The following is a 71,142-nucleotide window of genomic DNA, read 5'->3' as shown; positions in this document are numbered from 1 at the left end:
TCCACATCTCCTAGCAGGTAGTGAACATATCAACTCCTTTTCTGGGGGGTGAGGAGGAAGCTTCATTTTGTTCCAGGCTCAGTGATGCTGAGAGAGGCATTTGAAAGTTCTCTCTTGTGGCAGATTTATAGCTCAAACACAAGGCAGACTGCGTAGCCACTAGTGACTCTGAAACTTTAATTTTTTTTAAATTTCACTCTGGTTATGATAGACCTGGTTTTACACTGAAACTTGTCCAGCAGTCAGGAACATAAACCTAGCCCTTCTCACCTTTGAATGGGTTTCTGTTATTGATTTGGGGTTGGTTCAGGGTAAAATTTAGTCTGGTGTCATACTTTCCCTAGCTCAGGGCACTGTGTTCTCTGCCTACAGATTAGCATTTCTCACTAGTATAGAAGTTTGGTTAGCTATGGATGGGGTTAATCTAAGTACTTTAGGCTATTTCTTGATTTATTTACAGCAAGGAAGTGGGTGACAGCAGTGGAGTACCACTTCACCCCTCCCCTCCTCCAGTGTTACTGTATATTAAGAAAAAAAGAATGGATAGCCTCTGCTACAAAAAGTAATATTAAAAACCTCTAGGGGAGGCTAGGTGGCGCAGTGAACAGAGCACGGGCCCTGGAGTCAGGAGGACCTGAGTTCAAATCTGGCCTCAGACACTTCTCACACACACACACACACACACACACACACACACACACACACACACACAAAACTAGCCTTGTGACCTTGGGCAAGTCACTTAACCCCAAGTGCCCTACCTTCCCCTCTCCAAAAAAAGAAAAAAAAAACCCTCTATCTCAGATGCATTGTGTCCTAAGAAGCTGCTTACCTTGCCATGTTCTAGTTCTAACTATGCTAATTCCCTAATCACTGGGCATTCAGGTACTGTCTAGTATTTTGCTACCATATATAATACAGCTAAAGAGAGAGTTAGCTTTAGAATCAGGAAGACCTCTGACACATACTGAGTTTATAACCATGAGCAAGGAAGGTATTTAACCTCGTAGTGTATTGTAGCATATCCAGGGTGGCTGCCAACACAGGTTCTTAGATCTGCTTCTCCAAAGGAAAGCAACTCAAAATGGGTTAACAATTTTACTTTAATCAATCAAACATATATCATTTTATCTAGTTCAGGGTAAAAAGTCAGCACCATGAACTTCAGAGGATACAAACAGAAGTTACAACAGAAAATAACACAATTAAGTAGACAGGCTTCTAACTGTCTGACCATGACATCCATACCTAATTAGCTACCAGAGAAGGAAGCACCAACATCTGGGTTTTCAAAGCCGGGGGTGGGGAGGTGGGGGGGTGGGCTCAACAGCTGCCCAGGGTCTCATCTGTCCACATCACACAACTCTTCCCAAAGTGAGCCCCACAGCAAAACCTCACATCAGGGTATTGTATCAGCAAGCACCCCAGGGTGGCTGCCAACACAGGTTCTTAGATCTGCTTTGTTAAAGGAAAGCAACTCAAAATGGGTTAACAAGCTTACTTTAATCAGTCAAATATGTATCATTTACCTAGTTCAGGGGAAAAAGGTCAGCACCCCAAACTTCAGAGTATACAGACAGAATTATCAAGACAGAGAAACAGATCAAGTAGACAGGTTTCCAAACTGTCCAACCATTACATCCATAGGCGGGGGAAGGGGGGGGGCTCTCAACAACAGCTTCCCAGAGTCTCGTCTCGTCTCATCTCATCTCATCTCATCTAACAGAACACTTCTCAAAGTGAGCCCCAAAGCAAAGCCTTACATCAGGGATTATATAGCCTTCTCCTGGGTCAGAGAATGTAACCACCCTCTTGACCCACTGCCCAATCACACAGCATCAAGGTGTGGGCATTCCTGAAAACCAAGCCTTCTGCCACAGGCTCCATGTGACCACATTCAACCTATTAGGAGGCAGAGTATATTTTCAAATCAAGGAAGGTTCTCAGAGTGTCTTAAGCCTATCAAAGGGCCTAAGGGCAGGGAAGATCTTTAAATTTGCATTTCCATTACAAGTATATATAGCCTTCTCCAGGGTCAGAGACCTTCATGACCCTCTTGACTTACTGCCCAATCACAAAGTAACAAGGTGTGGGCATTCCTGACAAACAAGCCTCCTTCCACAGGCTCCAGGTGAGTACATTCAGCCTATCAGGTGGTGGAGTATATTTTCAAATCAGGGAAGGTTGTCAGAGTCACCTAAGCCTATCAAAGGGCCTAGGGGCAGGGAAGATCTTCAGATTCCCATTCCCATAACATTTACCAGGCAACTTTCTAAGTTAATAAATTTCATAGGAGTCACTGATCTACATTGGTGTAGGGAGTTCCCTAAATCAATATAATTATATGTCTAAATCATACTATTTCTATAAGCAACTTTGTCTCAATAGTTTTTTCCTTTTTAAAAAAGAAAAAGTATTTCATTGGATATAGTCTCAATAATGACATTACCATAGCAATGAACATTATATGATCTTACATGTTTTGTTTCTTACTACCAGGTTGCTTTACAGAAATGTTGCCCTACTTCATATTTCCAGGTAACTATTTCCCTACAGACCTACCAACAATTTTGCTTACTTCTTCCATTTGAATATGTGTATGTTATTAGACTGAACATTTTTCTAAGTGTTCATTGATTAAAAGGTAAACACAACTAGCAAATATTATTTATAGCCTTTGACTATTGAAGTAAAGACTTCAAAGCCAGATTCACTAGCTAAGATCATAACATAGCTTGAGATCATAACAACATAAGGTTTTTGGAAGAGACCTTAGAGTCCATCACATATATCCTTCTTACTCTGAAGATGAGGAAACTGAGGCCCAGAAAGTAGAGTGATTGATAGCCCAAGGTCACATACTGATTAGTAACAGAACCAGTACTAGAAAATGTGTTTTCTATCCTTTATAGAAATAAGAACTGTGATTTCACTGGTATAAAGATCTCCTGGGTGTGGTAACTCTTTGTACTATTGCAGTCAGTCTTAGAGAATTATCTAGAACATTAAGTGACTTGTCAGGAGTCAGAGAGCCAGTGTGTGTCAGAAGCATGACTCTGAGGGTAAAGGATCTACTATGCCACAACTGTCTCTGCAGAAATATAGGGACAAATAATTGGATGGAGATTCAGTGCTCATGATTGGACTATGCAAATGTAACAAAAAGACAATACTACCTAAAATAATTTGAAGTTTAGTGCTATACTTAATTACCAAGAGAATACTTTCTAGAACTAGATACAATAATACTAAGTTCATTTGGAGGAACAAAAGGTTTAAAATTTCAAGAAAAAGATGGAAAAATAGGAATGAAGAAGTTATGGCATTACCTTTGATGCTAAAAATCATCAAAATTATTTGGTACTAGCTTTTTTTTTTTTTAAAGCAATTGGGGTTAAGTAACTTGCTCAAGGTTACAAGGCCAGGTGTTTCTGGGTGGGTGCTAAGTGTCTGATCCCGGATTTGATCCCAGGTCATCCCGACTCTGGGGCCGGTGCTCTTACTTGCTGTGATACCTGGCCAACCCTGGTACTAGCTTTAAAAAAAAAATGAACCAGAAAAGCAAATTAGTGGAACTTACTAGATAACCAAGTATCAGAAGCAATCTAACATAGTAAGTAGCCCAGGGTTCTATAACTACAAGAACATAAACTACTAAGGGATGGATTCCCTAGTCTCCAAGAACTACTGTGAAAAGTGGAAATTGGTTTGACAGAAAAAGGATCTCTGGGTCTTTAGTAGTTGTGGCTACTGAGGAAGCAGGGGCTGCAGCCCCTGCAGAGGAGATAGTTAGGTTACCAGTGTCCATAATGGTTGATCCGTTCTTTGATGGCTTGCAGGGCCAGGCTGGAAACAGCAGTTTTGGGGGGTGGGAGGAGGGACTCTGGGAGACTGCTATTCTAGGGCTTTTGGGTTTACCAGCTAAATAGTAGTAGTTGATATTGATGGATACGATGGCCCCTCTAGGGTTGGCCCTCTAAATGATTGGATTGTTCAGGCAGGTTGGAAAAGGGCAGGGGGGGAGAGTATTCATCTTTTAGGGGTCCTTATGTGAAGAGTCTTGGCCTGTCTCCATTGGGATCTGAGGGAAGGAGATGTTTGAGATGACAGCAGTGATTTTGCTTGATTGGCAAATGCCATCTCCTGTTTCTTCCTCAGGGCACTTTGCTGGCTTAATAAACCTATGACTGATAATTGTGGACTGGAAGGGTTAGAGAAATAGGCAACTAGATGGTGCAATGGAGAGAGTACCAGGCCTGAAATCTGGAAGATTCATCTTCCTGAGTTCAAATCTGACCTCAGATTTGACTTACTAGCTGTGTGACCCTGGACAAGTCACTTAACTCTATTTCCCTCACCCTCCTTATCTGTAAAATTATCTCGAAAAGTAAAATGGCAGACCATTTCAGAATCTCTGCCAAGAAAACCCACAGAGTCAGAAACGACTGAAAGAACTGAACTACAACAACAACATGGTCAGATAAAACTGTGACAGAGGAAATAGGTTGGAACTGTGCTTCAATGAAGTAGAAGAAGGCAAGGACTGTCTCCATATTTGTCTTTGTATTCATAGCACATAATAAAGTGATTTGCATATAGTAAGCACTTAACACATGCTTATTAATTGAAAGCAAAGACTTGGAATTTGTTCCATGGTGAGTGTTTAAGAGACAGCGAATAGACCATCTAGGCTAAATCTGAAGGTTCTTTCATCTATGAGATCAATAGACTATAAGACTGAGGAGCCTGGAGACTAGGAAGTGTTCAGCAGTTTGAACTTTATCCTAGAAGGCAGTGGGTTGCCATTAAATGATGGGTACCTTCAAATAGTATCTTTTTTTTTTCTTTTTGGAGGGGGGAAGGTAGGGCAATTGGAGTTAAGTGACTTGCCCAAGGTTACACAGCTAGTTTTTTGGTCTGTGTATTAAGTGTCTGAGGCCGCAAATAGTATCTTAAAAAGATCAATCTGGCCAAGAGGAAACTCTTGATCAAATGGATCTCTGATCTCATTGATTGGAAGTTTCCTTTCGCTATTCAGATTGCTACCCATTCATGCTTAAACATTTTGTATGATTTGTTCATGTCCTATAATAAATTCACCATGGAAGATGCACCTATGATGCTGGAGGCCTTTCTTTCTTTTTAACACTGGGAAGGTTATAGTGGACTATTCCAGATATCTAGCCATAATCCCACATGACATATAACCAGCCCATCTGATTTTCATGGCATCTTTCCTCTTAGTCTTCTGCCAAATTCATCATTGGTCATATGTTAGAGCTTGCTCACAGCCACTGTATTCTTCTCCATCTCCCTCTGTGTGATTGTCATTTTTAACTCTTCCGAGAAGAATAATGTTAAAAAAAAATATGTTACTACTATGTTTCAAGTCTAACAGATATATAGCAATACCCAGAGAATACCTATAATACATAAGGCCCGTCCATAAATAAATGAGACAGACAGTGCTGACTGACGAGTTGGGCAGAGCTGAACAGGAGGACTATGGGCTGATTTCCTTCAGGAAATTGCAAAGCTATTTTAATAATCCCAAGCTTTTCCTGAAAGCCAAGGGCTATTCTTTACTTTTAAAATTAATCATATTTAAAAATTAATTTTTATTTTAGTATATACAATTAATTTTGCTTATTATGCATTATTTTATTTTATTTTCAGTTCTGAATTCTCTCTCCCTCCCCGGGATTCACTCATCTTTTAAATATTAGCATGCTCTAGGTGTTGCTATATTGTAACAAGGCATGGAATTCAACAGTCTCTGAAGAATCAACAATGAATATACAGAAGGAGCGGAATGTACTGTGGGAGCAGAGGATTAGGGCTGGAATCCTGGCTTTATTAGAAGTGTGACCTCACTTCTCTGGACCTCAATTTCCTCATTTGGAAAATGATAAGGCGTTTTTAGCTCTGTCCAGTCATCTCTGCACCCAGGAGCAGCTAAACGGCTGCTAGCTATTGACTCAATTTCACTAGGCGTGCGTGGTCTCTTAGAGTTCGGGTGGCCTCACTTCACCTCCGGTCGCCAGGGGGCGCGCTCGCCCTTTCCGGGCAGGCGGTGGCGCGCTCAACCTTGGACGCCTCGCGCTCCCCGAACGCTTCCACCTCTGTGGCCCTCACTTCCGTCGGCTGGCTGAGGGAGGGGGGGTGGGGGGAGACGGGGCGATCCCGGCCGTTGTCGCCGGGTGCCGGCGTCAGTGGCAACATGGCGGTGGCGGCGGCGGCTGTGGCGGCCGTCGGAGCGCGGCCAACGCAGCCCGGGGATCCCCTCGCCCCGGCCTCATGAGCCCGGCGCGACTGGGGGCGCGGGACGGACGGGTGAGGACGCTCCCCTTCTCCCGCTTGGTCGCCTCTCTGGTTCTCGGGCCTTCCTCCCGGTCACCGGCCGCCCGGATCCTGGGCCGCGCTCCTCCCCGTCCCCCCCCACCCTGGGCCCTCGTGCCCCGAGGTTTAACAGAGCCCCGGCCCACCTGGCCTAGAAAGTCGTGCTCCCCGCGCGCTGGCCGCCCCCTCCTTGTCGGAGGCTCAGGGCTTAAGCTGGAAGGGGCCTCTAAGGTCGTCCAGGGTGTAAGTGGCGGGGCCTGGGGCCCACCCCCAGCCTTGCAGCGCTTTCTGCCCCGCACCACGGTAGTCCCGGGCCCCACCCACTCCCCGCTTTCCATAACTGCTCCTGCGGTTCTCTCCTTTCCTGCTCTTTTCTTGGGGGAAATGGGGAGAAAGTGCCCGCCGCCCTAGAGAGTTCTTTCCCCCCTTAGAATCAAATTCTTCCATGGTTAGACCTGGAAAAGGCCAACCTCTTCTGCTAGCTTTAAGAGGCAGTGAGATGTCTTAGGAAGAGAAGCGGATTTAGAGGCAGCAGACCCAGATTCATATCCATGCAAAGTTTCTCATTCCCTCGGGACCGCAGTTTTGGGGTTCTTTTTTAAACCTCATGTTTTTCCATCTGTAAAAGGAAAGGGCTTTGGCTAGATCAGAGTTCCCCAGTCTGGGGTGGATACCCCCTGGGTGTATGAGGAGCTTGTTGAGGGGTTTGAAGGAATAATTGGTAAATAACTGCGGCTTTTTTTAATTGAAATATTGCAAAAATAGTAGTGTTAGTTATTTTATAATACTAAAAATTTTACACGCTGAATAAAGTGTTCTTTATGAAAAAACGAGTCTATTTCTTGTATGCTCTTGCATAGTAAACTCTAGAATATTTCCTGTCTTGTTGAAACTGAAAGGTTTACTGAAAGCCAAAGAATGTCAAGATTGAAAAAGACTGAGAACCCTCTATTCTAGATGATGTGAGGGATTTGTTTTTTCCTTAAACTATCTCTGAATCCTGTGATCCAGTGAAATTGAGTTCCGGAGAGACTTGGTAATTTAGAAAACCAGCATGGGTGGGAGAGTTTTAATCAGAAGCCCGGGGACTCTTCCCACCAGTCCAATATCCTTTCTGAAGGGTTGAACATTGGGGTAGGGCCAGAGTAGAACATTGTAGAAAAATAGAAGAGGTGCAGTCTATGAAAACAAATAAGGTGCTTATGAAACTAGGTTTCTGAACCTTCATCTTAGCTTAATTTTTAGTGATTCTCTTAAAAGTAGAAGAGCAGCATACTCTCTAGAGGTAGAGTTGGGAAGAAACCAAACTCTTGTCATTGTCCTTAACTAAAATAGTGCTTTGCATGTAATAATTCCTCCTATAGCTCTTCATAACTAGTAAGTGTTTAATCACTAGCATTTATTAAACATTTATTGTATTCCAGGTGCTGTGCTTACTAAATGTTTCTTCAAATAAAGTTAAATTTGAATGAATGCTTCATAAATCATTTTAAAAAAGAGTCCATTCTCTGCAGTGGAGTTACCAATAATGTTAAAGTGATAGCAGTATTTTAAAATGACTTCACATGTTTTAGGGAAGTAATTCTTTACTGTGAATGTTTACTCTGAGTTCACTTACTCAAATGATTCAGATATTTTTGATGTAAACACATTATAGCTAAGCATACTTGAGGTATTTCTGCTGTGTTAAGCTCTTTCCATTGTTCTCATGAAGACAGACTTGAAGTTTACTCTGTTTCCTTGTGACCTAAAGGTAGAAGATTTTAGGTGAACCTTGAGGTGATGTGCCTGTGAAAAGGGAATTTGGGTTTTTTGTTTGTTACTTGTTTTTTCTTTTAATGTGTGACCCTCTGCTCTTAATCATCCAGAAATAAGATGCTGTGATGATGGATCATGATGTTCCAACAATCAAACCTCGAAGAATCCAGAACCAAAATGTTATCCACCGCTTGGAGCGTCGGCGTATCAGTTCAGGCAAGGCTGGTACCCACTGGCACCAGGTTCGAGTATTCCACCAGAACGTCTTCCCCAACTTTACTGTGGTTAATGTGGAAAAGCCACCTTGCTTCCTGCGAAAATTTTCACCTGATGGGCGCTACTTTATTGCCTTTTCTTCAGACCAGACATCACTGGAGATTTATGAGTACCAGGGCTGCCAAGCAGCAGAGGACCTACTGCAGGGTTATGAGGGTGAAATTTTGGCCAATGGCAATGACCAGAGGTCAGTCAATATCCGAGGCCGACTCTTTGAACGCTTCTTCGTCTTGTTGCATATCACCAATGTAGCTGCTAACGGTGAACACCTAAATCGTGAGTGTAGCCTCTTCACAGATGACTGCCGTTGTGTCATTGTGGGTTCAGCTGCCTACCTCCCTGAAGAGCCTCACCCTCCTTTTTATGAAGTATATCGCAACAGTGAGTCAGTGACACCAAATCCCCGCTCCCCTTTGGAGGACTATTCCCTTCATATCATTGATCTTCACACTGGCAGGTTGTGTGACACCCGCACGTTCAAATGTGATAAAGTGATCTTGTCCCACAATCAAGGGCTATACTTATATAAGAACATACTAGCCATTCTTTCAGTACAGCAGCAGACCATTCATGTCTTCCAGGTTACTCCTGAGGGCACCTTTATTGATGTGCGTACCATTGGTCGATTTTGCTATGAGGATGACCTGCTCACCCTGTCAGCTGTCTACCCAGAGGTACAGCGAGACAGCCAGACAGGCATGGCCAACCCCTACAAGGAGCCCTTCATTAATTCTCTGAAGCACCGGCTATTGGTATATTTGTGGCGCCGGGCAGAGCAGGATGGTAGTGCTATGGCCAAGAGGCGCTTCTTCCAGTATTTTGACCAGCTACGACAGTTGCGCATGTGGAAGATGCAGCTTCTAGATGAAAATCACCTCTTTATCAAGTACACTAGTGAAGATGTAGTGACACTACGGGTCACAGACCCATCACAGGTATTGGATGATGTTCAGCCTTATCGAGAGACTTAAGAGTGAGGTACCATACATTTCTGCTGCAGGATCATAGGATCCTAGCTTTAGCCCTGGAAGGAACTCGAGATGATCTAGTCCAGCCCCTCTCACTTTACAAATGAAGAAATTAAAGCCCAGGAAAGTTAAATAATTTGCACAAAGTCACATAGGTGATGAGCATTAGAGGTGGGATTTGAATCCAGGTCTTCTGACTCCTGAATGTATTCCTTCCTTTATATCTACATTTGCTTCATTCATTGCCCTGTTTTTGCATCGCTAGTTCAAAGGGCCTGGAGTTGTGCTTGGTTTTCAGTCTTAAATTTTGTTTACGTTTGGTTTTACAAAAGGCAAAATCAAGTTTATATTTCCCTAGTTCTGTTTGTTTCCTTCAGTGGACTAGATCTCTAGAAATTCCTTTTTCTTCCAAAGATTCTAGAGATATCTATAATGCAGATAGGTCCTGAAACTATCTTTTTGAGATTTTGGTGGATATATGTGTCTAATTTCATTTTGATGCCTCTGGGGTGATTGCATTTTCAGGGTTCTCTAGAGAAAGGCCAAAAATTTATTAGCTGTTAAGTTTCTGCTACCCATGGATAATTTGTTCACCTTGAGTGATTTACCTCTGCTAATGGGAACAGACTATCAAGGTAAAATGAAATGTTCCAATAATTGGAAATCTCATTTTCACAATTCAGTAATTAAAATGTCAGCTCCCTCACTAGACTTTTCTATAAAGCAATTAGTAAACATAATTTGGTTAATTTGAGTTTCACCTCTTTTTAAAACTTTCTCCTCATGCTAAAAGAGGGACTACTGAACACTGAAAAAATCAAAACAAAACAGAAGTTATGAAGAACTTCCAGATGCACAATCTCCTTTATTTAGATTACAAATAATCTGGACTATATGTCTGTGAAAGGGCCACTACATAGCTAACCTTTTCTCATATTAAAATGTCTGTACAGCTTCTGCCTATTTAGTTTTGGTAAGAATTGGTTTATTAACTATTTTAAAAGTGCTTATAGGAAGAAGAGAGCTTTCAAGGATCAGTAGGATCAGTTTTAAGAGCAGCCATGGACCTAGGAAATAATTGATTTGAAATTTGATCTTGAAGTAAAGTAGACTTCCTTTTTTCTTGGCATTTTTCCTTTTTGAGTTTTTTGACAGATGGAGAAATCAGCTTGGGTGATGTCTGTGTTATTTGCCTTCCTAGTGCCATATCGTTTCATAAATAGTTCTGACCCATTTGTCCATAGGAAGTAAAAACATATACATTCAAACCAATGATCTGGAGTATACGTTCTTAACTTTTTCATGTCTTGAATCCTTCTGGGAGGCAGGTAAAGGCTGTGAACCCCTTCTCAGAGTAATGTTTTTAAGTGCATAAAATAAAATATACAGTATTATAAAGGAAACCAATTATATCAAAATAGAGCTATCATAATGTTTTTAAAGTTTGTAGACTCTAGCTTAAAAATTCCTAGCTCTAGGTTCTCTTGTTGGCTGTGTTTCACTACTAGAGCCCTTTGTAGGACTCAGAAAAGTTTATTAGCTAGCTTATGGGAAAAAAATTTCAACCTCCTTTCTCTGAGACATGGATTATTTATTCTATAACAAGATTCAGTTGTTAGTGGAAACTCATAATCAACGCAGAATCCTGTTTTCTTCTCCATAGTTATCTGATGGTGAGCCCATTGAATCATCATTAGTGAACACCTATCTTTTAGAATACATTACTACACAGTCCTTTGCCTCTCCCTCTGTCTCTTTACTTTTCTGAAAACCTTAGCTAAAGAGGAACCTGTTACATATTCATGTAATAATCGTGTGACATGCATAGCTGAACTCTCCTTTTTCCTATAATAATCTTTATAAAACAACAAAATCAGAGAGCTGATCCATATTTGTGGAAGTGATACATGTAAGACAAGACCTGAAGCAGGAAAGTCCATTATTTAGGGTTGGATGATAATGTTCATTTTGGTGCATAAATTGCCAGATCATTTTCATCACAATTGAGATTATCCTTTGATCCTTCGGTAAAGCAACCCATTTTTTTTTCCTCTGGACTGATAACAGAGTAATTATGGCTTGAGAAATTAGGATGCTAGGGTACAATTTTTTTCTTAACGTAATTTGTGGCCTCAACTGAAACTTTCTGTGCCCGTAAAATCCATCACTTCCTATAGGTATTATGAAGATGAATGAGTAAAAAGTACATTTAAATATGAAGCATTGGGATAGTATTTAGGAAATTGTTTGCCACACAGTTTCTTTATATTATAGGCAGATCAAATATGTTGCCTATACTAAATGCCACATTGTAGCATGAACTATTTATATCAGAAATGGGTAATGGAGATTCAGATCCAACCCAAGTAAAAAATACTTAATGTCTGATAACTTAATGTTCCTATATGAAACCAACAGATGATTTTAGATTGGCATTCTATTGACCCTGGAAAAATCCTGAGACTCTCATTGTCAGGCTGATCAGAGCAAAACTAAAGAGCAGTTTGAGAGAATTGGGCATCTAGGTGCATACTCTGAAAAAGTCTGAACTCCCATGTAACTCTGGGTACTTCCACTTGTGGCATTTGAGTTTCAGCTCCTTCTTCCCCTCCCATCACTGCTTGGAAGCCCCCCTCCCCCATCCTAATTGCTCTAAATCCCACATGGAAAATACAGATGCTTTTGGCCAAAAGAGCATCTGTCAGGAAAGAAACAGTAAATACCTCTTTGGATTTTCATTTGTCCAGCAGCAGGATGCTGCTGGGACACAACTTTCTGAGGGAGCTTCAAAACACAGTGCACTTAAGTTGCCTCTCTGCATGTTGGAAATGTTAAGAGGAAAAATAGATGCCAAAAAATGAACTTTCAACTGTACATACACAGGAGAAAATAATCTGTCAGCAGCCAACATTGGGCTGCAAATCACTTCCCCAGCAGGAAATAAAATTAAATCTGGCACTTTAAGAACGTATTTTTTTTTTCATCTCAGGGTGGGTTGGGGAGCAAAGAAAGAAGAAACAGTTGGAGAGGGAAATTAAAGCACACAGTTTGAAATGAAAGATTGAAAATCCTTTTTTTTTTTTTTAAACTGGCCAACTTAATTTCAGCAACACAATTACACTGGGGAATGTGGCATCGTGGAGGCATTTGACTGATAAAACCCATGGAGGCTCCCTGAGGCACCTAGAACCGTGGGACCTGTTTCCCCATTGACCCATGCAGTAGGAACATTTTCTTATTTCTCTTGAGTAGCTTGAATTTTTAGCCCAATGTGAAGGTTCACTCTAGCCATGGGTTTTACTCAGCTGGCTAACACTTACATTTGTTCTTCCTTTCCAGCCTTCCTTCTTTGTTGTGTACAATATGGTGACAACAGAGGTGATAGCAGTGTTTGAGAATACCTCGGATGAATTGCTGGAGCTCTTTGAGAATTTCTGTGACCTCTTCCGAAATGCTACCCTGCACAGTGAGGCTGTCCAGTTTCCCTGTTCAGCTTCTAGCAACAACTTTGCAAGGCAGATCCAGCGCCGGTGAGCTACCAACATAGGCTTCCACCAAGTAGACCTTACCTGACCTAATTTTGGCTCTAGGCCAACAACTATTACTGGGTACCTACGGGTGAGGCTTTGTGGTGTACTGGAGAGAGTGTTAGACCCAAGGGTCAGGGTACTTGGGTACTAGTGCTGGACAAGGCACTTTTCTTAACTAGACCCTGGTTCTTCATCCATTTTGGTAGGAAAGGAAGGGAAATATGATTGACTCTAGAGTGTCTAGTCTGGAAATAAAGCATGTTCAGTCTAACAAACATTTATGTAGCACCTCCTGTATATAAAAGATTAATAATACAGTACAATAAATGTCAAATTAAAAGTGCTATAGGAAACTAGAAGAGGGAATTATTACTGAGGACCAAAACAGTTTAAGAAGACATCATGGCCTTGAAGGGAAGGTAGAACTTAGGCAAGTGTTGAGGGAAGGTATTCTACATTGGGAAAACAGTATGAGCAAAGCTGGAGAGATAAGATACATGTTTAAGGAATGATGAATAGCCTACTTTAGATGGAATAGAAGGTTCTTATAGGGAAGTAAAAGTACCTATGGAAGGTAAGGGCCAAGTGGCAGTAGTCTCCTGAAAATTTTGAGCACAGAGTGTGAATAGTGTTCAGATGGCCCACTTTTTCTGTTACATCAAAGTTTCTTGGTTTGAGGATGTGCAGAAAGCTATCAGCAAGCATATCTAATATTTTTCTTGAAGTCCTTTTACAGGGCATGAGAGAGATGTTAGGAGTTGTATTGGGTCTTAATTGAATAAAGAACTGAGTGCAAAACCTGGATTGGCTACTACACTGTAGTAATCCTGGGAATGTGGTCTGTTGTCCAAAGTTTCATAGAAGATAATAGGATAATATGTGCAGTTCAAAGTTAGTTTGCATTCTAAAGACTATGCCAATCAGAAATAAAAGAATGTGTTTGGCATTTGTATTCTTCTCCAATCACAAATTTTTTTATAACAACTATAAGCAAGAATCAGAAATTAAAACCAAGTTGATGAATCTAGGGAAACGTGATAATGAGGTTTTCTCTTGATTTTCAGACCAACAATATGTTTTGAATCATAGATACCAACCACAGACTGATAACAGTTAAATATTTTTTGAACCTTTGTGAAACTGCCACTCCATTATTCTTAGAAAAAAGAAGACAAGTATCAGAGCTATTTATTCTTTCAACAATACCATATTTATCAGAATATAAGGTGCACTATTTCCCAAACCTACCTCAGACAAAACCTTAGTGTGAGCTATAATTGCATTTATATTCTCTTCTAGTAATACTGGGAATGTTGTATTTAATTGAAAGGTTTTTATATTTTACACTAAGACTGGGGAATTATGTAAGAAGGTAACAAAATAGAAGAGTGAGAAAAATGAATAAAAACATCTTTATTTGAATTCAAAGAAATGTTAAGATACTTTCATAGTAAATACATGCGTGCCTGTTTCTAAGATGGAAGTTTTGTGTAATGATTTGTGAGTGTGTATATATGTATGTGTTTATATATGTATTTACATGTGTATGCACACATACACATGTGCACATACACAACCATGTATGTGTGTATAAAAATATTTCCCCCTCTTTCCAAGAACCCTCATCTTAGAAGGGCAGCCTAATTTTGGACCAATATGGTATTTATTAAATGTCTTCCATATGGAAGGTACTGTATTGTTCCAAGTGCTATCTGTCTGCTGTCCCAGATACTGGTAACTGTAGAAATGCAGACCCTTAAGTAGCAACTTAAATATTGAACTTTATAAATTGCTGACATTTTGCCTTTTAAAAATAAATAAATTAGCAACATCATGTTACAATGTGCCCTGTTGGAAGAGCCCATGAGAGGCTTTCTATTTTTCTATAATCAAGAATTGTTTCTTTAACGGGTTTGTAAGCTATTGATTTAGGAGTGAATTTCTTAAGTTGTCTTTTGTTGTTGAGCTTCAGAGATAGCCACAAACAATTGCCTTACTTAACAGTAGTTAAAATTTACATAGCATTTTATGGTTTGCAGAATGCTTTGCATAACCTTTTTCTCATTTGACTGGCCCAACAGCTTTGTGAGATACTAACTCATGACAGGCATTTCCATTTTACAGCTGAGGGAACTGGAGTTGAGAGAGGTAGATGACTTGCCCATGCTCGCATAACTTGTCAGGATCAGCTTTGGGGTGCCAGTCCATGTGTTGACCCAGATTTGTCCTTCTGTGGAACCTGTGTTGATTTCATTAGTGTCATTTCACATCTCTCCATTTCTAAGTCTGTAATTTGAAGTGAAATATATTTTTAGAAATAAAATTCCCATGCTAGAGATATAGGTTCCTATAATACTGGAAGCAAACAGTTGTATTATTTGCAATAATATTTTATCTATATACCCATAAGTTTGTAGATTTAAACTCTGAACTTGTATTGTGTGCTCTCTAACAATGTCTACTATATTGCCTTTCTGCTATATTGATTGATTTTCAGGTTTAAAGACACTATTGTAAATGCAAAATATGGAGGGCACACAGAGGCAGTACGGCGGTTGCTTGGTCAGCTCCCCATCAGCGCCCAGTCATACAGTGGCAGTCCCTACCTCGATCTCTCTCTCTTTAGCTATGATGATAAGTGGGTATCAGTCATGGAGCGGCCCAAGACTTGTGGAGATCACCCGATCAGGTACAAAGAGGTACACTACACCTCACCACCACAAAACATTAAGGAAGTGAGTAAGCTGACTCCCCCATTCAGTTCTCTTGTGCCAGAAGTCTCTTTGGTTTGCATTATTTCTCAGTCTTTTCTATTTTTCATATCTCCCAGAGCTTCCTGTGCTCCTTAGCATAAAAAGTTTATAAAAGAATACATGATCACTTTTATCAATCATTTCTATAATTTGGCTATTACTTTTGGTCTAACATAGAGCCAGAGGGATTTCACAAGTATTCTATTCCTGTCTCTTGTTACCGGGTAAATTATTTAAGACATATAGGTATGTCTTCTCTTTTTAAAGATATCCAGAAAAGGGTATTCGATAATTATTTCCATAATCCATTACCTAATTATAATTTGTAAAGTCAAGACATGTAGTTTTATATATACTTCCAAATCATCAGATCAGCCCTTGTGACCTGGTAGTTTGCCTATCCAGAGGAAGTTTGGGAATTTGGGCAATTTGTTGAATAGGTAAGATTAGAAGAAGTTTTACTTCTTCTAATAATAAAGAAATAAAAGAAAGTTTTACTTTCCTATTTGGGGGAAATTTTAGGCTAGGGATTATAGCGTACTTAAGTACACTTCAATACTGATACTGTTCTGTTTAAGGCACTTCCATACTTGAATCATAAAATTTTAGAACTGAAAGGGAGCTAAGAGATGAACTCATTCAGCACTTAGATTTGGCAGATAAAATAAGATCCAGAGAGATTTAGCCACATGCTCATGGTCATACAGTTTGTTTGGGGTTAGAGCTAGGACTAGAATCCAGATTTCCTGTTCAATTCAGTACTTTATCTGCTAGACCATGCTGATTTATGAAAACTTATTACTGCCTCCCACTGCTTCTTGAAATGAGTGAGATTCTTGTGTCCTTATCATTGAGGACGCTAGAGGTCCTTGTTCTCTCCAGGTGTGTTGTTGGGACATGCTGGGATAATAAAGTCTTTGGTTTCATTGTATTTTATTAAAGGAAAACAAGCCTATAACATTTTACCTTTTTTTTTCCTTTTTTGATAGGCCATTGGGGTTAAGCGACTTGCCCAAGGTCACACAACTAGTTTTTGTGTTAAGTGTCTGAAGCCGGACCTGAACTCGGGTCCTCCTGACTCCAGGGCCTGTGCTCCATTCACTGCGCCACCTAGCCACCCCCTAACATTTTACCTTTTTTATGGGATAGAATGTACCCGATTAAACATTTTCAAAGTAACAATTTACCTTTTGTAATGGGCCCAGCTGTTTTAAGATGAGTGACTTTTTTTTTCTTTTTGGAAGGGGTAAAGTAGGGCAATTGGAGTTAAGTGACTTTAGAACTCTTTGTTTTGGAAATGTGAAATAGCCAACATTTATATAATGCTTTCACTGTGCTAAGTGCCTTATAAATATTATCTCATTTAATCCTCATAACAACCTTGGGAGATAGGCATTATTATTGTCCCTATTTTACACATCAAGAAACTGAGGTAGAGGTTAAATTACTTGCAATTGTTAAATTAGTTGTTCACACAACTAGATCATATTTGAGGCCAAATTTGAACTCAGGTCATCTTGACTCCAAGCATGGCACTCTACCCAGTGACAACTCATTGCCCTTGGCACAGATATAGTAGGGAGAGCAGTGAAGCATATTGGTCATTTGTTAACCTTCCCACTGCAGAAGGGACCTAAAATGGTAAAGAATATAAATATTATTCTTTTTCCTTCTTCTCCTCCATTTAGGTTCTATGCCCGGGATTCTGGTCTGCTCAAGTTTGAGATCCAGGCAGGCCTGCTGGGCCGCCCCATCAATCACACAGTCCGACGCCTGGTCGCCTTTACCTTCCACCCTTTTGAGCCCTTTGCCATTTCAGTGCAAAGGACTAATGCTGAATACGTTGTCAACTTCCACATGCGACACAGCTGCACATAGGATGTTGCCCAAAGACTGGGGATCCACCAAAGCCAAGTTGTCTTGCCTTCTAAGACTTATACCCCCTTCCCATCTCTGCAGATTAGAAAGCAGAGTCTTTCAGGTGCCAGCATCATTCCTTTGGAACCAAGGTCTGTGTTGGTGAACCTTGGTTGGTCTATAGTCACTCAAACATGAGCCAGAAGAGAGGAGTTGGACCCAGGATAACTTACTTTAAAAAAAAATCTAGCTATCAGATAATTTAAATGTCTCCCACTTTTTCCACAAAAGATCACCAAGCATTAAGTCCTTTAATTATTTTGAGTGGGGGAAGTTCTGTGTGTATATATTTTATTGAGGTGTAGATGAGAGTTTTCCACTTTTTTCCCCCTTTCCTCTTTTCTTGACAATGGTATGTAGCCTGAAGCAGAGCAATTGGTTGCCATTGTGGCCAGACCTAATAACTGATTAAGACCCTGCTCATTCCTTTTCATTTAGCCAAAAACCAAGGCTGTCTTTTTAAGTAAAAATAAAAGACATATTTTCTTACTTATTTATATTTGCAGTTTGAAGACTATCTTTTGTTCTGATTATTTCAAATTCGTTGTTGGGCTTTTCAGATTCTTGATTTTTAAAAGGTAGTCAGAGTGAATGGATAATATAGTCACTTCTTGAAAAATAACCAAGGTAGAGTCTTTTAAGCTTTGCAAAACACTTTACATACATTATCTTTTGATCTTCATAAAAACCACGTGAGTCAGGCACTTCTGGTTTTATTATCCCCATTTTACAGATGATGGAATATCCCCCATTTACAGATGAGGAAAATAAGGCTCAGACAAAATAAGTATGTCATCTAGTAAATAATAAGGCAAGATTTGAACCCAGGTTCCTCCTGAATCCAGGTCCAGAACTCTTTTTTTCATTATACCATGCTGCCTCTCATTGTTAGTTGTTTGTGGTAGTAAGAGCCTAATTCATAGCACCTTGGCCACAAGCAAGCATTGTCAGCAAACCCTGCCAAGGTCAGTGGTGGGTGCTTGCCACCTTCAAGAATTCCTCATTAACAAAATAACAATGTTCATATTAGCTCAGAAATAACACTGTGCAATTTAGTTCAACAAACACTTAGCTCTTGCCTTGTGCAGGGTACTCTTCTAGGTATTGAAGACACAAAGCAAAAGCAAAACAGTCTTTTCCTTCAAGTAACTTCTGTAAGACGGACACAACATTCCCACAGATAATTACAAGTAGATAATCATCTTGGGAAGGAGCATGACCTAAAAACTGGGGCAGTCAGGAAACACCTCATAGAGGAGGAAGACCCTGAGCTGAGCCTTGAAGAAAACTAGATGGTGAAGGGCCAAAGTGAGGAGGGAGTACGTTCTGGGAAGAGGAGACGTGATGATATGGAGGTGAAAGATGAGGGACTAGGAAGTGACAAGTATCATACCAGGTTATGAGTTGTAAATGCTTAACAGAGGAGTTTGTTTTATCCTAGAGGCAATAGGGAGCCCTTACAACTTGAACATATCAGTTTGGCTGCTGTGTGCAGAAGAGGAATTGGAGGATAGAGAGACTAGGCAGGAAGACTAGTTAGAAACTACTAGTTCATTAATCAAGGCAGAAGGTAATACCTGAACTAGAGCATTATCCATGCGAGTGGAGAGAGGGGCACAAATGAGAGATGGAGGTTGAAATGACAACTTCAAACAGCTGAATAATGAGGTGTAAGAGTGAATAGAGTAACATGACTGAAGTTGTGAGCCTGGATGACTGAAAGCATAATGGTACCCTTGAACAAAATAGGGAATTAGGAAAAGGGATGGGCTTAAGGATTATATGTCTGATTGTGGATATATTGTATTTAAGATGCAGATTTAGCAGGCAACTGGTAACATAGGACATTGTATTTGAGTGTAAGGTCCCTGTAAATATGAATCATTTCATTCTTTGTATTTGTAGCCCCAGCACCTGGCACAGTGCTTGACCCATAGTAGAAACTTAATGAACGATTGATTGGTTTGGAATGGACTGCCTTGCCGGTCAGGAGAGAGAGTCTGCTGATGCAGATTTTACAGTCTTCTACTTATAGCTTATTTAAACCTATAGGAATTTATGAGGTCAGTAAGACAAGAAGAAAAGAGGGCTCAAGACAAAATAGCCTTTAGCTTATACCTCAGTGCTTAAGGGAAGGGATATGGATTATGATAGCCCAAAGGGAGAGAGGGTCAGACCTTAGGAGAATCTGAGAAAGCAGTGTCATCAGAGCAAATGAAGTCGCTTATATTAAGTATACTATATATAAACACTGAGAATACAAAGGCAAAGGTAGCTCCTGCCCTCAAGGAGCTTAGAATAGTTTATAATAATAATCCTGCCCCTGCCCACCCCCCATAGGGCAATGGGGGCCAAGATGGATGTTTTGATTTGGAAAGTTACAAGATTGATATGTGGAGCAATAATGGAATAGACTGACACACCTTTTCTAGTAGCAGTAGTGATTTGGTTTGGGTTCAAAAAGTAGAAAGTTCTAGAATTTTCTGGAGTGCCAGTGGATTGCAAGGAAGGGCAGCACAAAGGATAATACATGTGGCAGTAAGGCAGATACGTGGTGAAGAAATGGTCAGGGAGTAAGGTGAAGCATGACTTGAGCTAGTTTGGCCTAATATGGGCCAGGTGAAGCACCCATCAATCAGGGCAATGAGGCTCCAGAGTGGGAATGCCAGAAATGAAAGGGTTAAGTCCTTCAGGGTATGGTCTCTAGCAGGAACATACCAGAAGAGTAAAGTAAGAGAGTATCAAAGATTGAGGGTATGGTCAACTGTGTCTACCAGTGGAGAGGTCTGAAAGAATGAGGTCTTAGACAAAGCTGCTGGATTTAGCAATGAATAGATTGTAACAGAATACTTTCAAGAGAGTGGTAGAGTTGAAAAGCAGATTGTAACATGTCAGGAAGTCAAGGGGCTGAAGTAGAAGATTTTCTAGGACTTTGGTTGTGTAACCTATGGGGAGTCAGGTGTCTTCTAGATTTAAGAGATGCACCACTGCTATTCAGATCAACACACCCTCCTGACCAGATGGGTGGTCATCTTTGTGTGGCAATGAGGGTTACTGTGTCTGCCTGAACCAGTGTCATACCCTTGCTGAATATCCTTTCTGTGCTGTGGCTAAGTAAACCTTTTTTGTTAACTGTCAAACGATCTCATTTTGTCCCAATTCCAAACCTGAAATTCTAGACCAGCCTGAGCCAGGTCTGGCTTGCAATAGTTGGCATTGTAGTCAACAGGATTGGATCAGAATGAACTTGGTTCTTATGGCTGAAGTTGGGGATAGCCCAATACATCATGGTACCCTAGGACTGCTGTGGACAGGTCTTCTCAACAGGACCAAGAGGGGTCCCCCACTGATTCAATTGAATAAGTCTGGTGGGTGCTAAAGAAGGTTGACAGAGGATAAAGATATCCCAAGAGGGAGTATTTTCTGGTTATAAATGGCTTTAGAAAAGCTAGATAGCATAAGGAAAATGAAGGCAAACTCTCCTTTTACATTCAGCACAAGAGCTCTTTTTGATTTTTAAGAATGGTGCCCTAAAAGCAGAGGCATAGCTGATGGACTTATTAACAGCATGAGTAAAAGGAAAAAATGTTGATGGGGTGGGACCAATAGGTCACGAGCTAGAACCAGCCCAGAAATTTCATTGGAAAATGTGTTAAATCCACTGAGATCAGGGCTATAAAGGCAGAGGAATGGGAGTGGGACTGAGGAGAAGAATTGGGAACTGTCACTGATAGTGAGGAAACCTCAAGTTTATCCTATTACTACTATCCCCTTACACTACCAGCATAATTTCCCTCACCTAGGTGGCAGAGGGTGGGCAGGCTTTTACCGAGGAGGAACTAAGGAGGTTTCAGGAGAAAGTTAAACAACATGGTGAGTCAAGTATAAGAGCAAGGATTAAAAGGGAGGGGAAGAGTGTAAGCCAAGCATTAAGTAAACTCTTTGAGAAAGGAGGGAAATTGACAAAGAGGCCATCACATGATTGCCACAAACCTCTGGATAAGGTGATATTTCCGGATAGAGTTAAGGACACTACAAGAACTGTGGCAGAGGCATTTTCCCTTCCCAAGGCCTCAGATTTTTGATCTGTAAAAGAAGAAGACTGAACTAGGTTATCTCTAAAGTCCCTTCCAACCCTAAATCCTATCCAATCCTAAGTCCTATAATTTTTAAATGTGCTGTTTGAATTTTACATATTAAAGCAATCACCTTGGATCAAAAAGCAACTCTATACATCTGCAAGTTAAAAGCAACCCAGACCCACATACACATAACAAGATTTCTCCTGACAATATTAATCATAATATGTTATTAAAATAAAAGTTCCATCGGTCATGGGATGCATTTAGTACAATCACTTATGTATGGGATAACTGATTAAGGCCTAAAAGCTTAGAATGGCCCAAGACACGGAAGGCTTGGATAGGTCACTTGTAACTACATGTGAGTGCCTGTTTAAAAAGCACTTCCCTTTAGGTTTCATAGAAGCTTGCTTTTATGAATACTCAATTTTACCCTACAATTTAAGAAAGTTTTGCTAAGTCTGATACAACCACAGAAACAAACCTTCCTTTGAGAGGGGTTCTCTCTCCTGTTCAGACACCTGTCCTTGACAATATCTCTAAAAGAATTCTAACCCATATTTTTGCTAAGGCCATATCAGTTTAGGAAAAATACCAAGAGGTTATCACATATAAACAAGGCTTTGGTTTTCTGAATTCATAGGATCATAGATTTAGACCTAGAAATAACTTTAGAGGCCATCCAGTCTGACTCCCTAATTTAATAGGTAAAGAAACTGAGGCTCAGGAGGGATCACATGACTTGCCACACATGGCTAATAAGCAGCAAAGCTGGAGTTCAAACCCAGATCTTTGCATTCTAAATCTAGTACTTTCCACTGTACCATGCTAGAGTCTGAATTGTTGAGGTGTTCTTGAATCACCAGACACTTCAATATAGGTTTCTAATAGTCTGCCTAAAAAACACAGTTTCTACTTAGAGCTAGATAAAACTGAACTGCTGCAACTCAGGGACCTCTCTCTGTCTACCTCCCTACAACTTAACTCTACCTCCCAAGTCACTCAACCTCTGAGCTTCAATTTCCTCATCTATAAATTAGACGGTCAGACTAAGTGATCTCTATATCTCTCTCAGCTCTGAAAACCTATGAGTTTATCTCCCTATATTAAGTGAATGCCCTTTCTGGCATAATATTTTGGCATAACATTCCAGCTTACTCTTTTTACTTTTGTCCCCTTATAATAGAGAATTTTTTTTTCCCTGACAGCTATCTTCTCTTTCAAAATGAGAAGGAAAAATTTCCATCCTCCCTCTATTCACCCATCTGAACCCAACCCTTTCTCACTGTTGTGAAAAAGTTGTGAGGTATCCAATCTTTGAAGTGTGGGTTTAGAAAATTAAAAAAAAAACATCTCAGTACTTGACTGCTTTTTTGGAAGCTCACAGCTCATCCATATAATATTTCATTAACTCTTTGAAGCTAAAGGCTTTTTCCTCTCCTGCAGATAGAATTCAAAGCCCACTGCAGATATTTCTTGTTTGTGGTAAATGCTAGCTCGTCTGGGTACTATCATGTTCTGGGCTCCAAAAGCTGCATGTGTGAAGGTTGTTCTAGGGTGTCATCTCCCTTCTGTTTCTTAGGACTAGAAGTTCCCTGGTGTCAAACTCATTCTGTTCTTGTTTGGGTTCATAAGGTTTTCAAAAGGAGAAATTTTTCTCTCAGCTTTGAACTTTTGAACCCTTATTTGAAGAAGGAAGAGTGGGCTATTTTTATTTTTTTTAATGTGGTTATTAAAAGAACAAGAAAAAAAGGTAAGACAACTTCACAATGGAAGTATTCTCAGCTCAATCAATTTTTTTTTTTACTATGGGGCATGCAATGCATTTTGGGAATCATACAACAGAAGACAGGAAATGGAATGCTGAGGTGATATGCTGCATTTGAGATTAGAAAGTGAAAGGCCAACAGAATCTGGTCTTATTCTTGTCAAGGCACCAGCTTCCTCTAGGTCTAGTTACCTGCTAAAATAAACCGTGGTAATTTTGTAAACTCATTTCAGGGGCTGGTTGTCTCAGGCTGCCTGTAGTTCCCCCTCTTCCCCCACCATCCAGTGTCCCAGGGAGCCTATATAGAGTTACTCCCAAGTCCCTTAAACAAGTGGAATTGTATTCCTCTTCCACAGGCTTTTTTGCTTGTTTAGGGAGCCTGGAGTAGGTATGGAGGGCTTTTGTTTACCACTTTTACTTTGAACCAGGTTTCCTTCTCCCTCCCACCTGCCTCATTATAGCATATTTCTGTATCTCCTTGATGGAAGGGATGCTGCAGTAACATTTAATTATTGACTGGGAACAAGCTCTTCCAAGGACACAGATTCATTTTTCAACCAGCTGTTGCTTGCTGCTCCTTAGCAACATGCTGCATTTGCTCCCTTGAAAGACCCCATCTTTCCATGAGAAGGCTTCCCAGCCTGTTTGTAAAAGTGACATGGAAGGCAGCTATCACTCAGGCTTCATTTTCAGGTTGAGGAAAAGAGAAAGGGAGAGAGGGGGGAGAGAGAAAGAGAGAGAGAGAAAGAAAGAGTTGAAAGACTCCATCAGCAGCCCTAATGCTCAGAACCTGTTCAGTACTTGAAGTCTTACAAAAATCTCTTGATACTTAAATCAACAGCAAGTTGGGTTTTGTTCAGGTCACCCTGAAGGTCTTAGACTAAAAGATAGGAAGAATGTTACTATTTAACTACACAAATACAAGTCAGAGCAATAAGTTTCAGGTAGCCTTTTTAGTAGGGTGTTCTTAACCTGGAATCTATAAACATTTTTTTAAATCAATAACTATTTCAACATAGGTGGTATCCTTTGTAATCTTAGGTGTTTTATTTCATGCATTTAAAAGGATTATTCTGATAAGGAGTCTATAGGTTTGTTTCACATTGTTTCCAAAGGGATCCAAGACCCAAAAAGGGTTAAGATCACCTATTTTACAGTCTAAAGATTCTTGATCTTCAAAGCTACTAAGTGACTGATTTAAGAGTCTGTAACCTTGCCCTTATGCCCAGTGATGGCTTCTGAATCAAGCCCATTAATGTGAACACAAGGATAATTAGTGGAAACCACGTATGGATTTTAAAAAATAATAATTCAAAAATCTAATAATTTCAAAATAATATTTTGAAAGTAATGATAATAATCAATCTGTAATATTTGGGGATATAGGCTTCTCTGGGAAATTAGCCCAGTCACTCCATGGATAGACAAGAACCTTAATACCTTGTGTTCCAATATCATCTATGAGCCTGAGCTAGCAAGAAGGCCCTGGTGTCATACCTAGGTTTGGCATTTAGAACAAGGAAAGCCAATTTCAAGTATATTGGAGTAAAGTTAAAGCAACCACTTACTTGGCTGTTTCTCAATTCTTAATGGCCTTGGAAATTATGAGGGTGGGTATGAATCGATTGAGGCTCGAATCCTAGTTGTTGCTTACTTCTTATTGATACTTACATTGGACAAGGGACCTATCCTTTTTGAACCTCAGTCTCCTTCTCAGCAAAATGGGAGGGTGGGATGACCTCTAAGGTTCCTTTCAGCTTGTAGCACCAGCAGCCCAACATCCAAAACTGCCCTTTAGTTTCCTTGTGAGCCTATGAGATGTAAGGAGATTTGATTTTATATTCTAGTGACTATAGCTGAGCAGGCCTTTTATACACCTGAAGAGAGAACAACTGGGTTTTCTGGGCTATCTGATCACCTCTCCTCAATGCCTGATTGTAGTTGGTGCAGACAAGTGTTTGAGGGGTTAAACTAAGGTGTTTTTTCCTTAACAAATTTATCCTTGGGTGAGAAAGAATAGATTTTCTTTTCTGGAGAGGTACTAGAGGAGATGGCCATGCTCTGTTTGGGTTTCACTCCCAACTGCTTCCTATCGATGGGGTGAAAATAGGGAAACAAAAAGATTCTGCACCTTTCAGAGCTCCAGCTGTTTTAGCTGCTGTTGGCTTGTCTCAGCCTGAAGACACTTTCTGGGCCTGCCAGTTGGGGTATTTATTTCAGGTCATCTAAACTTAAAACCAATAGAAAAAAAGAGTCTGAGAGGAGGAAGGGATTGAAAGGTACTCCCTCTAAACTCCTTGTTTTAGGAGTAGAGAGAGAACATCTGAATGGAATGAAGGACACAGGTCTCCCCTGCTTGGCTCCCCCCAAATACCCCAGTGCTTAAATATTGGCAAAATGTATTCATCTGGGCAATCTTTTTTTTTAATAATGAACCCTTTGGGGCAAATCGATCATTTCCCTGTACTTCAGTTTCTTCCTTTGTGAAATAAAGGTGTTGAACTAGATCATAGCATTTGGAGTTGGAAGGATCTTAGAGGTCATCTAATCTACCAGGAAACTGGGGTCCAAACAAGTAATGTGTCCAAGGTTGCCCAAAGTGATGAATAGTCAGAATTTAAACCCAGGTTTTCTGATTCAGATATGCCATACCACTTCTATTGACTTGTAATAACCACCTTCTTCTTCCCAAGGATGTTTTCCAAAGCCATTAGGAATAAAGGAACAACCAAGGAAAGGGATATCTGAAATTTGTTCCAGTCACCTGAAATTCTGAAATGGGCTTCCCTTGTTGTAATTGCCTAAATTAACCTTAGTGCCTCTTTGCTAACATTGTTTTTTGCTTACAGAAGATACTAGTATGTGAAACATTGGATTTTCTGCACATCTGTGGAGGCACCATGTTATTTTCCCAGAAATGTCCACATCTAGACATTAAAGATCATTTATAATACTTGGAGTTCTTACCCCCTAGTTTTCTTTGTGTCTGTGGGTTTGATTCAGAAGCCATCCCTAGGCTGCAGCCACAGGATTATGTGGTTAGTGGTTCTAAAGATCCAAAATCTGCATTTTAGAATCTAAAAGGACCTATCTTGTTTGTTGTAATGAGTAATTGTCTATTTTAGCTCTAAGTTCTATCATCCTTAAAATTACTACCCTGTCCTTTTTCACTACTTCTCTTTGGAGTTTGAAAATCTAAAGTGTTATCCCTTCTTCATTATTTTTGATTTGTTCCTTAGATAGGTCTCTCCAAAGAAAGCAGAGGGAGGTGCTTCAGAGATTATCCATCTAATATTTGCTAGAGAGAATTTAAGAAATAGGAAAGAGGTCACTTTTTTTGCCTTTTTTTGGGAAGGCAATTGAGGTTAAGTGACTTGCCCAAGGTCGCACGGCTAGTTTTTGTGTTAAATGTCTGAGGCCAGATTTGAGCTCAGGTCCTCCTGACTCCAGGGCTAGCGCTCCATTCCCTGCACCACCTAGCCACCCCTTGAAGATATCACTTTGAAGAAACTTGAGTACAAAAAAAAAAAAGTCCTAGAACATGTCCATACTTCATAGTTGCTGAGCTACTTGGAAAATACTCACTTTCCCAAACTTCTCACTATACCAGCTCTCCTAGGAAGATAGGCTCAGGAAGGAATGGAGGGTATGCTATACTACATTTTTCCTGTGTGAAATAAGACCATTTCCTGGTACTGAATGAATTAGTTGGCACCTTATCATAGATGGGAGAGGTCACTGACAGCTGGTGCTTGCCTCTACCTCAATCTCCTAATCTCATACCCCAGTGACATAGCAGAAATCATCCTCAATTTCTCGAAGCTCTATCTTGAAGAATTTGTATAATGGCTTCCCCAAAAGAAAAATCCCCCGTTAATTTAGGGGAGCAAATCCATCCTAACACAAGAAGTATCCTAAAATTATCTAGGTTTCAGTTGAGTCATCATCAGAAGTGTCTAGTATAGGATCAGACTATTCATAGTCAACTGCAAGTATGGTCTTTGTCATATTGCAACATATTCTGGTGTTAGATGTTAATTGCTTGAGATGTACCTGACTTAGTTGTCTTTGAGCAGGTGTATCAAGGGAGGCAGGAAGTGATAAGTGAATCTAGATATTTCATCTAGGCCCCAGCAAGTGGTAGTCAAGAAATCTTGCTGTCTGGATGGAAAATGTTCTTCTAAGCTACAGATCCACGTTCCCTAGGAGACAGGGTAAGATGAACTAAAGGATAAGGACCATCTCAGAGACACCTGCCTCATCCCTAGGGAGGAAGGGCCAGTATTAACAGATGGAGCACTCTGGCCTGGCCTGAGCCCAGCTGTTGTTTTCAGAGGATGGGTGCAGGCAATGCGCCCAGGTAGAGGGCACAGTGACAGCAGGATTAGGTGTACCCAGCAACCTTGCCTACCATTTGGTCAAGTAGCACGCTGGGCCTCTCTGCCTCTGCCTCCCTGCTGCTTCGACTCAGGGGTCCTTAGTTCTTCCTAATCTCCATTGCCATGACAACCAGAGATGACAGGGCCATCTCTAAGGCAATGGAATCTCCCTCCTGCTAGTAGCCAGACTGTAATCGTTGTAAATGCCACTCTTACTAAAATAAATTGAGAAACTAAAAAACAACTCAGAAATTTCCTAAACTATCAAGTGGTTCATGTGCCCTCTTGCTTCTGGAAAGAAAAGCACAAAACCTAGCAGCATGGAGACAACATGGCTTTGGGGGCTGATGTGACCTCAGAGTACACAGTGTACTCAGACCTTGTTCTTCTCGTGCCTATTTACTCTCTATTTTCCAAACTCCTTGATCCAAGTACACTTGCTGTTTGTTTTGTTTTTTTAATAGCTTTGGCATGTGGTGAATGTACTAATGTCAGGAGTTCTTAACCTGGCATCCATTTATGCCCAAAGGTTCCATGAATTTTTCCAATGAATATTTCATAGGGCCCATGAATCTAAATATATATATGTGTGTGTGTGTGTGTGTGTGTGTGTATGTGTCTATACATATTTATAGATAATGGTAGTTCAATGTTATTGGTTTCCTTCTATGTATTTTGTGCATTTTAAAAACATTATTTTTAAGGGGTCTATAGGCTTCATCAGACTGTCAAAGGGGTCCATGCCAGAAAAAGGTGAAAAATCCCTGCTTAGATGAATTCCCTGCCAAAGTTGCTTTACCTACTCATATCAAAAATCTGGGTAGTTAAGCCCTGGAGCTTCTGATCATTTAATTTCTTCATCTTTAAAGTAAGTCAATTGGACTAGATGACCTACCTCTAAAATCTCTTCTAGTTCCAAATCCATGCTCCTATGATCTGCTGTAGGATGAGCAAATCCCAAAATATATAATAGGTCAGTCAACAAGCATTTATTAAGAGCTTACAATGTGCCAAGCACTGGGCTAAGCATTGGGGTTTCAAAGAAAGGCAAAAGTATAGTCTTTGCCCTCAATTGTCTCACATTCTGTTGAGGAAAGCAAAATACAAATAACTATGTAATACAAGATCTATACAGAATAGATGGAGTATTTATTTAACTGTTTTCATGTTAGCCCTTCTTCCAAATAAACAGCTTTTTGAGAGCAGGGATGGTTTTTAATTTTGCCTTTATAGCCCCACAGTGCTTTGCATGTTGTTGTTCTTCAGTCATGTACAACTGTCCATGACCCCATTTTGCAGTTTTGTTGGCAAAGGTACTAGAGTGGATTGCCATTTCCTTCAGCTCATTTTACAGATGAGGAAATGGAGGCAAACTGGGTTAAGTGACTTGCCCAGAGTCACACAGCTAGTAAATGTCTGAGACCAGATTTGAACTCAAGAATATGTCTTCCAAATTCCTGACCCAGTGCTGTATTCACTGTTCCAGCTAGTTGCATGTAGCAGGTACATGTAATAAATGCTAGTTGGATTGGGTACAGTTTAATCCAAGATCTTTAGGGTCAAAATGGACCCATGCTAACTTCTGTGTCATATTTGAAATTGCTCTGATTTCCTGAGGATGTTCTTTCTATGTTAGGGCTAAATCATGGTTGATCATTTGCCCCTTATTAAGTACAATTTTATTGAATTAAAAAAACCATGAAAACTAGAAGATACCTTAGAGATTACCCAGTCCAGTCCTCTCATATTACAAATGAAGAGACTGAGGCTCAGAGAATTTAATTGACTTGTCTCAGGTCACACTGCTGGTTAATGGTAAGGCCAGTGCTGGATCTAGATCCTCCTCTATCACCTTGTATGCCATGCAGAAATAGTTTCCTTTGAAATTGACAATTTGTATGATATTTGTTGGACTAATGGATGCCTGAAATGACATCTTTGGTGGGGAATTTGTAGAAGCCATGACTCATCAACTCAAAACATCTTTGAAAACAACTATGATGAGATTATGATTTTTGGCTCCATTCCTCATTCTCCAGACTTTCTCTACTAAGCCACAGAAGCCTCCTCATCCTGGAAGTTCATTTCATTCCTATATTTTTCATACTGGAAGCATTCTCCACCCCTTTCTAATTAGTTGGTTCCTCCCAAAGTTCCTCCATTTTAAGGATGATGCCCAGGTCAGCTATACCTTCATTGTTCTCCAAATTTCATTACTTGCTCTTTAGACTTTACTATACCACAGAAAGGCAGCAAGATTGTGCAGTGGATAGAATACTAGACCTGGAGTCAGGAAGACTTATCTTCCTGAGTTCAAATCTGGCCTCAGACACTTACTAGCTGTGTGACCCTGGGCAAGTCACTTAACCTTGTTCGCCTCAGTTTCCTCACCTGTAAAATGAGCTGGAGAAGGAAATGGCAAATCACTCCAGTATCTTTGTCAAGAAAACCCCAAATGGAGTCATGAAGAGACAGACATGACTAAACAACAACAAACAAACATGGATGCCTCTTCAACCTGGAAGTTCCATTATAGAGTCCCTGTACTCCTTACATTGAAAATACTCTCCACCTCTTGGGTCCCTGCCTCACCTCTACATAGATTCTCCCCAAACCTCCATTTTAAGGATAATGCCCAGGTCATTCATGTCCTTCTTTCCTCATTCCTCTCCCCTCCTGTCTTTTCAGACTTAGTCTATTATGCCATAGATGCTTCCACACCTGGAAATTCATTTTATCCTTGGACTTCTCATACTGGAATATTCTATGGGCCCCTTCCTTTGATTGACTGGTCTCTCTTAGAGTGCCTCAATTTTAAGGAAAACACTCATGCCAATTGGGACTTCAACCTCTCTAGGCTCTATATTTTTTCATCTATCATGCGCCTTGCAGGATGCCTGTCCCAGGGTACCAACCCCCCAATGGTGGGGGTTTCCAGTTGCCTTTTATAAGTTGTCTCTCCCCATTAAAATGTAAGCTCCTTGAGGGCAGAGACTGTCTTTCTGCTTGTGTTAGTACTCCCAGAACTTGGCACCTGCCTGGCACATATAAGCATTTAATAAATGCTTGCTGACTTGATTTGAACAAAACCTATCTAGAGGATTCTGAAATATGATTCTAATTGTGTGTGTATGTATTTGTAGAACTTTCTAATGTTATCCCAAGGGACAAATCAAAGTGGGTTCCAGGAATATTATAGGAGTAAGAATTGAAGAGTAAAAATATTCAGGTTTTAAAAAGCCACTCAGTGGTGAGTTCCCAAAGGAGTAATGGAATACACAGGTTTCTAGATAGCAAGGACTCTGTCATGGTTGTGTTCTGTACCATGGCTATCAGGTTGGGGCTATTCAAATATAGTAATGTATAATTGTCCGATCATAAGATTTAAAGTAGGAAGAGATCTTAGTGATTTTTTCCAGCTCCCTTATTTTATATATGAAGAAACTGAGATTGAGACAGGTAAAGTAAATTATTCAAGAACATGTTTGGGGGTATGTTATGAAGGGATGTCTTGAAATTCTAATCTACAGGAGATTTCTGAATTATAACACTCTGAGAGTACTTCAGACTCTAACCTAAGAAGGCATTCTGAAATGTTACTAAGAGGAAACTGTTGTATAAATGTTTTGAGTATGTTCTGAATCTTTTCAAAGTGCAGAAGGGTGTTTAGATCCTTGGGGGGGGGGGAGGTTAAAAGGAGGGCAAGGTAGCGGGTAGAAGTAAAGTAGAGGAGTCAGGAGAGATAGGAGATAAGGGATACACACAAACATAAAGAACAGGAGTAGAATTTGTTAGGAAAAAAATCCCAGGGCTAATAATCATGAACTCAGGCAAAGTTAAAGCTAAAATAGATTTAATGAAAAGAGAAAAACAGAGAAACTACACTGTCAGCCATGTTAATGAACATTGTTATAGACTATTTAAAATAGCTAGATAGTATAAGGTTGGAATATTGCTGTAGTATAGGAAATAATGAGCTGGTGTGTTTAGAAAAACATAAAGGAAGGGATTATACATCCTCAGAGAAACAGAAGGCAAATAAGTATAGTCCTGTCTTACATAGATGCATATGAATGTATATATCCCTATATAAGCATGATTATAGATATCAAAGTATATGTATGTATAAATGCATGTCTGTGTGTATATATGTGTATACAAGTATGTATGTTTGTATGTGTATATATGTGTGTATGTATATGTATACACACAAACACACACAAATATATCTACACTTAATTGTAGCCTTCTTGGGGGAGGGAAGGAAGAAGGGGGAAAAGAACAAAGTAAAAATTGCATAGCAGAGAACAAAAGAAAACTTACAAGGAAGCAAAGAAAAGATGGATAGCTCTGAACATAATGCATAGTATTTATTATATAGGCTTTCTTGAAATGGAAATCTATTGCTGTCTATTTTGAATCCTCTCATATTCTGCTGTGCACATGACCTTGCTATTTTTCTTTTCTTATTTTGTATTTAAGTTTCAATATTTAAGCATATTTTTTCTTTTCTTTTGTATTTAAGTTTAAAATAATAAAAAATATTGCAGATTAAACTTAAAAAAATAAAAGTGCAGAAGGAGAAAGAAAGTGATGGGTTAGCAGAAAAACAGAACAACAAACTTTGAAGTCAGGGGTTATAGCAGTTTATCACACTGTAGGGCCAACGACAAGAAATTGTTCTTTGTAAGAGAGGTAGGGAGCTAGAAGAGTGAGTGATCCTGACCTTGTTGATGTGGTGGTTAAACTGTATCCTGACTGGGTGGGTGGGAACTGTCATGATGCCTTCTGTTCTCTAAATGTGATGCTGCCATTGTTTGGCTGATAGGGTTTTATATTTTTCCCTCCTTGTGTCAGGAGTCACTGTGGGGTGAGGCAGAGATCTCAGACTCAGCAGCCATACTGAACTATGAGAAATGAAACACTGAGCTATGGGAGGGGGCTGCTGATTCAGATTTAACTCAGTGAGCTAACGTACTTGCCAATAGAACAAGCCAATAGATAAAGTGGTATAAAGTCTTCTAAAATCAAAGCTGCAAGTGACTCGGATGGCAAAGGTCCAAGGCAATTTTTTAAGCTTGAAAGATCTGTAGCAGAGCCAAGCAAAAGTTTCTTCAGAAATCAGAAAGTCAAGATTTAGCCAAGTGGCAATAGATAAATAAAATTAAGGGCCATGATTTACAATTTTGCTAGATATATGTATCCACCTCTTATAGAGCATAATCAATTAATCAATCTGTATTATTATTTTTAAAAGACTTTATTTGCATAGATGTCTAATTAACTTATAGTATCATATGAAAGAGCATGAGCTCTCTCATGCTTGGGGATGGATTCTTTTGGATGCTTACAACTCTAACCACTTGGTGTTGGCTGCTTGGATTTGTAGCATATTCTTTTTTAAAAAAATTAATTTATTTTTAGTTTTCAATGTTCACTTACATAAGATTTTGAGTTCCAAATTTTCTCCCCATCTCTCCCCTTACCCACCCCAAGATGGCATGTAATTTGATATAGGTTCTATATATATGTTCATATTGAACCTATTTTCACATTAATCATGTTGTAAAGAAGAATTAGAACCAATGGGAGAAACTATGAGAAAGAAGAAACAAACAAAAAAAGAAAAGAAAAAAAGGGGAGCAAATAATATGCTTCAATCTGCATTCATACTCCACAGTTCTTTTTTCTGGATGTGGACCTCATTTTCCATCATGACTCCTTTGAAGTTGTCTTGAATCCTTGTATTTCTAAGAAGAGATAAGTCTGTCAAAGTTAGTCATTGCACGTTGTGGCTGTTACTGTGTACAATGTTCTTGTTCTGCTCACTTTACTAAGCATCAGTTCATTAAAGTCTTTCCAGCTTTTTCTGAAGTCTGCCTGTTCATCATTTCTTATAGCACAATAGTATTTCATTACATTCATATGCCACAACTTGTTCAGCCATTCCCCTATTGGCATCTCCTCAATTTCCAATTCTTTGCCATCACAAAAAGAGCTGCTATAAATATTTCTGTGCATGTGGGTTCTTTTCCCATTTGTATAATCTCTTTGAGATATAGATGTAGAAGTGGTATTGCTGGGTCAAAGAGTACTATAGCATATTTTTTAGAAACAACAGACTAGCCCCAAGTTGGTGTGATATCTAGTGTTAACCTATCTCATTATTACCCTAGAAAAAAATTTCAAAACATGATTTTAGGGACCAAGCCTAGAGTTATCCTGGAAGGAATGTTCTAGACCAGAGGTGTCAAATACACATTGGTAGGCCAATGTGTTCTGCAACACCCCTGAGTGGGGGCATATATGACAAAAATGCAAATGGAAAACATTTAACAAAATAGATAAAAGTATAATAGAACACAGGTAATGTTAATATGTCATTTTCTAAGTCAATATGTGGCCAAATGCGATCCTTATATATAGTTTAGTGGTCCCTTTCTAATTGAGTTTGATACCATCTACCCTAGAGCACAACCTTCCTCCATTTACATGAGGAAGTAACCTCTGATAGAAGAGTCACACAGAGTCAGAGTATGTTTAAAGGAATGCTCACACAGCTAATGTTCTAGATCTTTTCCACTATCACATTTTAAGACCCTCACGTGAGTGATATTCCCACATGTTCTAAATATACAGAGAGGAACTCTGGATATCTTCCTAAGGAGAAGTCCCACATTTGATAGAGGAAGCAGTTCTAGAACCTGGAACATCACACATGGAAAGATCTTGGAATACCACTAGAGATATAATTACAAAATGGGAGAAGCTGGACAAATATTTTAGAGCCAAGAAAAAAAATCTTCTTGAAATAGATAGGATCCTTGTGAGTATTTTGAAGTGTTACATATGATAGGTTCTCTAATTCTATCAGAAGATCCAAAATATCACCTCAGCAGGAATTCCAGAACACCATGTGATAGAGATTTTGAAAATAGAACTTAGAAAATAAGCAAAATTTTTTTTCATGGGAATATAAATAATGTTGTTGAAATTCTTTAATTGGTAATTCCCTCAGCCCCTCATATCAAAAGAGAGATACACTGCAGGAAAAACTGTGGACCCCTGCAGTTTTTACTATTGGATCTCTAGTTGTCTTCCTTCCCTGGGGGTAGGGGCTGGAGAGTTTGGAGCAAAGCCTCCTGAGAAACCTGGAAAGTCTTTGGGATACCTGAGGTCTTATGCATTCATCCTCTATCTCATTCTTAAGTCTGATCTTTACCCTTCTTTCTCGGTCCTTCCCACCTTCTGACCTCTGAAGGTGACTAGTTTATACTTGGCCCCTTGTGTCCACTTTAGAGCTAGATCTTCATTGCCAAGTATTTGGACAATTAAGATAGCCTAACAGTTCTGGGCACCAACATTTAAGAAGGACATCGATGCAAGTCAATAAACATTTATGAAGTGCCTACTATGTGTCAGGCACTGTATTTAGAGCTTAGGATACAAAAAAAGGCAAAAGACAGAGTACCTGCCCTTAAAAAGCTCCCATTCTAATGGATAACCTGGAGGGTCACCTAAGGAGAGTAACCAGAATGAGGAAGGACCTTGAGTTCGTGTCATGTGAGGATTAGTTGAAGGAATTAGGGAGGTTTAGCTTGGATAATACTCAGGGGGTATATGGCGAAGGGGTAGCTGTGTTAATGTATCTGAAGGACTCTCATGAAAGAGGGTCAAACTTGTTCTGTCTGACTCCATAAATCAAAAGAAAGAATAGTGGTGGAAGCAGCAAAATCAGACTTCTTATTGTCAGGAGAAACTTCCTAACAATTAGAGCTGTCCAAAAGTGGAATGGGTTGCCTTTGGAGGTGGCAGGCTTCTCCTCAAACATCTTTAAGCAGTCTGGATGACAGCATGTTTGGGATGTTTATGGTGGGAATTCCTTTTGTGTATGGTTTGGACTAGATGCCTATGGAGGTCCCTTTCAGTGGTCCAAATTCCTTGATAATGTGGTTCTTCCTGGGTTTTCTTGATACTACTTTCTCTTGGTGATCTTCTTTGATCTGTCTCTCTACTTCTCCTCATTCGTCTTTGAGGGCTCATCATCCTTGGGTGTGTATGTGTGTGTTTTCTTGGGCCCTCTTCTCTCTTCTATACTCTCTCCCTCTGTGATCTCATCAGTTCTCATGGGTTCAACTATCATTTCTATGCCAATTATGGAAATCTGATATTCAATTCTCATCTTTCTCTTGAGCTTCAGTCCCATATCATCAGTTTCAAGTTGGTTGTCTCCATTTTGATGTCTTATAGATAATCTTAAACGCAATATGTTCAAAATGGAACTAATTATCTTTTAAATCCAACCATTTCCCTAACTTTCTGTTGAGGGCCACAATATTCTTTCAGTCACCTAGATTTGTAAACTCAGTGCCATCTTTGTTTCTTCCCTTTCCCTTACCATCTCTATCTAGCTGGTTGCCAAATCAAGCTAATTTTACCTTGACAGCGTATCACTCATATATCCTCTTTCCTCTTCACATGGCCACCAGCCTAGTCCAGGCTTTCATTACTATTTCTCTTGACTATTGCAATAGCCTCCTAATTGGTTTTCCTGCTTTATTTTGCATTTTTATTGTGGGCCATTATTTCCTCCTTCCGCCTTTCCTTCACACTGTACTTTTGAAACTTTCTGGGTTGGATATAGAATAAGGGATTACTGTGGAACTGGTAATAGGTTCTTAAGCACATGAAGGGTCTATAATTTTATCATCATTGGGAACATCTGGTGTGGAGATCCTTCCATTCAGGAAGATCTGGTTTATTACTTAGCTAGAGTCATGCCATGTGTCAGAGATGGAATACAGTGCATTTGTGTAGAGCTGGAAGGCACCTGAGAGGTTATATGGTCCAACTCCTTAATTTTTATAGCTGAGGAAGCCAGGGTTCAGAAAATTTAAATGATTTCCTAAGGTCACACAGGTAATAAGTAGCAGAGCTAGGATTTAAATCCAGGTCATATGAATCCACATTTAGCATACTTAAACCTTGGTCTTCCTGAATTATTCATTGTACCAAGATGTCTCTTCAATATTTGCATAGGTTTGCAATGACACCCTAGGGAAAATTCTAATATCTTATACACAGTCAAGATCACATATATGTGTGGTATCAAGTGGACTAATGTTGGTGAGATCATGGATCTCTTGAATGGTTCAGTTTGTAGTCCAGGGTAGAAGATAATACTTGAAACTTGTGTGGGTTTTGAAATGATATTCTCAGAGGCTTCCCTTTTCTCTTTTGCATTTTCTTGTTCTTCCTTTAATCTCTTCTCTAATACTTTGATTATGACTTTCCTTCTTAACATTTCCTTCTTAGAGTCTTTTAAAAAGTATTTCTTATTCTCTTATTCATTTTTTAAAAACATTTTCTTATTTCCTCATTTTCTAAATCCTCTGTTCTAGTCCTTTTAATACTTTCCCAAGCATTTCCTTCTTTCTTAGAAAACAGAACATAGAATTTCTTCTTTCCAGCACAGGTTCCAAGCCTAGACTGGCAAAGACCACCTTCACACATTTAACATTTAGCTTTGTCTCAGTGCTGTCTCCCTCCCCTTCCTTTCATTTTCCCAACAAGTCTTCTTTTAATCTTTCATTTTCTTCTTTCTTTTTTCTCCTGAGTCTCTCTTTGCATTTCATAAACCAATCATAACCCTAATTCTGAGGCATTCTATTCCACTCTCTTCATTTAAGATTTATGTTTCTTCACTTTCTCCTTCCCCACATTGTTCCAAACTGTATTTTTCCTACTCCCATTTCCTCTTATGCTTCTACGTTTGGCATTTTAGGGTGGAATTTTTTGACCCAATTTTCTTTGCATTTTCTCTCTGGCTGAGGGATGGATGGTCAGCCCTGGGCTAGAATCTGCAGAGAGCTAGTTGTACCCTTGGTTCTTCAGAGGGAAAGGGGCAGAGAGGAAGACGAGAAAGAAGACTATGCTTCTTGTGTTCTGTCCTTCAAGAGCTGGAGGATCCAGATCCCAAGGGGTGACCCAGTTTTCAGCCTCTGTCTGAGCTACTTGGGCTCTGATTATAGAAGAGGTGTGACTGTTCTAAATTACTGCAAAGTACTTTTCAATCAGACACAAAATAGGGTGAGAAATGCATTTCCTTTAATGCCCCAATTATCCCAATCCCAACAGGACAATTTTTTTCATTTGCCTGTGCTTAGGACTTGGAAAGCAGGACTTGGTTGACCATCATCTCTTATGATGGAAGTTTTATGGTTTGAGGGCAGAGTTGGTTGAGAGGACTGAAATAGAGGATTTCAGAATTTATCTTGGGATATAAACTGCCACCCAACTGTTTCCATAATAATGATCCCTTAAAGTATTTTGAACAATATAAAATGCTATACAAATTAACCTAATCTATCTCATTTGATCCTTGTAATTTCATAAGTCAAGACATCCATGATGTCATTGGTCCTCTTCAAAACTGAAGAACAAACAACAGAAACAGATAATAGCTCTATGAAGTAACCAAGAGAGGCACTATTCTCATTTTGAAGATGATGACATTGAGGCTCAGAGGTTGTGACATCATGGTCACACAGCTAGTGTCAGAGCTAGAATCCAAAATTAGGTCTCCTGGGACACTAGATCTAGGACTCTTTCCAATATGCCTCAGTGCATCTTCCTCCCTATTCCTACTACTTGAGTGCCCAGAGTGTCCTGTTCTTGAAGAGGACCCACGACATCAGGATGGCCACGTCTTGACTTGCAAGTGAACTGGATTTAAATGAGGAAGGGCTGTGCAAAGTCATCAGCTTCACTCTCTTTTTCCAGAGTCCAGTGGCAAGACAGAGGTCAGGACAACTGGAGATTACCCCAGAGGCAGAGGGAGATCTTGGCCTTTTTTAAGCTAAGGTTTTTCCCAGTTCTCAGTTTGTCTGAGGCAATACCCATTCAGTGATTTAAGGGTCGCTAAGAAATGAGGTAAAAGATGGCCTAGTTTGTCTTCTCAAAGAAAAATAAATCAAACTGGGAAAGGAAAACACAGCAAAAATAAGTAGAGCAGAAAAGCTTGTATTTGTAATGACAAGCCTCACCAAAGAAAACAAGAGGGAGAGCAATAGATAGTAGATAGATAAAGGAGTAATGATCCTTACATATGCAATGGATGTGGCAAAATATACCATATCATTTCCCCTTCCATACTAGTTACTTTTTTATGTATTATAACTATTGGGGGGAACCCATTTGGGTAGATGATCCTAGATGGGAGTTTAGTGGTGAAGCAGGGCAAGGATGTTAAAGTACTTATTTCTATTGGACAACCTCAGATTAAAAATGGAGAAAAAATTAGGCAGGGCAAGAATGTGATCCATATATGTAAAGCTTCTTCTCATATACATAGATTGTTTTGACATCTGTGGATGTTTGTTCACTTGAACTGAATCTTTCTTCTGGTGATTAAGGAAATTGGAAACAGCTTTGAACTTGGAGCCAAAGCACAATTGTATGGTATAATGGAAAATAGCCCAGAATTTTGAGTCAGAGGACCTGTGTTTGAATTTCAACTCCGGTATATAATTTGTGTAATCTCAGGCCAATTGCTTTAACCTTTTTGGACTTGTTTCCTTATCTGTAAAATGAGAGGGCTAGATGAGATCAGGAATTCTTAATTCAAGGTCTGAGAATTTATTAAAAATATTTTGTTAACTATATTTCTACATGATTCATTTCCTTTGCAATCTATTATAGTTTGCTTTATGCATTTTAAAACATTTTGAGAAGGGGTTCATAGGTATTACCAGATTGCTCAAAGGGTTAAGAACCCCTGGATTCGATGATCTCTGTGGTTTCTTTTAGCTTTTATTTTATGAAACAATATCTCAGCAGCATAGGGAATCAGGTCTGTGTCTGACATCATTCATAAGAGGACAGAAATAGACATGGGTGATAGCAATTAACAAGGAGGCATTATGGTACAATGGAAAGAACAGTGATATGGAGACATGATCTGGGGTCAAATCTTACCTTTTCTATTACTCTCCATGTGAACTTGGACAAATCATATAACATCTCTGGGCCTGTTTTCTCATCTGTAAAATGATGGTATGGGACTAAATGTTTGCTAAGGTCCCTTCCAGCTCTAAATCTTATGATTCTAAAATTCTATGAGTAAATAAGAAAGCAAGAGCTGTGAAATCAGAGCTTAGATTTCTAGGATCACAAATTCTATCTCCTTGCTTGCTCCCCTGCTGTTTAACTCCCTCATTAAATTTTCTTTCATTCCCTGATGACTCAGAGGATTTTAGAGGCTTACTGTTGGAAACATTAAGTGGAGATTAATTGAAGCCCAGACAAGTGAGGTCTCTTATCTAAGGTCACATAAGCCAGCTAATGGCAGAGGAAAGAACCCAGGTCTCTTAACCCCCAGTGTAGTGTTCTCTGTAGTATACCACTGTTTCTCATTTGACATTTCTTCCCACCTTAAGAAAAGAATTGGATTTAGCAACTTCAAAATGGCCTTACAACTATGATTCCATCACAGAAAGCAAACAGCATTTTGTCTAGCTTCTAGTTTTTTATTTCCATGTATATGCATGCATATCATCATTTCTCTAAGTCGTGCCAATTATTATTAAAAATTGGAATCTGGTTTAAAAGAAAATTGGAGTCTGTACAGTTTCATTTGCTTTTAGAGAAGTCACAGCAGGGCCAGGTAAGACAATGGGACTGTTAGACTCTTTTCAGATACAGAAAAAGAAAGGAGTTGCTAGGGAGAGTGGGGAGTGGTGGGAGGGGATTGGCAGTGTGAAGGCCAGGCTGGAGTGTGGCTCCTAATAGGGGAATTCAGTTGGGTACGTGAATGGGTGGGCTAATGGCTCTGACTTTCTGACTGCTCAGATTAAAGTCTGAGTTTAATACAACCTGATTTTTCCTCTTAGTAAAAAAACCCCTACCCCAAAAAGAAAATTAGTAGGAAAAACAGATCAAGAAAAGAAAGATCAAAAGAAACAGGAATTTTATGAAAAGGGGCATGAGAGGGCTCAGGGTAGTCTTCTAGTTTACTGGAATATTGGTTTCCCCTAAAAATCTCCTACTAATCTGCCAACACTCAGGTGCTATGGTGACCAACAGGCTTTTGACATTGCTGTGGCAGACAGTAGCCCTGGCTGAAACATGGAGAAATGTCTAGCCTTTGCAGAAAAGATGGCTTTTGTCATCTTGGCTAGGAAGTGGCGTAAGCTTCTCTGATGTCTTCCAACACTGGCTCTACAGGTCCCAGCTAGTGGAAGTATAAATGAAAATGAGCTAAAGCAACATAAATATTTCCTTTTTAAAAAAAAATAGCATATGGGGTGACATATGTACTGGTCAATATACTAGATGTGCTGTATTTTTGTATACGTGGGTTCTTTCCCTTTTGCTTTTTGGGTTAGTAGTGGTATTACTGAGTAAAAGAGTATATGTAGTTTAATGACTTTTGGGTATATTTCCAATTTTTTTCTATAATGGTTGGTTTAGCACCCTATATGTAAAAACTGACTTTCACCACAGAATCTGAGAGGGCTTAGCACCTGTCTTTGGAGAAAGAAAAAGCAGCAAAGTAACTAGCCTATCAAGTATACCTGTCATTTGTTACCTAAAACCTGTTGGAAAGAATCATCATAATCTATGATCACAGGATTATAGATTTAGAACAGGAAGTGACCCCCAGATATCTAGACCAATCTTTTCATTTTACAGATGAGGAGCTGAGGCTCAAGGATTAAATGGCCAGGTATCACATGATTATTATTAACAGGAGATTGGAACCCAGGTATTTCTGACTCCAAGTTCAATGCTGTCTATCTCCCATTAGACTGGGTGGTGGGAGGTGCAGGGGGCCCTTCTTTGGAAGTAGGGGCAGTCCAATTGCAGGGGCTTAAATATGCCGATTTTCATAATTGTCATTACCGTGTGAAAAAAAAATAGGGTATTTGATCCCAGTGGGAAACCCTAAAGCAGAATTCTCCAGCTGGTTGTCTAATCACAAGACCCCTTGTATCAGTACCCAAAGATGAAAGGGAAATATTTCTTCTTTGAAGACCCAAGTCCATGAGATCAGTTCTCCACTCCTCCCCACACTACAATATTTTTTTTCTTCTCATACAATTGTCAACTAAAATGAAAAAAAAAAACTATCGCTCTTATAGTGTGAATTTCAGGACAATAATATAGTTGTAGTGATATAAACAATGTAGTTGAAGTTAACAAAGGTTCTTTCCCCTTTTCAGTTTCAAGTCATTAATCTTAAGACTTAGAGTTCTTGAAAGTTCATTGCTTTTCCAGAGAGGTAGTGGTAATGGTGGATGATCTCTCTACACCATCCCTAGCTCTGGCCATTCAGCTTGTGGCTAAAACTGCTGCGGAGGCAGGAATCTGTCCCATGAATTTGGGCAAGAGTCCCTGCTGGGATCTGTCCAAAGGAAACTGACTAATCTTTCTTCTGGTTATTGAAACTTTAATAATGGTGTTATATAGTAGAAAAGGCACTGAACTTAGGTCAGAACTGGGAATAGAACCCAAGTATTGTATTAGTTTCCTCTTCTATCAAATGGGAACAACACTTGTGTTACCTATGAAATCTCTATCTTTTTTTTATCTTAATGAAGGTTTTCTAGCACTAAGTAGATCTTATTCCTTCCAGCCTGGGTTTTTTTTTTTTTTTTTGGACTTAGCAGCCTTTTGAAAGAGCTAGAAGAGCCAGGACAGTTTCTTCTGCTTTGAACTGACTCGTCCTACCTTCACTCATCACTTGTCTACCTTTCCTTTCTAGTTCTTTTTCCCATAACTCCACTGCATCTCAAAGATCAATCTATGTGGCTCAGGCAATTCCTTCTCTTGTTTGGGTGTCCTAATCCTGGTGTTTCATAACTAACATTTTGATGTGCAAGGCAAATTCTGCCCTAGTAAGTCCCATGGTGTCCTCCCTTATACATAAAGTCATAAACATAGCCATTGTAAACATAATCCACATGCTGAATTCTAAAGACTCTCCACAAATAGCAAAATCTTCCAAAATTGAACCATACCTGTGGTGAGTAGAGACAAGTTCTCTCTCAGGCACTAAACAAAAAGGTCACTGATTATGGGTTGTACTGCTGCAGTACTGCTACCTACAGTGCTGGACCGCCAAACCAGAATCGACTATAAGACATTCTAACGTTGGCATTTTGCACACATCCTTCATCCACAATCACTTTTTGGGAGAAGGGTGTATTTTGGCAACACCCAGAAAGCCACACACACCAAGTAATGACATGACAAAGAACAAGGTGAGACAGAGTTTATTTTGTCAGGGCTGTGCAAAGACAAGCTGAGACACTTGCCACAAGTGTACCTGCAGCACCCCCTCCAGTCCAAAAGAGGCACTGCTTCACAGTGATGAGCACTGCAGTTTCTGCATATGTTCAAATGTACTTGTATGTATCATTGGAAAATCACCTCATTTTTGCTCATCAATCAAGTCTCTGAGTTCTGTCCTGTGGGGAACAGTTCTGCATTGTTCTGAAGTCAATCTAAAGGTGAAAACTGGAACTAGGTCTCAAGACAGGCAACGATTTTCTTCACAGCCTCCGGGCTTTTTTTGGGCGGCAACCATTGTGTGGGATGGGGGTATTGTCTGTGATTGAGATGACCTCCAGGCCCCCCATGGTCAACCCCTTGATGGCAGACTGTGAAAACACAAAAGAGACAGTCTGAGTAGAGTGGAACAAGATAAAGAGTGGTATCCTGTATTGTGAAAGAGCTATGAGGGCTTAAACACTAAGTGGGATTATTGGCAAGGACTAGAGGATGGCATGTCCCTTTGGACTCTATTAAGATCTCTTATCCTCAAACCCAATGTCACCAGTGTTTTACCTGTAAGTCCACAATTTAAGCACTGCTGAAGGGCAGCCCTGCTTAGAGGAGCTGAGCAGCTCATAGGAGAAAAGAGTTAGGCTTAGAAAATGAACTTTCCATTTAGACTTTAGTTTTAGATTTCTCCTCACGTTCCTGCTTTCAGCCCTGAAAAGCAAATCCTATTACCAATAACAGGAAAAAAAATGAATACAACCAGACACTTACTAAGCGCCCTGGTCCCAGGCCTTTCACCACCACTCTGACATGGATCACTCCCTTCGCTGTGGCTTTCTAGAGAAGAAACAAGTGGTCAGGTCTCCTACAATTAGTCTAGATCTGTCACCATAGATTATGCATTGCTATATTTGGCCCTGGTATCACTGCCAATTATGGAAAAAGGATAGATAGAGGGCGAATGCTATGATTCTAGACCAGAGGAACATGCGGTAGTGTAGAGGATAACCCAAGCACTCAACATGATATGCAGAGAGGTAAGGGATGAATGAGGGGATAACTAAGGGTGTCAGGGAAGAACTCAAGTTAACGAGTCGCCCTTTCTCAGGGATGATGCTACTTCCTAAGAAATAACAGCACTGCCACCCAGTGGAGATCTCTAAAGAGCCCTCAGACTTCCTCTGAGGTTTGAGAAAATATTGGGTTCTAGACTATGAAGCCAAGTGCTCAGCTTTAAGGATTGTCATAGATAGCCCCTGGCTTTTGAATAGAGGAAACTTTGGTTTTCAAATCAATGATGGCCTAAATCTTTCCTATCACATTGTGTGAAGGAATATGTTTTGTCTCCCTAGACTTCATTAGGAGTGAAAGGCAGAAGGAATTTCTTGCACTAAACTACCAGCTGCCTCCTAACCACCTCCTTGCTAGGGAATATTAGCTGGGTACTGACATATATGATAACATTTTTTGATTTCCGGCTAAGTGGGAATTCTCCACAATGCTAAGACAGTTCTAAGCTAGAAGAAATGACAAGGAGCCCACAAACAGAAAAGTTCTTACCGCTGCTGCAGCAATGCCTGCAGTTTGTGCTGCAATCCCTGTGGCCTTTTTTGCATTTTTGAACCCTTCGGTGCCACAAGAAGTTCTGGCAAGTGGCACATTCTTGGAAGAGACCACCTGGATATGTGTGCTAGGAAAAGCAGATGACAAGCAGATGTCAAAACCATGTCTTCTAATAAGAAGCTCATCTAAAATCACAATAACAGGGGCAGCTAGGTGGCGTAATGAATAGAGCACCTGCCCTGGAGTCAGGAGGACCTGAGTTCAAATCCAGCCTCAGACACTTGACACACTTACTAGCCGTGTGACTTTGGGCAAGTCACAACCCCAATTGCCCTCCAAAAAGCAAATAAATAAATCAATAAATGAATAAACAAATCACAATAATAGCTAGCATTTATGTAGTGCTTGAGATTGCAAAGTGCTTTACAAATATGATCTCATTTCATATTCACAGCAACCCTGGGAATTAGGTCTATTATGCCCATTTTACAGATGAAGAAACTCAAGGCAGATAGATGTTAAGTGACTGTCCTAGGGTCATAAAGCTAATAAGATTCTGAGACATTACCTGAGTTCACGTTTTCCTGACTCCAGGCCCAGTGCTCTATTTACTGTACCACCCTAGCAGTAATTGCTAATGCTAAAGTTTCACTTTTTTTAGACAACAAAGTCAAAGAGTCCTCATGGCAGGAATGTTCAATTAGAGATTGGACAGACATATGGCAAAAGAAGCACATTGTTTCCTCTTGTCACAGATTCCATTTGGCCAATGATTCAAGAATATATATTTTTAAATTCATTCAAGAAATACTTATTGATTTATTATTACAAAGTGCTGAACAGGACAAAAAAAGATGAATTAAGGCACAATCCTTGTGACTCTAATGGCACTTAGAATATAGTATGAAATGACATGTACACAGAATATAAAACAAAGGTTTTTCCAGTCCAGATCTGATTACATCAGTGTATAGAAACTCTTCATTAATGAAAATCAGCACTGGTCTGTCCCTTAAAATCTTAAGAAAGTTAAGTGACTTTCCCATTGCCCCAGTTACAATGTACAATCACAAATAGCCCATCAATTCAATTCTTTTTGATCCAAAGTTGGCTTTCTTTCTACTATGCCATGCTTCTTCTCAAAGTATGAAGTAAACAAATCACGTAAGTTTTGAGTTGGGAGAAATAATTTCTAGTTGGAGATTTCAGGGAAATTTTCATGCAGAAAATTATATTTGAACTGGACTTTTAAAAACAGAATTTCAATAGGTGGTGATGAGAGGTGAGTGGTATTCCAGGCATAAGGAAATGGTGTGAGCAAAGGCACTAAGGTGGGAAAGCATATTTGAGGACTGGCAAATTCTATTTTACTGGAGCATATAAGATGTTTTAGATTAAATAGCTAAACTTATAGTACCCAGTTACATGATGATAAATAGCAGCTAATATTTCAAATAACTTTACAGATACAGATATTACCTTATTTGAGCCTTACACCAATGAGTTAAATGACAGGTTCAGAGAGGGTGACTTGCCTTTGATCACAGAACTAATGTCAGAAGGATTTGAACCCAGATCTTCCTGACTCCAAGTCTACAACTGTATGTGGTGTCAAATATGTGGCTCACAATACTCCCCAGTGTGGTTGAACCAGATTAAAATGTAATTGGGAAATACTTAAAAAAATAAAACTACAAGAAAACATAGATAACATTAATATGTGGTTTTCTAAATCAACATGAAGACCACAGGATCCTTATGTATGGTTTAGTGGCTCCTTTTTCTACTGGACTACTGTATGATGGAAAAAAAAAAGAAAACTAAGTAGAATTTAGATGTAACTGGTAACTGTAGCTGAAAAAATTGGTTAAATCTATTCTCCATTTCACTTTTGTTGTCACGTTACTATTATTATCGAGAAAACATAAATAATAGCCCATGGAGGGGAAAAAATCTCAAGTAAAGGTGTGCATCATTGAGTGGTATATGCAGACAGGCAGCTTCCTTTGCTGGAATGGATAAGCGGTTAGAGGCCATCACTCTTTTAGCACTGCTAGTGCTGACATTTTCCCTACAAACAGTCTTTAGCTGCCTACACTGACCAAATTCAACAGGGACTCGTTTAGCCCTGTTTCACTGACTATGCAGGCATTCTAAGTGACCCTTTTGGGATTTAGTTTAGAGCTAGAAGGATCATTTGAAACTCTCTAGTCAAGATGCCTCATTTTATAGACAAAGAAACACAAGCCCAGAGTGGGGAAGAGACTGGCTCAAAGTCACATAGCAAGGAACAAATGTCAGAATCTGACATTTGTCCTCTGATTCCAAAGCAAGTGCTCTATTCCCCTCTAATACTGATCCCCTCCTCTTGATCTCCAATTTCTATCAAGGGGGTTCCTTCCCTGCTGTCTTCAAAATGCCCAACTCCCTCCCCCCCTTAAAAACCTTTATCAAACCCTAATATCCCCTTTCAAGTTATAATCTGATATACTCCTCTTTTTCTCTTGAAAAGCTGTCTACACTTGCTGTTTCCACTTCCTTTTTTATTTACTCAACCATCTGCAATCTGACCTTTAACCTCACCACTCAAATGAAACCACTCTAATCTTTAAAGTTCCAGGTGATCTTAACTCCCAAATCTGATGGTCTTTTCTCAATCCTAACCCTTCCTGAGGCAGTTGGCACTGCAGACCTCGCTCTTCAAATGGATATCCTCTCCCTTCTGGGATTCCGTGATACTCCTCTCTCCCGGTTCACCTTCTATACATCTGACCACTCCTCAGTCCCTTCTACTGGTAATCATACTCCCCAACTGTGAGTGTTTCTCAAAGTTTTGACCCAGGTCTGTGTCTCTTCTCCCCACCATAGTCTCAGTAACCTCATTAGTTTTCTCAAGTTTAATGATCATTTCTATGCAGATGACTCCCAGATCTATGTATCTAGCTCCAGTCTCTCCCCTGAGCTTCAGTCCTAATGCTACTGATTGCCTATTGGATACTTCAAACTGAATGCAAGAGATGTGGGAAAAGAGGTACACAGATACACTGTGGGAATTACAAAATGGTTCAATCAATTCTGGAAAAATTCTGACAATGTGGCATTGTGGCCTAAAAGCTATTAAACTGTGCATGCTTTTTGATCTAGCAATACCACTACCAGGGCCATACTCCAAAGAGATGAAATAAAGAGGAAAAGAACCTGTAAATACAAAAATTTTCATAGCAGCAATTTTTGTGACTGTGAACAGCTGAAAACTGAGGGAATGCCTATGAACTGGGGAAGAGCTAAACAAATTATAGTATATAAATGTGATAGAATACTACTGTGCTGTAAGAAATGAAGAGGGAGGGAGAAGGACCTGTATGAACAAAAATATTTAGAGCAGCTCTTTTTGTTGTGGCAAAGAACTGGAAATCAAGGGGGTGCCCATCAATTGGGGAATGGCTTAACAAGTTGTGGTATATGAATGTAATGGAATACTACTGTGCTTTAAGAAATGAGGAGCAGACGGATTTCATAACTTGGAGAGACTTATATAAACTGATGCTGAGTGAGGACAGCAGAACCAGAACTTTGTACACAATTACAGACACATCATATGTGTGATGACTAACTTTGATAGGCTGGGCTCCTCTCAGCAATGCAAGGTTATAAGACAATCCAAAAGACTCATAATGGAAAGGGATATCCATATCCAGGGAAAGAACTACAAAGTCTGAATGCAGACTGAAGCAAACTACTTGCTTTCTCTCTTTTTTTGTTTTGTTCTGTTCCTTCTTTCTCGTTTTTTCACTCCATTGGTTATAATCCTTCTTTACAACCTGACTAATATTTAATGTGAAGGTATCTGTAGATCTTATATTTGGTTACATCTCACCATGGAGGGGAGGAGGGAGGAGGAGGGGGAGAGAATTAGAAACTCAAGGGATTATGGAACTGAATGTTGTAAACTAAAAGTAAATAAATGAATTTAAAAAAAAAATGAAGAGGGAGAGTGGCAGGTTTCAGAGAAACCTAGGAAAACTTGTATGAACTGATATAAAAAGTGAAGTTATCAGAACTAGGAGAATAACTTACACTATAAAAATGACATTGTAAAGACAAACAACCTTGAAAGACTTATAAATTGTGTTAACACACTGACCAGTCACAATTCCAGAGGACTTTTATAATGAAACATGCTATGAACCTCTGGATAGGGATGGTAGACTCAAGAATGAAGATTGAAATAAATATCTATGTCTAAATATAGATATATTTTTCAGATATAGCTGATGTGGGGATTTATGTTTGTAACAGGTTTTGTTTTTCTTTCTTTTTCTAATGGGGGCAGGGGAAGGTGGGAGAGACTGCAGACTTGAAAATGAAATAAAATGGAATTAAAAACAAACAAACCCTGAATGTCTTTAAGACATCTTTTTAACATGTTTAAAATAGAACCTTTCCCTCTAAATCTTCTTCTCTTTCACAAATCTGTCAAAGCCATAATCATCTTTCTACTGTCCGAGCTTCCCAATCCTGGTATCACCCTGAACTCCTCACTCTCCCTCATCCTGTCTCTAATTAGTTGTCAAATCCTGCCACTTCTACTTTTATAGTACTTCTCACATCTTATCTTTTTTCTCTATTCACAAAGCTAACATTTTATTTATGGCCCTCATCACCTTTTGCCTGGATTACAAAAACAACTTCCACACTGGTCTCTTGACTTGTTTCTCACCATTCTAGTGGTGCCCAAGTAATTTTACTTAACACAGCATGTGACTTTTTATTTAACCAACTCTAGCAGCTTTCTATTGTCTCTAAAATAAAAACAAACACACAAGTACTGATTAACTTCATTATTTGTGATATATATAATATAGAGACATATATGTATATATTATATATTTATAACTTGTGTACTTGTCTCCCCCATTAAAATGCCAGCACAGTGCAAGCAAACATAGTTTCCTGCATGCCCAGAACCTAAATATTTGTTATTGATCTCAAATTTCATGCTTTTCTAACATTACTTACTACAAAGGAGAGTAAGTATAGGTTCACAGAATTTAGAGCTGTGAAGGACTGTAGAGAAAATCCAGTTTAAGACTCTTATTTTACAAAGAAACTGAGACCCTGAAGAGGTTAACTAATTAACTTAACCAAATTTACAAAGGTAGTGAATTTGAACCTATGATATCTGACTCTGAATTTAATCCTCTTTCTACTATACTGTCTTCTGCAAAGCATTTCTTCTCTCACCTCATTCTATAGCTGAGGAAACCAAGGCCCAGAGAGGTTAAATGACTTGCCCAGGCTCAAAACAGTTAGTGAGTGATAGAGGCAGGATTTGAACTCATGTCTTCCAGACACCTATCACACTGCCACTGCTCAAAACATTTCTGGAACTTCTTAGGTTTTTCACATGTCTTGTAAATTGATGCTTATGACAGTTCAGTCATATTACTTTTTTTCTCCAATAGTATTACCTAGCTTACTTATCCTGCTTATCACCAGACTTGGAACTAAATAACTTTTGGTTATTAAAAAAAAATTCACCTCCAAAGGATATAGGTGTGCTAACAGTGAGGCTATTCAAGAGAAGATGCTATAGGCTCTGAAGCAATTCCAAAAGCACACTGAACAATAGCATCACCATTGAAAGGTTTGGTCTTTCACAATGAATTCTTTGAATGTATTTGAGTTTGGATGTGTAAGAGTCTATTAAAAAAAAAGCAACCCATCTATATTATGATAGCTGCAGTACTTCATATGCACTATATGCATGCATATACATATGTACACCTTATTTTCCTAACTATATAAACTCTCTGGTGGCAAGAGTCTTGTCTGTTTCCTATCATGCTTCCCACAATACTTAGTGCAAGGCTGGACATATAGTAAACACTAAAATATTTACTAATCATGGCAGTACCATTTGACTCTAAACCATCTCCCTCTAGCAGACTATACACTAAAAATTATTCTTCTGAAGTAAAGCAAACAATAATAACAAATTTCTCTCTTCTTGAGCTATACTAACAGCACTTGAGAAAACTACAAAATTGTCAACTTTCATATTATTTGAAGTACACTATAATGAAGTAATTTTGTGATAACATACAGTGGTTCTCTTAAAATAAGTTGAGAAAAGACATAAGGGGTAACAGTGTGCGGAAATGCTCTACTGACTCTTTAGTGATGGGGAAGACACTAACATTAATTGTCTCCAGTAACAGCTTATTTGCAGGAGTAGGCTTTTCAGACCAAGGCTAGAAAGGCACACTCTAGCTTGGGATGTTTCTTCCTTACTTGTTGTATGTTGCTTTAATGTGAGCTATTGGGATTTCTTCATATGTCTTGCCTCCCCATGTCAAGGAACTCTCCTGACCCGGAAGCGGAGGAAAGATGCTATAAAAAAAAAGCAGAAATATATTTGAAGTACTCCTATCTACAAAACCAAGAATAAGTCTGTTAAAAAATATGTGCAAAGACTTTAAAAACTTAATGCTACTATCTGATTCGTTCTCATTGTGCCCCATTGGGAGACAGATAATAAATAATACATCATGAAAAACTGAGACACAGAAAAATAACTTTTTTGATCAAAGTCACATAGTAAACTAGCAGGGGAACCACAAGACATGGCATCACAGATAGATTCTTTTTTTGTAGGGTTTCTTGTTTGGCTAGTTTGTATAACTAGACCCTTGTTTGCAGGGTAGAAGCCGGGGAGGGAGGCCTCTGTTTTGAGGTTTTCATCACCTCCCTCTCTCCTGGCTCTCTTCCTATCTGACTGATCCCTTTGCTGGCTCTGCATCCATTAAGGTGGATGTCACCTAGGTGTGTCCTGGGCCCCCTTCTCTTCTCCCCCCGAGCTGGTTCACTTAGCAATCTCATCAGTTCTCACAGATTCAGTTACTGTCTCTAGGCTGAGGATTTTCAGATCTACTTACCCAGCCCCTAGACTTCCATCTTCTACAAGAAGCCTTTCCCACCCCCCTTAATTCTGGTGCCTTCTCTCTGCAGACCGCTAATTTACCCTGTTTTGTTTCTAGGTAGCTGTTTGCATGCTGCCTCCCTCCTTAGACTGTGAGCTCCAGGGCAGCCTCGGTCTTTCCCCTTTCTTGTAACACCAGTGCTTAGCCCCGTGCCTGGCCCGAAGTAGGGGCTTAACCCTGATTCTGAGGCCAGGACCTGGGAAGGGACCTTGGAGGCCTCTCAGTGACCTCTCCAAGGTCAAAAGGCGATCGCAGGGGCCAGCCCCTGGCGGCCTCTGGCTCTTTTCAGCCTGAGGCCTCTCATTGGTACAGACACAACTGTCCGACTGCTCTTCCCTTACTCAGTGTCCTCTTCAGGGAGGAGGGGATGGCGTTGGGTTTGCAGCTGGGGACAGTGAACAAGAGCGCTCGGGGCAGGCCGCCTGGGGCCGGGGGAGGGCTTTTTTAAAAGGGTCGCTTTGGGCCGGCCTCACCTGAACCTGCTGGGTTTCTGGGCATCCCCAGGCTCTGCCTCTGTTTCCACCTCTCTCTTCTCCACCGCCTCCTGGGGCCTCCGCGCGCCGGTGTGGAGAGCACCGCCAGGAACATTGTCCCGGGAGCTGCGGAGAAGGGAAAGTACGGTGAGCTCTGGCGCGAACCCCCACGCCCCGTACAAGTGAGAACACGCGCTAGGTGCTGGACAAAGCGGAGGCGTGGGTACAGACTGTTCTTACCCCAGGGTGTGGGCCCAGGTCCGCAGGGGTAAGAGACACCGGGCCGCGGTCCTCAGAACTTGCATGGCAGGACAGAGCTCCCGGCCCGGGCGCTCTCGGTGTGGGCGGAGCCCTGCCAGCACCATGTGCAGGGGGGAAGAGGAGAGGGGAGAAAAGAAACTATTGTTTCTTCGTTCTCTGGATGCTAGATTTAGCTACTCAATCTTTAACAACATTCAAAGATCTATGAGCAAAATCACTCTCCAAGTGCTGTCCTCTTTTATAAAAGGCCAGACACACAAAAAACCGCACTGCCCTCCCTCCTTATAGAAATAGTCTTTCCCAAGGGAAAAAGGCAAAACTTTTCGCATCCTTATACACGCGGTGTCTTGTGGGATAAACGCGGCGCCGAAGGTGGCTCTCGGTTGGAAGCGCGGTGCGTTGTGGGGAGGGTAGGAAGATGGCGGCCCCCGTGCGGAGACTATGGTTGTACGGCGCGGAGCTGGGGCTGGGGCGGTGGCCCCCACGGACGCTTTGTGTGGCAGCCCCCGCGAGGGCCTCCGGTACGAGCGCGGCCTCCTCGAGCGGCGGGTCTCCATGGCGCCTGCTGGGGGCGTTGTGCCTGCAGAGGCCTCCGATTGTCTCGCAGCCCCTCACCCCTCAGCAGGTGGAGATGGCCGAGCTGCTGCAGCAGGTAGGGCCCGGCTGCCCCGGGGGCACCTCCGCGCCTGCACCCACGCGGCCCTGGACGTTGCAGCTGGAGGTCCTGGCCCAGAGGCGCATGAGCCGAGTGACCTTGGGCAAGTCACTTATAATCTCTTTCTGGGCCTCAGTTTCCTTTTCTGCAAATTGGCGGTTGTTAAACTAGGCGCCTCTAGAGACATCCCAACTGTAATCCTGGGCAACTCACTCGACCTTATCCGGCCTCAGTTTCTTGATCTGCAAAATGGGGATAATAGTAACATTCACTTCCTAGGGTTGTGGTGAGGCTCAAATGAGTTAACATAGATAAAAGCGCTGTGCAAAGCTTAAAGGAGCTTTATAAATGCTACCAGTTGATGGACCTTATAGTCTCCAAGGCCCTTTTTGATTCTCAAAAGAGGATACCTGCGGAGGAATGACAGATTCTTTTTTTAGACTCTCCTCCCTCCGCACCTTTGCCCAGTAGAATCGCAAGCTTCCTTCAAAGTACCGCCCAAGTGCCACCTTCTGCATGTCCTCCCCTTCCCTCCCGCTTTCAGTGCTCTGTCCCTGCCAAAATATCTTTGTCTGTTTGTGTATGATTTGTATAACTTTGCATATAATTTGCATTTACCTGCAGGTGTACATTTGTACATGTGTTGTTGCCCTGTGGAACTTTAGGCAAGTCACTTGATTGTAAAAGTCGCTCTTTTGTAAGTGGAAACTTCTGTAGTGGGATTACTCTTTCCAGCTATAAAGTCTTGATCCTGTGTAGTATTTTTCATTTAACCAACTTGTGCCAGGAGTATTCTCTCAACCACATTAAAGTGTAAATTTCTTAAGGGATTGTTTCTTTTTTAGTTAGTGTACCCCCTGTTTCTGGAGTACATTATTTTAGACTTACTTAGATGCTTGAGGAATGTTTGTGGAATTGAATGTAGTGGTCCCTGGTGCTGTGGAAAGATCACTCTTTAGCAAGCAGTGAGCCAGTAGACCTGGGCTTTAGAACTAGAAGTGACCTTAGAGATCAGCTAGTTCAACCCCCTCATTTGATGTCTGTGAAATGAAAGTAAACACCCACCCTACCAAGCTACACACTTAGCTCACATTTTAATAGCCTTTAAGGTATACGTTGTGCTTTCCTTGAAACTCTGGAAAGGTCAAGTATCATTATCTTCTTTTATATCTAAAGAATTAAGGCTAAGGGGTGGATAGGTGGCACAGTGAATAGAGCACCGGCCCTGGAGTCAGTAGGACCTGAGTTAAAATCCTGCCTCAGACACGTAACACACACACACCTAGCCATCTGACCTTGGGCAAGTCACTTAACCCCAATTGCCCTCTAAAAAAAAAAAGCAAAAATGAAAAAGATATAAAGAATTAAGGCTATAAGAGAATGTGTGACATTACCAAGTCCATATAACTAGTATTAATTAGACATAGGATTCAAACCTAGGTTTCCAGATTTCAAGTCAGCTGATCTTTCTAATATGTAATGTGATGTTTACAGAAAAAAACGTTCTGACAACTAAAATGTTTAGTAAATGGAATAACAATTCAATAGAGTGCTTTAAAATTTGTAAAGCTCTTTTTCCTTACTGGAACTTTTTGGGGGTAGTATTATAAGAATTGTTTCTGTTTTACAGAGGAGGAAGTTGAGGCTAAAAGAGGTGAAAAGTTTTATGCCCAGGTAGTCAATGTCAGAGTTGGGATTGGAACCCAGGCCTCACATGACTCCTAGTGCAGCACTCTTTGTACAATACCAGACTGCTTTTATGATATTGTAACATCAAGACTTTGGAAGTGAGCCTTTCAGGGACCATACCCTACATTACTGGGGCTGTTTAACTTTCTTCTTTTTTTTCTTTTTGGAGGGGGGAAGGCAGGACAATTGGGGTTAAGTGACTTGCCCAAGGTCACATGGCTAATAAGTGTTAAGTGTCTGAGGCTGGATTTGAACTCGGGTCCTCCTGACTCCTAGGCCGGTGCTCTTTTCACTGCACCACCTAGCCACCCCCTGTTTAACTTTCTATCAAAACTGTCTCTATGTTCCCGATATCAAAGCTATTTTTCACTAAAATTCCTCAAAAGATTTTGATTACACTTAACTTTTTCTCCTTTGTATTATAGTTACTTATTTACATGTCTTCACTTGCCCATCCCATTTTGTATACCTGTTGTCTAGCACAAGTTAACATTTGATAAATGAATGAGTAAAAGGCATTTATTAGGGGCTTACTGTGAACCAAGCACTGTGCTTAGAGTTGAGGCTGTAGACAGAAAACAGAGATAGTCCCTTCTCTCACAGGGTTTACATTCTAATGGACAAGCACACACAGAAACATTCAGCCACAGGTATATATGGAAAAGCCCAGTGGAGTTTAGAGTCAAGAAAGCAGTAAGTCTAATAGTAATGTATTCTTTAGTATTATTTCCATTGTTGAAACCATTGGCCTCTCCATGTCACTCCATTGTCCTCAATGGATGAATGAATGAAACTTAACTCCTACTCAGAAGCAAAGTGATATCATCTGTTTGACAGAACTGGAACAGGTGCAGTGATGAATGTGTTTGACCTTCATAGGCACAGCACCATGTTAAGTTTTCTGAGTTACTGTGTGCCAGGCACGGGCATAAAAGATGTTGGTTTAGTCAACAAGCATTTTTAAAGAACCTGCTGTGTGTTGGGCACTGCTAAAAACTGGGAGTACAAAGGCAAAAAATGAAATGATCCCTGTTCTCAAGGCAGGGAGCTCATAGTCTGTTGAGAAAGACAACATGTACATGTATTAGTATATACAAAAAAATTAAGGTAAATAAAAGGCAATTCAGGGGGGAAAGTGTTAGCAGTTGGGATTAGGAAAAATTGTGTAGAAGGTGGTTTGGTGCTTGAGCTATGTTTTTTGAAGGAAGAGAGGTATTCATTGAAGGGGAGGTGAGAAAAGAGTACATTCCAAGTATGGAAGATGGCCAGTACAAAGATGGAATGCTATATGAAGGGAATAGAGACCAGTTGGGCTGTACTTCGAATATAGAAAGGAGAGTGATATATAATGATATTGGAAAGATAGATTGGGCCCAAGTTGTGAAGGGCTTTAAAAACCAAGTAGAAGGGTTTATGTTTGAAATTACAGGTCATAGGGAGCCACTGGAATTTATTGAAGAGAAGAGTGATGTTGTCAGATCCGCATAAAGGAAAATCACTTTGACAGCTCTATGGAGGGTGGATTAAAGTAGGAAGGGACTTGAAGTAGGCAGACCAATTTGGAGGCCATTGCAATGAAGTGTTGAGTGTTAGGTTTAGGTAATGATTAAAAGTTGATGGCTGTATGAATAGGGAGAAAGTTATATGTGAGAATTATGAAGGTAAAAATGGCAGGATTTATTAACTCATTGAATATACGGCATGAGGTATAATGAGGATTTGAGGATAACACCAAAGTTCTGAATCTGAGAGACTGGAAGAATGATTATAGAAATAGGATTCATATAATCAAATAGGTTGTTGCCCCAGTTTTTGAATCGAGGAAATGCTTAACCTACCCAGAATTCCTCATCTCCTTTCCCTCACATACACATTTGTGGTCATCACCCTATCCCAGATACTGAGTATAATATAATTCCTGGTCACATTATAGGGTGATATTTCCATATTTGAGCATAATCATCTTTCCAGTATCTTCCTATATTTCTATAGAATACTTTGGTAATTTTCCTGGCTCAAGTGTATTTATCTCATGTCAGAAGTAAAATTTTGGGCCTGTGAGTTGTTCCATAGTTCTTTTTTTTTTTCCTTGTCCATCCTTCCCAGATCGAGGTAGAAAAGAGTCGATATTCAGACCATGAAATTCGTGCTTTGGAAGAAACACGGAGACTGGAGAGGAGGAAAGCTGACATTTATGACTCTGATGATGATGATGATGATGATGAAAAAGACATTTTGTTGGCACAAGATTTGGAAGACACCTGGGAGCAGACATTCTTGCAATTCAAACCTCAACCTCGCGTAACAGGTTCGTGGGTTTGTTTTTTTTTTTGTGTGTGTGTGTGTGGGGGGGGTTAATGAAAAAGGAATGGATTCTGATTCCTAAATTAAGAGTTATGTTTAAATCTCTTATTTTAAGTGATATTTTTGTTATCTATAGTTCTTCCTCAAATCTAGCTTGTATAAAAAACCTTGGTGTAGTCTATAATAGATGTTACCTTTCATTGCATATATATCTTTATGTTTCTTTTCAGAGAGATCTCATTTTAGGTGTAGAGCCTGGATTTGGACTAATATGGCAAATTCCATAAGCATGAAGTGAAAGTATTTGTGGGAATCAATTGATAAGTCTATCACTGATGCTTTCTGTTTCTCTAGAAATCCCCCCTGAAACAAGGAGAGGATGATTCATAGTGTTCTTATTTTTGTGGACCAAGAATTTGAAAGACAGAAATGGTCTGTCATGTCTGAGATCAGTGATGATGTCTAGAATGATAAAATAGTAATATTTTAAAGTGCTGTCAGCACCTCTCTTCAAAAAAGATCAAAGTACTTGACATGACTACTTGAAGGTGGGAGGCCCAGCTCTTTGTTTATTTCTCTCGTTTCTGGTGTCCCTCAGTGACTTTTGTAGCAGAGCTATAAAAAGAGGATAGTTAGAACAAGGACCACATCTTCTCCCCGTACTTCTTAAGTGTCTAATGCAGTTGTGAGAACAAACATTTTAAAGATTGTTTTTGAGCATTGTTGATCTCTTATTTTCTCTGTCCTGGCAAACCACAGTTCTGTTCCTCCTCTGACTTATTTTTTGCCATGGCAGAAGCTGATCAAAAAAATGATAGAACCTCATTGCACAGGAAGTTAGACCAAAACCTGGTATTGTTGGTTAAGGAAAAACTGGGAGATCAGGAAACGTGGATATTACCGCATGCAGAATGGCAGTCTGGGGAGACCCTCCGTGACACTGCTGAGCGGGCCCTTGCTACTCTCTCAAGTAAGTAACCCCCTTCCATTTATGGCTCTTAGTGTCTTGTCTCTGGCTTCCAGTTAAAGAGAGTCAAATCGCTTTCTTAAGGGCTGGTTGTGAGTTGTGTTTTAATAAAATACTTTTAATAAAAGTATTGACTAAGAAAGCCTAGGGAAGGATTGACTTGACGGAATGATATCCTCTTTACACTCTTCCCCGCCCAGATGATTAGATGACAAAAGTTCCTTTCAATTCTCATGTTCTTTGATTCCAGGTCAGTCCTTTGTTCATTTCTGTCTCTCAGTCTCAGTGCTCAGATCATTAAGGTGCTAATTTTTTTTTTATTCTTCTTACATTCCATGAAATGAATCCACAGGACTATTAATTGCTAGCTCACCATGGTTACCACCCTGTTTTTTTCCCAGGGACAGTATCACATACATAACCCAGTCCGTAACTTTGCAGATACAGTCACAAAGACAGCCACAAAGACACTGCCCACCTTTTCTTTTATATAAGAGTTAGCAACTCTTGGCACATATTCTAGAGAAGGCATAGGGCTAATTTTCTTTGGCATGAGGGCTTGTTGCTACTAACATAGTCCCTTCTTAATTTTGTTTTAATGCCTGGTGCCTTTGAGAATCAGATGTTTCTTTGTATTTGAGAGTTAGAATCTGCCATGAAGGAACTCAACTTTACGGTAAAATTTTGTGCCTACTATTTACTTAGCTTCTTGTTCTCCAAGCTCTAAAAGGAAAGGGTCAATACATTTAGCATACCTATTTATAAAAATTTTAGCCTTTATTGCTACTAGATATTAGTAATAATATATTGTAAGTGACTTTCAGTTAAATTTAAAACCTAGGTCTACTGATTCCTTAGCCTAGTGTTTTTTTAGTCACACCGCTGGCTTTTAGTACCAATAGCTGTGTCTCTTAACATTGAATTGAGTAATTCAGTGAGAAGTAGTATGCTTTCAGACATTTGTAATAAGAGTCATGGAAACTAATTTCCAGATTGACCCAAGCATTTATCCACAGTGAGATTGCCTTGATTACAACTTTATAGATAAAAATAAGAGGCTTCTTAGAACTATTGAAACAACACACATAACCTATTTGCAGAAGGTATACATTCCCTGCCTTTTTATACAGTTTTTGTCATTTTCTGTGGTCAAATTGAGCCATGTTAGGAAGATGCCTGGAGCCAGGGGGCATCCATAGAGACAAGTCTGTTTATGTGTGTTTTGATTCTGAGATCCAGTAGGTATAAACGTAACTCTAATTTCTGTTTTGTTTCCTTTCAGAAAATAGCGTGGAGGCCAAATTCCTAGGAAACGCACCTTGTGGCTATTACAAGTTTAAGTTTCCTCAGGCTTTTCGGACAGAGAACAACATAGGAGCCAAAGTGTTCTTTTTTAAAGCTTTCCTACAAAGTGGAAATCTCTCCCAAGCCAGGAAGAAGGATGACCATGCTTGGGTCAGCAGGGAGGAGCTGGGTGACTACTTGAAACCAAAATACCTGGCACAGGTTAGGAGATTTTTTATGGACATCTGATGGACACAGTTGTCCTTGGGACAGACATTTGGACTGTGGGCAAGAGGACATGTGACTATTTTGACATGTGTGGATCACCATGAAATAAGCTTAGCATTGACAAATAAACCAGTTTCTTACCTTTGTGTCAGCTTATTTGGAATCTGAGTACTACTGACTGGGCTTTGTAACTGGCTGTTTTGTATGGCAGCTCTCCCCTTTCCCAACCAATAACTAGCTGTGGGGTATACAGGATTTTCCACATAAAGTCCTTTGACTTAATGGACACAAGAAGGGCAGGACAGAAGACTATCTAAAACAGTTACTTGTAGGTGTAGGATATTTGTTAATTTAATTTATGACTCTACAAGCCATAAGCTAGGTAAAGCAGGTTTCACTTCTGTAAAAGTTCCTTGACCAGTGAGGAATCTGGGACTAAATGCAGCTTCTTAGCTGTCCTTGGCATAGAAGTGTTATAACTTAGTGCCATTTGGTAAAGAAACTACTATTTGTTTAGAACTTTGTGTTGGCCAAGTGCCTCATGGCTTGTTTAATATGGATAAACAAGGACTAGAACCAAGACTTTTAGATTTCTGTTCTGGTATACTTGATGGTATACAATCCGATTTGAAGCAGAGAGAGCCCTCCCAACAAGATTGCCCCCAAACAATAATGCCAATAGGAAAATAAAGTAAATACTTTCCTTTATATTTATCCCATTGAAATGAATCCTTAGTCTCAGAATTCATAGATTATGGTAGGACTATTTGCTTTGATACCTAATAGATCCATTATTTCATTGATGAGAGTATGATCTCCAAACTATGGATTGCAATTTGTTCTGCCCTGTTATGTACAATTCTTTTCCATGTGCTTCTGTGGAAAATAAATAATTGGTCATTCTTAGATCTGTGCAATGTACTAGAGGTCTTCTGTTCAGGCTTCTTAGATTTTGTAAATACTGTGAACGGACACTGTGCATCCCTTATCCTTCACTCTTTTTTTTTTCTTTTTGGAGGGGTAAAGGCTGGACAATTAGGGTTAAGTGACTTGCCTAAGGTCACACGTCTAGTAAGTGTTAAGTGTCTGAGGCCAAATTTGAACTCGGGTCCTCCTGACTCCAGGTTTGGTGCCCTATTCACTGCACTACCTAGCCGCCCCTCTTATCCTTCACTCTTACCCTCATGACTAACTTTTTTCCCTTTTTTTTCTTATACATTTCCTGAATAATGTACATTATGGCATTCCTTGATGTTGGTGTCCATTGAAGATATACAAGGCATACCCTCCACATGTCTGTCTTTTTTTTTTTTTAAAGCAATTGGAGTTAAGTAACTTGTTCAAGGTTACACGGCCAGTTATTTCTGGGGGTGGTGCTGAGTATCTGAGGCCAGATTCGATCCCCAGGTCATTCTGACACTGGAGCTGGTGCTCTTACTCACTGAGCCACCTGGCCACTCCTCCATGTCTTTCTATTGAGCTTGGGGTCACTTGAAACTTTAATTCTTTAGATAGTGTGGCATTTCAAGATAGATTATTAGAAGAGTATTTGTGTTTAAAAGGTGGGTTTTTGTGTTGAGGAGCAGTTTGGAATTATTAAAAACGTTGCAATTTCTATTTTTAAAAAAATTTCCTTTAAGACTGAATCTATCCATCTTGCCCAGACTTGAAGTGCAAAGTTCCATCATAGACCCAGTCTCACTATTTATTGGCACAGGAATTTGGACCTGCTTTGTTTCTGACCTGTTTCTAACTTGTTTGCTCCTCCTTGGGCAACTCGGTGTCCCCCTACTTCTAGGGGTTCATTGTTTTAATACCAGACTTAATGTGTATACCCAATCAGCATAGCCCACTACACCTCAGAACTCCAGAGCTCAAGAAATCTGCCAGTTTTAGCTTCCTGGTACCTGTGATTACAGGTGTGCTTCACTGTGCCAGGCCATGACAATTTCCCAAATGCCATCCAGCTCCTTCTCTTCCTTCTAGTTAATTCTAGGCCAAACCTATTGGTTCCTCTGCAGTTCTTGTCACAGATATACATATGTTCATATTGATAAGTTACATCAATACCACTCAAATTGATATTCCAACAGGATGTCCTAATCTGAAAAATAGATTTTTCATCTGTTTAGTTTTTCTTTCACGACCTTTTTTTTTTTAATGCTAGTAACTTGAATAATCATGTATTTCAATGAGTTTACCTTGTGATATCCAGAGTCATGGTGTAGTCAGCACAGTAATATTTGAAGAACCTTATTATCCATAGGGAATCCCCTCTTTCATTTGGACTCTGCATATGACATCCTCTGTGACAGTTGTGAATAAATTATAACACAGCTACAAGCATCATTATCACCCTGTCTGAATCCTCTGCCATGCCATCTTCCTCATTGACTTCAGCACTTGGCTTACAATCTTTCAACCCTTCCTATATATCCTTGGTGACTTCTGTATTCTTACATTAACCTCACCTGCCATAACTTTCATATCCACTTTACTTCAGCTACCCATAGGAAGGACCATACCTTAAAATCAGTCTATTATGTAAAATGATTCCATCTCTAAGATTCTGACAAACTGATCCTGCCTCTCTGGTCATAGTTCTGCCTTCCACCTTTTCACCTGCTTCATTCCCCAGTCTTCTCTTCCTCCTCCCAGTTCATAACCCTTTTTCTGGCTTTTCTTCTTTTCAATCTGGATAGTTTAATCAGCTGTTTCCACAATTCACTCTCCTTACCCTTGAAATCCTTGCCTCCTTGACCATCTGTTTTTTCTGACTTCTAATCTCCAGCTTTCTGTTACAACTCTATCATTTGCCTACTTTGTTCTCATTCCTGAGCTGCTGAGCACTGCTAGAGTAAGTTCTAAAACTGCTGACTGAGTGAATTACTTGAATTACAAATTCAAGCTCTAATCTAACCTGTACTCTCACTACTGTAATGTGATCTTTTAATTCAACTTTGATAAACTCCCTGTTACATTTTTCATAGTAGTAATTCCAAACCTCTCAGCAAGCCCCTAATTCTACTTTCAAACCCTTCCTCTTAGCATAAGATCTTGTATTCCTGAAATTAAGGATGCTTTGTCTCCCATATTCCATATATTTTAACCTCATGTTTTTACCCTTCTTCCTTTTAATTTCAAGGGATGAGGTATCATTACTTGTCAAGGCTAACCTTTTCTGTTTATGCCCTTGATCCAATCTTCTCCCATTTTCTCTGGGACCTTTCTCTGTTATTAATTCCTTCTCATCTTCCCTCTTTTTTCCCTTTTCTAGCTTCCTTCCCTCTATCCCCAGGTAGGCTGAAAACCTCTTCTTGATCTTATGGTCCCCTCAAGCTACCATCCTTTATCTCTTCTCTTCTTAGCTAAGTTTAAAGAAACTGTACTTTCTATCATCATTTCTTTACGACCCAGAAACTCCTCAATTCCCAGAAGTTGGCTTCTGTCCTCACTGCTTTGCTGAAATTACTCTCTCCCAAGATCACCATGACTTCTTTGTGCCAAGTCCAAATGGCTTTTTCTCAGACTTCATTCTCCTTGATTTTTCACCACATTTGACACTGAGCACCCTCATCCTTGATGTTATTTGCTTCTTTCCTTGTCTTCTACTCCCATCTGTCTTGTTTCTTCTCGGGCTTTTCTGGTTTTTGTCATTCCCTGTGTCCCCCAAAGCTTTGTTTTCAACCATTTTATTTTTCTATACATTCTTTTCAATTCAGTTAATTCAATAAGTACTAAGTAAATACTGGGAATACAAAGGCAAAAATGAAAACTGTTCCTGTCCTTAAGGATCTAATATTCTACTGGGAGGGGGGCTCATAAGTAAATACAAAACATGTAAAGTAATTTCAGGGGGTACAGAATACTAATAATGGAGGAGGAAAGTCAGGGAAAGACCTTGTATAAAAAACTGCCTTTTACAGTCTTGAAGGGAGTTAGGATGATCATTTCCAACATGGGAGACAGCCTGTACTAATGCACAGAAGGGGAAGATCGAATGTGATATATAGGGAATATCTAGTAGGCCAATTTGCCTGGACATAGGACATATGAAGGGGGAATGATGTGAAGCAATTTTTTCGTAATGATCTTATACTTTGCTATGACTTCAATTATTACCTCCAAGCAAATGATTACTAAATTTATATATTCAGTCCCAATGTGTCCTATTTTTAAAATCAACAAAGTCAAAAACTAAACTTGTTTTACACAATTCCACCTTCATTTCAGTTGATAGTGCCACCATCTTCTTAGTCATCCAGACTTGAGACTTTAAAGCCAATTTTAACTTTTCCCTCTCCTTCACTACCTATATTCAATCAGTTGCTAAATCCATGTAATGTTAATGGGATGTAAGATGTTCCCTGCCCATTAATAGGCTTCATGTAGAGTCCATTAAGGGAAGCTTGCTTAGGGGAGGCTTTTGCACCTTTTGCTAATTTCTAATTAGGCACTGAGTCCAGAGGGCTGTGATGCCTTCTGGCTCTGAACCTATTAGCTGAAAGAGTATATATTCTTTTTTTTTTTTAAAGCAATTGGGGTTAAGTAACTTGCTCAAGGTTACACGGCCAGTTATTTCTGGGTGTGGTGCTGAGTATCTGAGCCCTGATTTGATCCAGGTCATCCTGACACTGGAGCCGGTGCTCTTACTCTCTGAGCCACCTGGCCGCCCCTAAGAGTATATATTCTGAGAGGTGAACTTTTGCTTTGGGGGTTTGCTTATGAGAATGATCTTGTAATTCCTAGTTGAAATTCTGAGTGCCAGTATGTTCAAAGCTCTCCAGCTGCTCAGATGTCAAGACTCTTGATCTAGGGATGTATGTAAAGTGTATAGTTGATTCAGGCAGTCAGAGCCCTGTCTGTTTTTCTTTCTCTGCGTCTATTTACTCTGTATTTTCTCCGAAGTTAAGGATGCTTACGTTTCCCCTGAACTAGTGAGTATAATTAAAAATGATTTTTGACTCCTCAAACAGCTATCTTTCCTAGTGAAGCATATATAAGAACCTGTGCCACCAGCCATCCTGGGTATGCCAGTGTGGTTGCTGCTACAGTCCTGTGGAATATACTTCCAAAATAAACTCTCATGTTTGTCCTTTCTTCTGCATTCACACTAGTACTATATCCTAGTCCAGGCTCCCATTTTGTCTGAATTATTGAAATAACCTTCTAATTGGTCTTTTTATCCTTATTCTCTCCTTTCTTTGGTATGTTCTTCATATAATTGGCAAAATAATCATGGTAATATGTACATCTGACTACATCCCTCCCCTGCTTGCTTAAAAATGTGCTATAATGGAAAGAATTAACTCTGGATTTGGCATGAAAGGACCTGGGTTTGAATCCCAACCCTGCCACTTGATCCTTGTCTGACTTTAGGCAATTCACTTAAGCTCCCTAGGCCTTAGTTGTCTCACTTATAAGATGAAGGAGTTGGACTAGATAATGTCAGAGGTCTCTTCTATCATTAAATCTCTGACCCTTCAATCACTTCTCATTGCCTGAAGGATTAAAATTGCAAACTTTTTAGCTTGACATTTGAGTCCCTCCACAAAATGGCTTCAACCTGCCTTAGGAACCTTATTATACACTTGTTGTTTTTCAGTGGTGTCTGACTCTCCCTCACCCTATTTGGGGTTTTCTTGGCAGAGATCCTGGAATAGTTTGTCATTTACTTCTCCGGCTTATTTAACAGATGAAGAAACTGAGGTAAAAAGGGTTAAGTGACTTGCCCAAGGTCACACAGCTAGCAAGTGTCTGAGGCCAGATTTGAACACATGAAGATGAGTCTTCCTGGCTCCAGGCCTATCACTCTGCTCACTGTACCACCTAGGTGCCTGTTGCACACTACTCCCCTTTATTTACTCAATATTCCAGTCAGATTGGGCTTCTAGTTATTCCCCCATCTTTCCTTGCCTTCTTTCTTATCTCCCTTCATTTGTGCAGTGTCCTTTTTGTCTAGTACTCCTTCCACATCTACCAGTTGAACTCTTCTTCAGGTCTCAGTTCAGATGTCACCTCCTCTATGAAACTTCTTCCACCAAGTTGAAAATGAGAACATCTGTACAAAGTGGACGCCTCCTTAGGGTCCTCAATGTTGGAGCACTCAGCCAGGACACCTCATATGTATAGCTTTAATTGTCATGAAGTTTTTCCTTCTATTTCTGCTTTTCTGGAACTTGCTCTCATTGCTTCTAGTTCTGCCTTCAGATACCATCCAGCCATTTAAATATTTGAGTGATATAGGGTCATCTAATCATAGATTTAGAGCTAGAAGGAACCTTAGTTTAATTCACCCTCCCTCATTTTACAGATGAGGAGACACATTCAGAAAGACTTGTCAAGATCACACAAGAAGTAAGTAGCAGAGTTGGGAACTGAATCCAGATCTTTTGATGGCAAATCTCTTTCTTCCTCATCATTAACCCCACCCCCCAACACATTTTGGGCTTCTCCTTTGTCCCTTTTCTATTCTGCCTTGAAGCATACCTATCCATGTACATACTATATTACCTTGTTAAATTGTTATCTTTATGGTGGCAGGGAAGAGAGAGACAGATTAGAGATTGGTTTAATGAATAGATCACTGAACTTGAAGGTAGAAACATTTAGGTTCAGTTTCTGTCTCTGATATACTGTCTTTGTGACTCTGGGCAAGTCACCACCTTTTAGTGCTCTAGTCACTTCTCTAAGAAAGCAAGTTACAGAGAGGGTGCAGATCTGTATTGGTAGAGAGAATTTTCTCAGATGGAAGTTTTCTAGACCAATGAAATCATAGGCCTAGTCCCCATACGATTATTATTTTATTATTATTTCCTATGATCTAAGTGCAAGGTGACATGTGATTGATACCCTTCAGTCCTTGGTTCTCCTTATTAAGGGGAGATGCCCCTCACCTGTATCTTACTCCCTATTTCTTCCCATAAGCAGAGGTAGCTGCTTTGTGTATTGATTGAGAAAAATAAGAAAAAGGAAGAACTTTCCTATTCTGAGTAAGAATGACTGACAATTACATAGAGCCTGAAAGCTTGGAAAGTACTTTACAGACTTTAGATCAGTAAGCCATCAGCACAACCCTGTGAGGTCAATGTTACCGATATTATCCTTACTCTGCACAAGGGCACTGAAACATCGAGAGGTTTAGTGACTTGGTCAAGTCATGCAGGTAATAAATGTCTGAGGTACAATTCAAACCCAGGTCTTCCTGACTCCATATATAGCACTCCATCCACTATACCATGAACAAGGTTTCTTCTTGTCCTATAGTGAACCTAGGAAAGAAAAGCAAGTTCCAGAAAAGCAGAAATAGAAGGAAAAACTTCATTACAGTTAAACTGTACATATGAGGAATCATGGCTGAGTCCTCCAACACTGGAGGCCTTAAGGAGGTGTCCACTTTTTACAGATGTTCTCGTTTAGGTGCTTTTGGGGCTATATGGCCTCTGAGGTCCCTTCCAATATTGAGATTATAGATATTTGCATAGGAACCCTAGCTGTCCATTTTTCTCTCCTTGGAATTTCTAGCATAGAAAGCATAGAAAATCATCTGTGACAGGTTTTCAATGGTTTTATTTTTTCTTAAGTCCTTTCATAAGTACTAAGAGGTAGGATAGTATAGTAGCGAATGACTGTGGAGACCTGGATCCAAATACTGACTCCAACGAATGATGCAAGTTACTCACTTTCTCTGAACCTTAGGCATCTCTGCAACTAAGTTATAGTCAGGTTGTTAACTAACTGAGTACTACCTATAAAGAAATACTTAAGTCAGGAAGGGGGTCAGCACTGGTAGTCTGGCCCCCAGACCCTGCTGTACCTGACATGTTCCTTATTTTTTAATAGGCCCATACCCCAGAATGCTAGAGGAGGGGTTACCTCCACATCCAGGCCTTGGCTTTTCTTTAAGATAATCTACTTCCTCAGATCTCCTGGACCAGGTGGACTAATCTCTCCTTCCCCTTAGTTCCCTTGAGACCTTTGCTAGATTTTTAAGAAATGATTTCATTAGTAATAAAGAGACTAAAAGAGTACTACTTAGGTGCTTCATTGATATCCTGGAGATAATGAGGTTATTGAGGGCTATTTGGGGAAGGCATAAACTCTGGCAGGTGCTGCCAAGCTGGTAGGGCTTCCAGCACCATCTCACTGATGTACATCTGACATCTGAGGACCAGTCTAACTAGGAGAGGCAACATGAAACAGAGAAAATGATGTTGGATTTGGGTTCGCAATACCTAGATTGAGTTCTTAGCTCTGTAACCTACTACCTCTGTGACCCTGGCCAAATCACTTGAGTTCTTTCAGCCTCAGTTCCCTTATCTGTAAAATGAGGGGGTTGGACTACATGGCCTCTGGGAATTCTTCTAGCTCTGAATCTATGATTCTGTGATCCTGAATTTGCAGAGATTTATCATTAAGTTGGCCCCAAGATGATTATCTTTGTTCTTATAGCCTCTCTCAAAGAAAACCTGCTATTTCAGGGAGAATTTGCAGCCTATACATTTGTGAAATCATAGATCCTTGAGTGTCAAAATATAAGGGAGAAAAAGTAAAATAAAACAAATTACAGAGTAAAAAATTGGGAAGTTTATGGAGTACAGAAATCTTTGTCTTAAAGTATCCATTATCAGTCTCTAGGGCCAACTGGCTTCTAGTGCCATCTGACCCTGTCTTCACCATTTCATTATCCTGTTGTTCGGACTGGCATTTCAAGACCCCTTCTACTTTTGCTCTGACTAGCATTTGAGCTTGGTCTGACTGTGTGAGATTATTTGCCCCTAACCAAACACCTTTGTCTCCTAGTTTCAAAATTCTTCCCCTTTGAGTATTTCTCACCAAACTCTGACTTCAGAGTATTTTCAATTGACATTAGTTCTTAGTCCTTTTGCAAAGCTAGAAAAAAACTAATTTCCCTTAAATCCATTTAAGACTTCGTGCTTGTCCATCTCAGCTGATGACTCCACCCATTTCCTTATATTTTTAAGGTACTGGTGACCAAATGTTGGTTCTGGTCTTCAGGGAAGTAGACACCTCGAAGCCTGCCTTATAATTCATGTAATTTAATAGTAGTACTAATAAGGCTAATAATGATAACTAGCATTTATATAGCACTTTAAAATTTGCAAAGTGCTTTTACCTATTATATCATTTGAACTTCACAACAACTCTGTGAAATTGATCCTATAATTATCCTCATTTTACAGAAGAAGGAATTGAGGCACAGAGAAGTTAAATTGACTTGCTCAGGGTCCCATAGCTAGTAAGTGTCTGAGGCAGGATTCGAACCCAGGTCTTCTTGACTCTAAGTCAAGAATTAGGGCTCTATCTATGAGATCACAATTTCTCAAATACTTTACATATACAGTAATAATAGTATACAATTTCCACTAACATTTGGGGGGGGGGCGTCATTTTATTATTCTACCTCTCCCTTTAGGTAGGAAACTCCCACTGGTTCTGCTTACTGTATCTTGGTATACAAGATAATAAAAGAAAGAGTCTTCATCCATCATAGTGGGGAGAGGAGGAGGACTTCAGCTAGGTATAGGCATGGAGAATGCTAAAGGTATATATTCCCAGCTCTCCTGGGGGCCTTTGAACTACAGAGTTCATGTTACGACTCTTTCTAACCACCTTCAAATTCCACTGTGGTGTTTGTTCTATTTTCTAAAGCCTGGGTGGTTTGGAGTTGCTGGGCTAGTAATAAATATATACATATATGCATAAATATCGGTATAAACTTTTCTCTTTTAGATTTGTCCTAGAAGCTCTAGGGCATCAAATGAGGGGGGTTGTTTTAGGGGGTTGGGGAGAAGATAAAGGAATAGGATTTTAAAGTGGAAAAAAATGCTGGAGGGAGGGAAGGCAAAGGTGTGTGTTGGATGGGGATTAGGATGTGTCTTTTCTTTGTTGAGAATCAACTTCCTACCACTTAGTCTGTTGGTTTCCTGCTTAGCTGGTGTTTGTTTTTCACAGTGCTTTCTCTCTTGGGCCTGTAGCAGGCACAGAGTTGTGTAAGCTTGGCACAGGCAGAACCGGAGGCAATGAGATTTTTCAAAAATCAATAGTGTGCTTGTAATCCCAGATCCCCTTTGACAAAGCTGTGTTCTCTTTGTTGGATAGTCTGGTCCTCTGGGAGATCTTGGGGACAGGGTACCCTCATGATTTTCTCATTCGTGTTTTATGAAAGAATCCTGTTTTCTTGCCAGGAGCTCATGAGAAATAACCTCCAAGACCTGTCTTCTGTTCTGGTTGCTCCCCCACCAGACTATTGAAAACAGCCTTGCTGTTCCTAAGACTAAATTCCAGCAACTTCTATTACTGCGTCTTTCCTGTTGGTACAAAGATATACCCCTTTCCTCCTTTATTTTAAGTGTTCCCGAACACTGAAATTCTGAGAAGGGTGAGAGGTGAACGATCACCTAAAGTGACCAGCTATAATCCAGGCTTGATGGGCTGTTAGAAAATATAACAGTGAAGTTATAGGGTACTTAGGGCCATGCCCTGTGATTTCAGGCAAACAAGGCTTTCTCTTGCTGTGGGTATGCAGCTTAGTGATCTGTGAGTTCTTAATAATTGCTTTACTGACCTTTTTGGCTGTGCTCCTTTCTCCCCCTGCTGGGGTAATAGAATGGGTCAGCAATTCCATTCTGCTTTGAGTGCAGGAGTAATCCTATGCTTAATGGTGGCTCTCGATTTTGTGCCCTAGAATGATGTGGAGCTGGAACTAAGTTGAAAGCTAATCGGGCCAAACAGCTGGATATGGTTGTGAATAGCTGACCTGTTCCTGTCCATCTTGAGACTGGCTGGTGGATTCCATTAGAGCCCAAATGTAAAGACCCCTTTCTGAAGAGGTTAAGAATTCTTTATCCTCATAGTTGATATCTTCACCTGGAAAAGGTGAAGACTTAGGGTGGCACTAAGAGTTATGAAAGCTAAAGGTGATAAAACTATACTAAAGTTTGGATTTTTAGTGTGTAAGGATATTTTAATAGGCACAACTTGGGTTATTGGTTAGGACCCCAGGGCAGGCATGCTTCTTAGAGGAAGGTAGCTGCTAACAATGATACTGTATTTTCTGTAAAGTACATGACTGAGGTGGATGAAAAAATTATTTTAAAACACGTGGGTTGTTGTTTGCCCTTTGTTCTTGAAGAGGACCACGACATATAGGAAATCGTTGGTAAATGAGGACTAAAGCCTATGGGACAGTTTAGTGGTGCAGTGAATAGAATGCTGGCCCAGACTCAGGGAGATTCATCTTTCCTGAGTTCAAATCTAGCCTTAGACATTTACTAGCTGTGTGACCATGGGCCAGTTACTTAACCCTGTTTGCCTCAGTTTCCATATCTGTAAAATAAGCTGAAGGAAATGGCAAACCACTCCAGTGTCTTTGCCAAGAAAACCCCAAATGGGTTCATGAAGAATTGGACAACAACAAAGCCTATGGGTATTCACATCCCATTAAACTATTTTGCCTTTTGTGTGTTTGAGTTTTCTGCTAGGATCAGATGAGGGTGTGGTCCTTCGATACCTGACAAATTTGTCTCGTTCCTATGCTTAGTGCCTTTAGAACTCTTGGGAAGAAATCAGTTATCTAACACATTGGGTCTGGATTTTAGATTTTAACAGCTTTGATAGATACAGTATATATGTAGGTGGAGGTAGTGGTAGAGTTGAA

The 71,142-nt window shown here is 40.0% G+C and overlaps 3 protein-coding genes across 5 annotated transcripts; 2 read left to right on the top strand and 1 right to left on the bottom strand.

The window, feature by feature from the left end:
- The first annotated feature begins 6,160 nt into the window (after positions 1-6,160).
- Positions 6,161-18,032, top strand: DET1 (DET1 partner of COP1 E3 ubiquitin ligase). 2 transcript variants are annotated; one of them, XM_069098555.1, is made up of 5 exons: positions 6,161-6,333; positions 8,208-9,308; positions 12,681-12,871; positions 15,369-15,570; positions 17,313-17,564. In XM_069098555.1, exons 2-5 carry the CDS (start codon positions 8,223-8,225, stop codon positions 17,346-17,348), a joined length of 1,515 nt encoding a protein of 504 aa, XP_068954656.1. In that variant the 5' UTR covers positions 6,161-6,333; positions 8,208-8,222; the 3' UTR covers positions 17,349-17,564. The 2 variants fall into 2 exon arrangements, with proteins under 2 accessions (XP_068954656.1, XP_068954655.1); XM_069098554.1 differs by having other exon boundaries at positions 6,166-6,333; positions 15,369-15,560; positions 17,313-18,032.
- Positions 18,033-43,030: 24,998 nt separating this feature from the next.
- Positions 43,031-52,595, bottom strand: MRPS11 (mitochondrial ribosomal protein S11). 2 transcript variants are annotated; one of them, XM_069098552.1, is made up of 6 exons: positions 52,315-52,474; positions 52,075-52,200; positions 50,913-51,011; positions 44,616-44,745; positions 43,827-43,892; positions 43,031-43,432 (listed from the first exon to the last, which is right to left on the bottom strand). In XM_069098552.1, the coding sequence occupies exons 1-6, from the start codon at positions 52,437-52,439 to the stop codon at positions 43,325-43,327; spliced, it is 654 nt and encodes a 217-aa protein (XP_068954653.1). In that variant the 5' UTR covers positions 52,440-52,474; the 3' UTR covers positions 43,031-43,324. The 2 variants fall into 2 exon arrangements, with proteins under 2 accessions (XP_068954653.1, XP_068954654.1); XM_069098553.1 differs by lacking the exon at positions 43,827-43,892 and having other exon boundaries at positions 52,315-52,595.
- A 22-nt stretch (positions 52,596-52,617) lies between these two features.
- On the top strand, positions 52,618-59,618 carry MRPL46 (mitochondrial ribosomal protein L46). Its single transcript, XM_069098551.1, has 4 exons — positions 52,618-52,987; positions 56,786-56,987; positions 57,780-57,953; positions 59,233-59,618. The coding sequence occupies exons 1-4, from the start codon at positions 52,754-52,756 to the stop codon at positions 59,481-59,483; spliced, it is 861 nt and encodes a 286-aa protein (XP_068954652.1). The 5' UTR covers positions 52,618-52,753; the 3' UTR covers positions 59,484-59,618.
- Positions 59,619-71,142: the final 11,524 nt, after the last annotated feature.

This window comes from Petaurus breviceps, unplaced genomic scaffold (assembly GCF_028583685.1).
Source record: "Petaurus breviceps papuanus isolate PSGF00001 unplaced genomic scaffold, PetGlider_PUasm1.0 37, whole genome shotgun sequence".
In the NCBI taxonomy this organism is placed as follows: domain Eukaryota; kingdom Metazoa; phylum Chordata; class Mammalia; order Diprotodontia; family Petauridae; genus Petaurus; species Petaurus breviceps.
Note: the sequence above shows the minus strand (reverse complement) of the source record. Positions and strands in the feature narration are given on the sequence as shown.

Excerpts from the sequence above, each read along its gene's own strand:
- MRPL46 (XM_069098551.1), top strand. The coding sequence starts at position 52,754 with ATGGCGGCCCCCGTGCGGAGACTATGGTTGTACGGCGCGGAGCTGGGG. Across the intron at positions 56,988-57,779 it reads ACCTCAACCTCGCGTAACAG|AAGCTGATCAAAAAAATGAT; the intron begins GTTCGTGGGTTT and ends TTGCCATGGCAG. Across the intron at positions 57,954-59,232 it reads GGCCCTTGCTACTCTCTCAA|AAAATAGCGTGGAGGCCAAA; the intron begins GTAAGTAACCCC and ends GTTTCCTTTCAG.
- MRPS11 (XM_069098552.1), bottom strand. The coding sequence starts at position 52,439 with ATGGTGCTGGCAGGGCTCCGCCCACACCGAGAGCGCCCGGGCCGGGAG. Across the intron at positions 44,746-50,912 it reads ATTAAAGCAACATACAACAA|CACACATATCCAGGTGGTCT; the intron begins GTAAGGAAGAAA and ends TGCTTTTCCTAG. Across the intron at positions 43,893-44,615 it reads CAGGCATTGCTGCAGCAGCG|AAAGCCACAGCGAAGGGAGT; the intron begins GTAAGAACTTTT and ends TTTCTTCTCTAG.
- DET1 (XM_069098554.1), top strand. The coding sequence starts at position 8,223 with ATGATGGATCATGATGTTCCAACAATCAAACCTCGAAGAATCCAGAAC. Across the intron at positions 9,309-12,680 it reads GGGTCACAGACCCATCACAG|CCTTCCTTCTTTGTTGTGTA; the intron begins GTATTGGATGAT and ends CTTCCTTTCCAG. Across the intron at positions 12,872-15,368 it reads GCAAGGCAGATCCAGCGCCG|GTTTAAAGACACTATTGTAA; the intron begins GTGAGCTACCAA and ends ATTGATTTTCAG.